Genomic DNA, 70,147 nt, shown 5'->3' with positions numbered 1-70,147 from the left:
GACATGTCTGCTGGAGAGTGTCATGAAGGAAAATCACAGTATGACATGCTGCTGCCAGATGGGGGCAAGGGAAGGTGTTGGGAGGGGTGGAGGTGAAGGAGAAGAAACCAGTGGGGAGAGAGGCTGAAGACGCAGCAGAGGGATGGCCCGCAGTGCTGAAGTGTGAGAAGAGGAGGTGTGCAAACCCGTGGAAGGAAGGAGTGAGGTGAAGTGAGTGGGGGCCTGGATGGACTTGGAGAGCGAGCGGGGGAGGCTGAGAGAGCTCCTGTTTTCATGCTGGTGAAGTCAGTGGACAGAAAGGGTGCTTTGGGGACTGGGGAGGTGTGTGATGTTTTGCACTTGCTTGTGTTTTGTCCCTAGGGCCAACCGGCACAGCTGCAGGCAGCACCAGGCATTCGGTCCCTGCATGGTGGAGCTCTGGACTGGGGGACTGCTTTGCTTGTCTGTGGCAGGGAAATGGACTTTGTGATAGGGTGCTGGCTGAGTGACAGAGTAGGAGGGCAGGTTTGTGCGTGGACAAGAGCCCTGTTTTGGGGATGCTCTGGAGGTCCTGCCTTGCTGCTCTGCTTTTCTCAGTGGCCTTCCTGTCAGGCTGTTGGTGGATGTCTGCATCCTCTACAGCACAAGGTTACAGGTGGGGCTGGGCGACGTCACTCAGGTGCTCATCATGTTCTGGTTGTCATCCTAGAACATCAGAACTAAAAGGGAGCGGAGGGACCAGGTCTGCATCACCGCCCAGCCTGAGAGGCTGTGAGGTTTCGGGAGGGAGGTGGTGGTGGCATTTGAGGGGCACTTCTCACCACTGCAGAAGATGGGGAAGTACGACTCAGAGGGGCTCTGGGCGCTCACACAGAGCCGTGTCTGGGAGGCAGTCACATATTGGGGGCCAGCACCTGGCACAGAGGAGATGCTCCAACAGTTGTGGACATGAAAATGTGAGGACATTAATTACTTACATTTTGATGAGAGAAGGAGCAAAGGTTTTGGACTTAGGGCTTGTGATTTAGTTCAGGTTTTTCTCACTGTGCCCATAGCCTTTTTCCTCCAAATATCATGTTCTTTAATTATTTTGTACCATAAAGAGCTGTGTGTCTTCCTTAGGCTTCTTCTCACAGTTCCCGAATCTTCCCCCAGGCCTGGGGGTCTCAGTACTTGCCGGGCACTTCGAGTGCCCCAAGTACACTCACTCACTCGCCCTATTCGTTGACTCCTTCCTGTCTTCTGTTCACTGTGTGTCACTCACTCACTGTCCATTCAGGTACTTGATAAGTGTCTGTCACAAGTCAGGTGCGGTAGAGGAGAGAGGCTTTCGGTGTCTGGGAACAGCAGCGTGCTGACGGGTGGCAGCGCACCTGGACTTCAGAACTGGCCGCAGACTTGTCCCCTCCTCGGGCTCACATCTTGCACCTAAATTCGACTGCCCCCCGCCCTGCTGGCGTTCTGGCAGGGAACTTGCTTTGGCCGCAGTGAGACAAGCAGAGGCTGCAGAGAGCTGCGCTGTGGGACTGGTCCTCTCTCGATGTTTCCGAAACCCTGGGTCTGCTGCCACGTGAGAAAGCCTGGGCTGCTTCTGGCGACGAGAGACACGTGGCCCAGCCGCCTCCGTCACGCTGGCCAGCAGCCTGCCGACAAGAGAGGCAAGCCGCGCAGCCTGGAGATGTCTGCCTCACTGCAACTGCTCCCCGATGCAACGCTCCTCCTCCTCATCCTCGAAGGGCTGTGATAAGTGACAAACTCATGTCTTTCCGACCCCAAATCGCCCCCTCACCCAAATGTACCATGCTTAAAGCCTAACAACAATTCTGCAAAGGCCAGCTGTGGGTCTCATTTACGAAGCTCACACTTGCTCTCTTGCAGTGTCTGGGCATCAAGTCAGCAATAAACATTTCCTGGACTCCCAGGCACAGAGAAGACAAGATGTAAGGCGTGGGTGGTGGCGCCGGCGCCCAGGCCCGAGGGGAGTGGGTCAGGAGGAGACACCAGAGGCACCCGTATTTGAGGCCAGCACTTATGGAGGCTCCCTCAGGGAGTGCAGGGGAGAGAATATTAGGGCCAGTTCAGGGCTCCCCAGAAGCCCTCAACAAGGAGGGTCGTGTGTCCTTAAAGAGCCGGGGGTGCTCTCCTGCTGCAGCCCGAGGGGCCCCATCTCTGTTCGCCCATTCCAGGCTCTTCGCTGGAGGGTCTCGGCCTCCAGGGGATGGGATTGGCTGAGGAGGCTGTGCTCTGTGCCTCAGTGGGACCTGCAGCAGTGAAGGAGAGAGGGGAGAGGTGTGGGTGATTGAGCTGCTCAGTACTGAGTGCTGCTGCCTGGTTGTTGTCACGTGGCTAAAACGTCACACACGCTCCTGCCATGCTTCACGGTGCTCCTGTTCTGGAGAAGCAGGTGACACAGCCAGAATCGGGTGCCAACAGCTCTGTCAGGGGCAGCAAGGGGCTCACTACGCTTCACAGTGGGGTCTGTGCAGGAAATGCAGAATGCGCCATCGGTGCCCCCTCTCTGGGCTCTCCTGCCACTACGCTTCTTGCTTGCTCCCTGCCACCCTGACAGCACCTTGCAGCCAATGCCCCTCCCTCCCAAATCAAAGTGTACCTGTCCTCAGTCATAATCCTTTTGAGCTGTGTTCTTTACCAACAGACAGGCAAGCCCAGATAAAGGCAGCCCGCTCCTCTGCTCCCTCATGTGTCCTGTCCTGGACCACAGAGCCCATTACCGCGGACACTCTGCAGGGCTTTGGGAGAAGGCCCTTCAGCAGCAGCAGCCCTCGGGCTGGAATTTAGGGTGTGCCTTGGGGGTCGGGGAGGAGCACTGGAACTGATGGGGTCTCATCCCCTCAGAAACTGCCATGAAAGTAGCACTCCAGTTTCCTATGGGAGCAGAAAATCTCATGTTTTGGAACGTACCAGAATGCACCATACTTAAAGCCTAAAAGTAATTCTGGAATCAGATTTGGAATAGTCTGGAATCAATAATTTGGAATCAGATGAAGCTGGATTTGCCTCTTAGCTCAGTGGCTCAATGGTTTTACGTACTGTCTTGGTATTATACCTCAATATTTCTTATCTTCAAAAATAGGAAAATCTTACGTACCTTGCAGGCTCGCTGGGAGTACTAGAAGGACTGTGACCACTGGCCCCGCATGGTGGTGGGGCAGCCGCTCCTCTTGTGGCAGCCTTGGGTGTGGCATGCAGGGGGCCAAGGTGCAGGCGTGCAGGCCTGGGCTCCATGGGCTCAGATGCTGGTTCTCCCCTTATTAAATGGGTGGCCTTGAGAAAGTTACTTTTCTGGGCCCTGGTGTCCTTATCTGTAGGGGACAGTAACAGCATCCCCATCAGAGAGTGGTCAGGAGGATTAAGTGTGCTATTTCAGGCCTATGAAGCAGCTGGCACTGTGCCCAGGGAGAAAGCATGGCCAGAGAGGACAGACACTGGGGCGGGGGAGGGCGGTGTGGCCAACTGCTCTGTGTCCCACCTCTGCAGCCCCCTTGCTGATTAGTGCTGAGCTGCTGCTGTCTGCACAGGTGCCAAAAGAGTGTGCACGTGGGGCCGGAGCTGCTCCATGAGGGCAGGAGCTTGACTGGACATGCTCCATCTCTAGAGGGCAATGCCTGGGGCTGTCTCAGGCTCTGATGATTTTAAATGGCTCATCTTAGGAGCCAGAGCAAGTACCTAAACATGGAGGGCTTCCAAGAGAAGCCTCCGTGAGTGATTGCCATGGACCTGGGGTGGGTGAGAGTGGTTTGGAATGTGGAAGGAAGTGAAAGGAAGTCCTTGTTTGTTTCTCTGCTGCTGTGTTCTGGAGGCCACACTGGACACATCCATGTGCATTACCTCTGTGAATCCTCACAGTGCCCTGATGGGAGTGCATGATTACCAACCCCACTCTGCAGATGAGGAGCCTGAGGGTGAGCTTTCAGTGACCTGCCTTTACCACACAGAGAGGAAGTGATGGCTAAGGGTCTGGACTCCAAAGCTTGTGTGCCATCCAGCAGAAGAAGCAGTGGCCAGTGGGCAGCTTTAGGCACACTACTGTGCATGCGTTCTCCACTTACCAGGGACAGGAATATAAGCAGTGTGAGACTTTGATCACCTGGGATCCTCTAGTGTGGGGTTTTGTGAATCAGGTTGGTTGGTCAGCAAGCACAGGCCACCTCCCACTGTGACACGGGTGCAGGGCAGCCTGGACACAAGAAGTGCTGTTTGGGGCAGGGTCACTTGTGCCACTTCTACTAACATTGTCACCGAAATTCCAGGTGCTAAAATGACCCCCCTTTTTTTCCTGGAACTCTCTTGGCCACATTTCTAACGTCAGTCTGTTCTCTTGGGTCATCTCTCTTTTTCCTTTAGCGAGGGTACTGATATACGAAACAAACAAACCAGCAGACGAAAACCTTGATGAGATGGGCACTGCGCGAGTGGAGCTCTGGTGAGCTGGACCTTTGGCGTTGCGTGCGGCTTCTTGTGGCTTGGTGCTGGCTGAGGCTGGGCTCTTGTGTGTCTGTGCAGCATGTAGGATTTGTCACTGCCAGCTGAGGGGACTGTGCATGTCTCCTGCTGTGTGTGGTCGTGGTTGGGATGAAGGGACCCAGCAGGTTGATCCCCTACTGATTTCTTGTGGGGGTAGTGGCCCTTGAACAATAGGATTTCATGGGGCAGGGCCACCTCTGATCTGCCTTGGTATCTGGTTTGCTCAGTGAGTCCCCATCTGTATGACAAATGCTGCTAAAGGGAGGCCCTGGGCAGCAGAGGGGCAAGAGAAAGCATTTGGAGGTGGTCCTGCCCTTCTGCATGCATCTTCAGTGAGCCAGGCCTCTCTGATCACTAACCAAGAAGCTGGCTGTGTCGCTCTTAATCCTGCCAACTATGCCAATTGTGGCACTACTGCTAATGTCTGGAATCCTGCTCACAGGACCAATTGTTTAGCTACGTGACCACGTTAGTTCTCGGGCTCCTTTACCTGCTGGTAATCCTGCTGACTGGGCCACTTGCTGAGCTAAGAATGGGTCCGGAGCTTCCAGACCCCTCAAGCCCATTGTCCAGACTTGGTCACAGACCCTTCATATGCCAGGCTGGGTCACCAGACCCCTTCACGCAGGTCTATGAGCTAGGTAACTGGCCAAAAGATCCTTGGAAGCCATAGGTTGGAGAGCATGGATGCACCGGGTGGACACCCGAGGCAGACGCCCACCCGCCTGCTTCACTAAAACTCCTCTCTCTCTCTCTCTCTCTCTCTCTCTCTCTCTCTCTCTCTCTCTCTCTCTCAAGGACACAAGAATAGCAACAAAATTAAAAAGATATATTGGCGCACATGCACACTGACTGCACACACACACACACACACACACACACAGTTTGCTTACAATGGATGTGCTAAACCACACCCAACAGGACCCGAGGTGAGGGCCCTGACCAAACTATTCTATTTTCCCAACACTGGCCGGCCCGTGGCCACCAGCCTTTCGTTTATGTGTTCATCACATTCCTTGCTTATTCCTTCATCCCTCCCACCTCCCTCCCTCTATCCCCTCATCCATCCATCCTTCCAACCATCATGTCCTTGTGCAGGAGTCATGGGGGAAATACACAAGGCCAGCTTCTTGCTGCTTAAGAGTTTCCCATCTTGGAAGGGCGATCAGACAAATGCACGCCTAGAACATACGGCAGAGCACGCATCGTGTGCACTCTGGGAAGGGGTCCTGCTGACGTGGGTTGGGAAGAGGGGCCATAGAGTTGAACCTGGAGGGAGCGGGGAGGGGATTTCAGATAACATAGGTGACAGGATTAGCCTGTTGAGAATGAAAAATACAAGAGAAGAGGTTGGAAGGGGGATAACCTTGTTCAGGGGAAGGTGAACTGTGAATTGTGGAGTAGAAGTGAGCAGGAGGTGAAGCTGGGGGGGCCGTTGTGAGCCAAACTGAGGTCAGGATTCAGTGCGGGAGGCAGGCAGGGCCCACCACGGCTCTGGGTTGGCGTGTGGCGTGTCCGGAGCTATGCTTTGGGACACTGTGCTGGCGGAGACGGCCCTTCTCAGACAGCCGTGAGTGTGTCCACAGCTGCCCACTCCAGACTCTGGGAGTCTGGGATCCATGCCAGCCAGGCCGTGTCCCTGTCCCTACTTTTGGCAGTGGCTGCTCGGTACCCCACACATCAAGGTGGGAATTGGGTGATAAAGCAGCACCAGCATGGCCCGAGGATCAAGTCATGGGGAGCCTTTAAGGAAGAGAAACACCAGCCAGAGAACATTGCAAAGCCTCTGGGAGGCAGAGTTTGAGGCAGCTAAATTCTGTCAGTGACAGCGAGGCACCCACCACTCTCGACTGTCCTTTTAATAAAAGGTCAACATACTTTTTATGGTACTTTCATGAGTGTTAAAAGCTGTTTTTTTCTGGTCTGGCCGGTTAGCTCAGTTGGTTGGAGCATGGTGCTGATAACACCAGGGTCCAGTGTTCCATCCCTGTACCGGCCAGCCTCCAAAAAAAAAATTTTTTTTCTTCAATAATTTTCCCCTGCCCTCATGCCTTAAATGGCCACCATTAAACATTCTTTTGGTTTACAGATTACAAGGTCCCCAGAATGCAAATGTATCAGCACTGAGAATTGTGCAGTCCCTAGCACCTCAGGACAAACGAATTCCTTAGGTTTGCAAATCCTGATGCTACCAGCTTCTGAGAGATTTAGCACCTAGAGGTGAAAGGACATGAAGTATTTTTTAAAAAATATAATTAGCAAGCATCCGCCGTGTGCAAAGGTCTAAGTTGGGGACAGGGCTGAGGAATCAAGATGAACACACCTCAATTACCGTGCTGTGGAAACTGAGAGGGGCCTGCAATCCAGCAGAGAATAGCAGAGCCGACAGTGCGCAGATGGAGAGCATCGTCTGTCAAGCACTGTTATGCTTTTAAATGCGTATCGCAGTTAAGTGCATTAATACCCCCTTAGAAATAGTGCTAGCTATTTTAGGATGCAGAAACATGTGTAAGCGGAGCTGAGAGTCAAATGAAGGAAGGTTTAGGGAGCTGGGCAACAGGTGGAAAGGGCCGAGTGCAGATTTATCCGGCTTCCATCTCCCACGGGCGACTATGCGTTTTGAGGTGGAAAGGCTTGTAAGACACTACTGGTGGGAGAAAAGCCACTCAGATCCTGAGGCAGGCCAGGATGGGGTGGCTAGCCATCGGGGACCATGTCTCTTCCAGCCCAGCATGTGCTTGGTGCATGGCAGTCTCCAGGAAATGGTCTCTGAATTCGTTCTTCTTTTCTCCTCAGTAAATTCAGGGACTAGGACCCAAAGCAGCAACTGTGGAGGTCTACTAAATTTGTAGGGTTAAATCCACTGGATTGAGCCCGGATCCCCTTCCAGATGGGATCTGCCAGTTCCCAGATGTGATAGAGGGTCAACTGAATTGCTCCACTTGGGTGTCATGGTCAATTTTGATGCAGCCCTAAAACTGGGTTGAGAATAAAAGGCTCCCCTGGTGGATTCTGGGAGGATGTGTGTGTGTGTGTGTGTGTGTACACATGCTCAGGCTCAACCAAGCTCTCCCACTCCCATGCCAACATGGGCGGCTTTGCCTGAAAGGTCGGTGACAGTCCAGCCTTCCATTCACAGGTTGGAGAAAAGGCATTAATCTTCTTGACGTGGCAGTGGTGGGGAGGGGGATTGGGGGCTGGAATCCCTCCAACTGGGACATCCCTGTGAGCGGAGAGATCCTTGTCTTATTTGGTGGTGTGAATAAGTTTTAGTTTTCAAGCCCAGGGATTAAAAAAGTCAGGTGGGCTTAAAGAAAACCAAGTAGCATTATAAAAAGCATCTTCCTCTTTTTATTTTATTCTCTTTTTGGCAGAGGTGGAGGGGACTCAGTGCCCGTAGAAGAAATTCAAAGCATTTTCTGAGAACAGACACCCATCTTCCTAGCAGGAGGTGGCAGAGTGGGCAGGGAGGGGGCATCTCATGCTGCAGAGAAGGCAGGCCCGGCGAAGTCTAAACTTGTGAGCAGAACATAATTTGTGCAGCCAAAGGCTTTTATGAACTACTGGCAAGCTGGTGAGGCCTCCACTCTCTCTTCTGGAGTCCTCCTTTTTACCTGGTGTTCCTCCCTACGCCGTTCCTCTGTTGACCTGGGCTCTGAGACCACAGGGTGGGGCTAACCCAGAAGAGGCTGGGCAGGCCCACAGGGTCCCTCCGGGAAGTCTTCCCTGACTCCCCCCGCAGCTCCAGACCAGGTCCCATTCATCTGGTGTTAAAATAATCATTTAGAGAGACTCGGGACAAAGAGGCCAGCGGTAGCCACACACCACGCCGGGATCCCTGCTGTCTCGTGAGCAAGCCATACACTTTCTGCCCCTTGCCTGGCTCCAGCCTTTGTCCCACTTGGACACCCAGCAGCTCCAACAAAGTCCAGCCAAGTGTCAGTCCCACGTAAGTTAATGCCCAATCTTCTCAATTGCTCCAGGCATGACACCCTGGCCCTTGAGGGCTGTAGCCCCTTGTTAGGGAGCTGCAACTGTCCTATGCTCTCCATTTAGGTCTCGGGCTAAATATCACTTTTTCAGGGAGGCCTTCCCTGACCTAAGCCCTCGGACACAGTCACTCATCTGATTTGTTCCTATGGTGCATCCTGCTTTCGTGCATCTCCTTATTTATTTACGTGCGTGTCTGTGTTTCCGTCTCACTTCCGTCGAGAGTGAGCCCCGAGGAAGGAGCTACACTCGCCCGCTCGCCCACCACTGCAGCCCCTCACAAACAAGCAACGAGGAACGGAGTACCCTTTTCCCTGCTACAACCAGGGCATGTTTGCCAAGGGGCTGGTGAAACAACTCCCAGGAAAAGCCAAAAGATGGAGCAGAGCAGGGAGGTGCAGTGGGCAGATCCGGGACTAGGAACTGGGCTTCTTGACCCCACCCCCTGGGTGACCTGCGGCAGGTCCACTGGTCTCCCTTGGTGGGATGACACATGTTTGTGGTCACCCACAGCCCTTCCTCCTGGGATTCTAGAGGTCTGGAGGTGAGAATGCCGAGACCCCCCCCAGCGCAGGGTGCAGTGGCTGGGTCAGCGGACCTGCCTGGGCAGCAGTGCCAGGCATGGAGGAGGTGCTCCAGGCAGCCCAAGGGCTACAAGCTGTTTACGGAGCCACCGGAGCAGGCATCATTAGTGAGGAGAGGAAGGGGGAACAGACGGCAGCCTTCCAATTATTAATAAGGCAGCAACCCCATCCATCTTAATGAGACAGGACGGAAACACCAGCAGCCAGGCAGCCAGTACACAATAGGGTGCAATGGAGACCTTGCTTTCTTTTTAAAAAGGAGGAAAGAAAGAGAGACGGACAGAAAGGAAAAGGCCTTGCAGATTGGAAAGCAGCTCCAAAACGTCCACCTCTGTGCCCCTCATATAAAGTCACCCTGCGGCGCAGCCACGGCTGTTTGAAAAATGCACAGCTACCATGTCCTCTGCTGGGGTGGAGGGATGCCCATCCCAGAGAAAGCCTCTGCTCCCGGGCATGGTGTGGCCCCATATGACCACGGAGAACTCTTGCCTGGTGTCACAGGGCCTGATACATCAAACGGGCCCACAAAGATTTGTCAACCTTGGGACCTACCAGCTCCGCTCCTCTACTGCCCACCCCCCCACAGCCACCACATCATGTGGAAGATTGTCTGCCGGGATCTCGGCTCCTCCATGTGCTGGCTGTGGGGCTCTGGACACACTGCTCACTGTCTCACCTCAGTTTCTGCAGAACTCACTTGACTCACAGACTTGCGAAGATTGCAGTGTGCTGTACTCCTGTGTGTGGACGATTATCATGGTGAATCGTAATTGAATTGGAATCTGAATCTCACTCCAGCTCCAGACGCACAAGTGAGGTCCCCTCCAGGAGGCCGGGCTGTCTTCAGAGAGGATGGTCTGTGCTTATTTGATTCCCAGGGCACAGCACATTGTAGCTGAGTGAGTGACTAAAAGGCCGGAACTGTAATAACCTTATCAAGACAAGATGTGGATCAAGTGTCGGCCATGCCCTGGCAGGCAGGGGATTTTCCTTCCTTCTGCAGAATGTCTGCCCAGCGTGGAAGCCCCCGCCCTGGCTTTATCCCCCGCCATGCTATGCTGCTTCTGGGGGATGCGTTACACCCACACAGGCCATGCGGGGGAAGCAGGGGCAAGCTCCCCTGAGGTCTGGGCTCTCCAGTGGGCTGCTCAGAGATTGGGCTGAGCCCAAGGCACACAGGCTGTGAAAAAGGAAAGGCATGGCCTCTTCTGCCAGCTCTGCTTAGGTTGAGGTTTTCTAGGGATTGTGCTGGTGGGGACGTCAAAACTATCTTGTCATGGGGGAAGTGGTGGAAGAGGAGCTGTCGGTGAGGCTAGGGACCTGTTATCATGCATGTGCTGACATCCTGGGGCAGCTGAGGCTGGGGCCCAGGGAGGGCAGGACTCCTGCCAGTGGCTGCTGCACTTCTGCCCTGAGTCTTGTTAGCCTTGCAAGAATTGCTTGTGGGCCTTGCTGGGTCCAAACCCATGTCCAGACATACCCCCAGTGTCTGAACCACCAAGATCTCTGCCTCCCCTCTCTTAGTGGGGACACATGGCTTGTTCCTTAGCACAAACACCTCTAGGCCTCTGCAGGGAACTCAGGTGTTCTCTGCAGCACCCAAGGCAGCCTTTCACCACCCTCCTGTCCTGGGACAGGGTCCAGTCTACACGGGAAAGGCATGTTTTGTGTGGCAAGTTATGACAGGATGAATTCCTGCAGCCCAGAAGAGCGTCTGCCAAGCACTCTCCTGGCATGATGGGCCCAAATCACCCCTCTTGGCATGGCTGCCTTACGGGATGACCTCAGTCAGTACTTGCTCCATGCTGACTGGGGCCAGGAGGTGGTGGGACCTGAGGTGAGCGTGCTGGGGGGACTGTTCAGAGGCCTGGTGGCCACCCACAACTTATGGTCAACTTCTCTGAGCCTGTTCCAACCCTCCTGTGCTTCCCTGCCCAGAGTTAGAGCAGGTGGGAGTGGCTCAGAATCTCTCCGTGAATAGATGCCCGGGACGGGGAGGGCATCTGCCCCAAAAAGCAGATGGGGTGGTGAGAGAGTTATTAGGAGCAGTAAGGGAAGTGTGTGTGTGAGTGGCAGAGTGAGTGAGAGAGAGAACACATATCAGGGACAGAGCCTTGCACATAATAGGAGCTCATTAAACATTTGCTGATTGACTGCTGGCCTGAGACTTCTTGCTTGCCTGCTCACTTCTGTGTGGTCCGAAAGAAGGATGGGGAATATGACTCAGATGCATCAGGGGCCGGACAATGGGCCATTACCCAGAAAATGGGAGCTGGCGTTGCCCCCCTCGCCCTGCGCAATGGAGGCTCATATCAGAGACTCATGTTGCTTTTCTGCCCAAGAGAAGATTGACACTGTTCCACCCATCCATCTTCTTTTCTTCAGAAATAACGCTGACACTTTTACCTTTATTGCAAAGTGATCATTGTAGAAATTTTGAAAAATGAGGAAAAGCAGAAAGAAGACAGAGTAACCTTCCTATGGCCCCAACACTCAGAGATAGTAACACTTCGGTGTCCCTGTCTCCAGGTTTTCTAGCTTTTTTCCTTCTTTCCTTCCCTCCCTCCTTCCCTCTTGTCTTCCCCTCATCCTTCTCTCCTTTTTGCAAAATTGGAATCATGCTATATGAACATTTGTACCTTATATTCTCCATGTGACATTTATTTGCTTCTTCCTTCCTGCCTTCGTTTGGCAAGCCTTGATTTACGGAGTGCTTACCAGGATCCAGGCACTGTTCTGTGGGATACAGTGCTGAACAAAACCATAAAAGCCTCTGTCCTTGGGAAGCCTACATTTTGGTGGTGGTGGTGGTGGGAGACAGACAATAAGCAAAATGAATGAGCAAAATGAACTGCGGTGTGTTGGGAGATCAGAAGTATGCTGGAAAATAAAGCAGGAAAGGGGAAATGGGGGCAGTGCCGAGGGAGTGCGGTGTTGGGCAGGAAAGTCCTGGAGGTGGAGTCTGGGTCTGATCTGCAGGGCAGCGTTCTCCCCTAAGGTGCTCTCTTTTCTATGTCAGATCTTTGGGTGCTTGAAGTGACTTTCCCAGGTGCACAAGAAAATCTAGACAAAGTGTTCGTATCAGGGATGTTGATGATGCAATATCTGAAAAGGAATGTGCAAGGAAAGTGCAAAGCTTTTGACTGAGTCCTGGGCCTCCCAGGTGACTGACGTCGTCCAGGGCAGAAAGAGAGTGTGCTTCAGAGGCTGGCTCTGCTTGGTCGATGTGCGGGCCTCCCCCACGCCGGGCCCAGCCGGTGGTGCTCCTGTCTCCCCACTTGGACGTACGTGTTACAGGAACACAAGAAGTCGTATCAGAGCAGCTCTAGTTTTGGAGCTGGCTTTTTCTGTTTGCACTGATCCTTGCTGGAGCTCGTGATGATCACTAACATTTGCTTTGGCTTCTCAGTTTTTGAAGTTCTGTTTCCAAATTTCCTAATGCCATGCTGAATGGTAAAGGACGCATGGCTGGAGTTTTCTTTTCACATCAGATCTCAGAGTCTGAAGGGGCCTAGAGCCTATCCAGCCCAATTCTCTCCCTTGATAAGGACCCGAGACTCAGAGAGGTGAAGAGGCTGCAGAATGTCATTCAGTCACCTCGGCCTGGGAAACTGGACTCCTCCCGCAGCAGCAGGTGCGTCGCTGGGGCCGATGGTAGTACAACATCATTCCCTCCCAAGATCCAGGTTGGTTTTCCCTGAGTAAAACTCCCAGTAATAAAGACTGTCCCAGAGTCGACCACCAGTACCAGAGCCACCAGGTCTCTCCTATTGAAATCTGTCCTGCCTGTTTTCCTAGTGGCAGCTTCCTCCCTGGCCATGGGTCTGGTGTGGGCTCTGCCTGTGGGGGGCCTGGTGGCTGATGTCAGCCTCATGGCTATTTCCTGGGCACTGGGCTGCTTTGGACCAGGTCCCAGGAAGTAGCCTGGTGCCTCAGTGCCCATGAGCCAGCCCCTGCTGAGGCCCTGACTGTGGACTTTGTCTGGCAGACTCCCCTCTGCTCTGAATGGACCAAATCCAGTCATCTGGCAAAAATCAGCTCAGTTGCCGCCGCTGTTCTCAAAGAGGCAGAGCTGAATGGGCTGCGGGACTAATGTATTCTATTGTGCCCTTGTTGGCCTCTGAGTGTGGGGGAGAGGGTTGCATTCCAGCACTCTGCTCTCCAGCCCTGCACAGGGGGCCCCTGAAAGTCAGCTGTGGGGAAGGCACCTACCCCATCTGGAACCCCTGGGGGTAGAGAAGGTGTTGAATGTAAGGACAGGGCAGTGAGAAAGCCAGGAGTGGAAATGGAGGGTGGAGATGGTGGGGATGGAGAAGAGGTGGCCTTGGATGCCTGGGAAGAGCAGGGGCTTCTTGGTAACCGGTGCACGGCCCCTGCCCACACCCTGGCCTCTTCATGCTCAGCTCTGCAGGGCACAGTCACCAGTAACGCCACATGTGTCTGCAGTGTCGGGAACATTCCCCCTGTAGAGGACACAGGCGTCACGGGCCTTGTTTGAGCAGCCTGCAGAGCTGTCATTCCAGGGCTGTTGATGCCGAAGCAGGAGAAATACAACGTGTGAAAGGTAAGCGGGAGGGGCGTGGCGCGAGAGCACCTGCACAGGCGCCCTTTCGGGCACGAAGGCGGTTCCCGCGAGTGTCTGGTCACTCCCTCTGGGTCCCGTGTTTGGCAAAGCTGGGCCTCCACCAGGGCTTCCCTTCACCAGGGGAGGCAGGAGGGAAGGCAGGGGCGTGGCTGCTGGCTTAGGTGTCTTTCCTGACCAGGCAGAGGTTTGGAAGTGTGACTTCCCTGGCCCCAGTGCTCCCCCACTCTTTTTTGGACCTTAGCTCTGCCTGGGTCTCTTCCACCTCCCACCCCGTATGATCTACGACAAGCTTACTTATTCTCATTGACAACAACTACCCAACCTTTGGGAGAAATATCAGGAGGCTGACAGCCTGCTTGTTTAGGATAGTTTGGGCAGCAGGGGGATGGATGAAATGACAGAGATTGCAGGGAGCAGGGTGGGGGGAGCTGTCGCCCCTTCTGACAGGATCGTCAGACCCGTGGGATATGGGGATCTCTGCACGTCTCATGCCACAGGGGGGTAAAGAGGGGCTCCTGGGGGCTTGCTCTGGGGCCACATCCCTGACATGTCTGTTGCCTTCTCGCCATATGAGCCTGCTGAGATGGAGCTGTCCTGCCTGGCTGTGACATCTCCTCAGCCCAGCTCTTCCCACCCACCTCCCAACCTTCCTCTCCACACGCACCACCTCCCTGCAGCCTTGCCCCCACCTCCATGCTTCTTGGGGTGAGGAAACGCATCTTGGGGTGCCCTCCTCCCCACACGAGGTCCATATGGTGGGTTCATTGGCTCTTGGTGTCAGGAGAATGCAGCTCAGAGAGCCCCAGCCACAGGCCAAGGTTAAGTCAGGAGGAAAGCGAAGACGGAATTAAACTCCCGTCTGAATCCCCATTAATTGTGAGGAGGCAGCATCCTTGGGGTGGGGATGGAAATAAAATTAAAAAGCTGAGAATCTGGATGAGCTGAACTCATGCAGGATGTAGAGCATTTCATCTCCTGTCAAGACGCCAGTGATAATGGCAATAAAAGAACCCTCGAGTGATGTCGGGTAGGACTGCACCGCAACCGAGGAAGCAGCGGGTCCCGTATCTATGGACGAGATGGCTGGAAAACCTTCACACCCGAGGAGCTGATGCAGAACTGGGAAAGTGCTCCAAGGCGGAGTGGTGCTCCTTGGGAAGTTATTTATGGAGCTTCATACTGTGTGTTAAGCAATTCAGTGGTCTAGACTACAGTTAAAAATAAGGAACAAAAGGGTTTGATGGACAAATTATGCTTTTCTGGGTGGGGGAGCCATGCCTTTCTTGTAACATGTAAGTGTTAGAAAGATTTGGTAAACATTTGTATAGTGACAGATATTAAACACAAGAGAGTGTGAAACTGCTGGAAGATTGCAGAAGCCTCCAGATAAGCAGCTGCTGCGTTGCCACGTGGGGAAGGAAGCAAGGTGTGTTGGGCTCCAGGCTGCGGCAGCGTCTCAGATCTGCCTGCCCTCCGGCTCTGTGACACCCCTGCGAGGGCGCCTGCTTTCCTTGATGCCTCAGACCCTGATTTTGTTTGATTGTCTGAAAGCCTTGTGCTTGGGTGGCTGATGAACCTCTCTGTGACTCAGTCTCCTCTTCTGAAAAGTGGGGGTCCATCTGACCCCTCCAGTGGGATGCTAAGTCAAGGTAAACGGTAACGTGGGTGTGTGTGAGTGATAAATGTGGCGACACTTAGAAATAGGGTATTCTGCAGCTACAGGAATCAAGCAGGAGGAAGATTTACAAACTTCCAGACACACAGAAGGGTTTCGCATGAGATGGTGTTTCTCAGTATTAAATATGAGTAAGATCCACCTAGGAATCATGATAAAATGCAAATTCTGAGTGAGTAGGTGAGTAGGTCTGGGGAGAGCAGAAATGCTGCATTTCTAGCAAGTTCCCAGTGGTGCTGAGGTTGCCGCTCTGGAGACTCGTACACTTGGAGTAGCAATGTCCTAGGAAATGAAATAGTAAATAGTAAATAGTGAAATAAATAAATGAATAAATAGTGAATAGTGAAGCGAGAGGCTTCCACCTCTGATGTCCTGCTCACACACAGCACGGCCCAGGTTGTGGGGCACGTGAGCTCAGGTGCAGAGGCACGAGGCAGGGACTGCAGACCCGCCACACACCTCAGTGGGGATGCCCCTGTGCACGGTGATTTTGTGTGCATACACTCCAATTGGTTGGTGCCCATGCCACGCTGGGTCTTAACTAGTTTTAGTATCACTCCTGGAAAGACTTGGGAGCTCTCAAAGTCTCAGTTCCAGAGAGGACACAGGACGCTACTCCGACCTGCTCTTCCTCCAACCTGAGACACCTCACGCCTTTACCCAGACCTTCAGGCCTAAATCTCTACGCTCTCCTCCTTCAAAACCTTCTAGCTTGCCTTCTAGCTGGCCTCTTGGAAGAATCCTGTAAGAACATTCACAGTAAGTTTTACTGATTGCCAAAGGCTCTCCAGGTTTCTCTCCCAGGGGGCTGGCGTTTAACAAAGGCAATTAGGTGTAGTGCAGAGTCACCAGGATTTGGAATCCACAGACCTGTGTTTCTGACCTAAGACTGTCCTGTGCCAGAGTGCTTGCATGACTGGACTGCTGGTGAGAGTCCCACCACTCTCAGCCTCTGCGTCTTCTTCAGTCAAAAGGGAATAGTGAACTCTTCTGCCAGCTCAGCGCCTTTTTGTGAGACTCTCATGCAATAATGCATGCAGAGTAAAAACTGGGAAAGACTGTAGAAGGGCAGCTTACTCCTCTACAGGGCTCTGCCTTAATCCCAGTGAGTAAGGCCCCTTGATGGCAGAGATGGAGGGAAGAGCTCCAGCACGGAGCCATGGAGGTGAGTGCTTGTATAGCCTGGAGAGGCACGGGCCTGGGGTGCAGGAGAGGTGTGGTGCTGGGCACCCCTCCTCTTGCTGGCACCTCATTTATACTGAGTCGAGTCATTCTCCGCTCAAGCCCTTGGGGAAGGTGGTGGACCACCTGTGCACCCGCCGTGCAGGGTAGGTGAATACGCATGGGGCTCCTGGGGGAATGCGTCTCAGCCTGGGCTGCGGCCCTCCCTTGGCGACCAGGCAGATGTATGGGCCTCCCATTGCCAAAGCCAGGACCCGCCACACTGTGGAGCCCCCTTCTATCTTCTTGAACTCTCCACTCCCCACCCCAGGTGCTGTTCGAGGCTTCCCCAGACCCCAGCCTTCTAGGGACCAGCCCCTGTTTTGACCCAGCGTTGCACTGAGGGCTGTGGGAAGAGTTCACGCAGCAGATACAAGTTCTGCTGTTGTCCCAGAACTGGCCACTGCATTCCCCAGCCGCGTGCCCTGAGTAACCCACCAGTGCAGGCCTAGGGAGAGACTGGACCTGGCCTCTGTTACAGGGCCAGCCCTAGGACAGGAAGGGAGCTGGCACAAAAGTTTCACACCCTTTTTACAGTCTTTGTATGACACTGATGATCAATTCCCTTAGGATGTAGATCTAGGAAAGATTTTTCTTTGCTGAAGACAAAGAGAGCTGTGTGAGCTATTCCTGCTTACTTATTGCCTTGGTTCTCAGGAAACTCAGTGCAAAATCAGAGCTCACATGTAGTCCCTATTAGTATGGGTAGCTCCCACATCTGCCTTACTCTACTACACATGTACTCAGTTATTGGGGTGGAGAGCCTCACTGAACACTCAGAATATGCCTGGCACTGTGCTGGATGCTGGGGATGCAGGGGTGGGCGAGACAAGAAGACAAGGGCCTGGCCATCTAAGTGCTCGCAGCCAGGAAGGATGCATCCAGAGGCAAACAGTTACAAAACGTAGACGTGAGTGCAGTAGTGAAGTGGGCACAGGGAGAAGAGAGCGGGCAATCCGACTGAAGAAGGAGGGGATTGATGTGCAGCGAGGTGGCCAGCAGGGCTGCCTGGAGGAGGCAGCACTAGAAGGATGTGTAGGTGTGTGCCAGGTAAAATATAAGACTCTCAGTAAAATATGCATTTCAGATAAGCAATGAATAATTTATACTACAACTAGGTCCCATGCAATATTTGGGACATACTTATCCCCCAAATTATTTTTTGTTTATTTGGAATTCAAATTTTACTGGGCTTCTGCATTTCTACTTGCTAACATAGGGAACCCTATGAGTTGGAGTTTGTGCAAAGGCGATGAAGGGCATTACAGACAGGGAGAAGAAGATGTGCAAACAGTGCTTGCAAAGGATGGGAAGCAGGAATCTGTTGGGTTAGGAGAGTCCAGGTATGTCCCTGAGACTGGTGACTGTATGGTGGGGGTTGGGGGGGCACGGTGAATCTGGGGAGACCATGGCGGGCAGGATCTCGACTTGCTGCTGGGGTCTGGGCTTTCTCCTACGGAAAACCAAAGAGTCTGTGAGGGTTTAAATCAGAGAAATAGCCAATTAGATATTTTTGTTTCTGTTTTTAAGTCATGTCAAAAATATGCCTTTTATTTTTAGTTCTCTCCTTTCTGGAAGGTGGTGTATAAAGCTACAGTTTATATATTTATAAGTAAATAAATATAAGGGAGTCTTTAAAAAGTTCATGGAAAAAGTGCATTATGAAAAAGCTATGCATAGATTAAAAATTTTTTTTGCATCAAAATAAACTCATATTAACTTGTAACATATCTGAACAGGATCTAGTTTGAGGCACTGAGAAGGGTAAGACTCAGTTTGAAAAGAGCTCCTACTAGAGCAACATGAGTTGTGCTAAAATTGAAGCAAGAACAAACATCAAATTGATAGTGAAGCGTGGGTGGAAGAGTGGTGAAATCACTGGTGCTCTACAAAAAGTGTATGAGGACAATGCCCCAAAGAATCAGCAGTTTACAAATGCACAGCTTATTTTAAGAAGGGGCGAGACAATGTTGAAGATGAAGCCTGCAGCAACAGACCGTCCACATCAATTTGTGAGGAAAAAGTTAATCTTGTTTGTGCTCTAACTAAAGACGACCGACGATTAACAGCAGAAGCAAAGCCAATACCACAGACATCTCACTGGTGCAGCTGGCACAATTCTGGCTGAAAAATTACAGTTGAGCAAACTTTCTGCTCTGTGGGTGCCCAAACTGTCACACCCAGGTCAGCTGCAGACAGAGCAGAGGTTTCAATGGAAATTTTGAACAAGTGGCATCGAGATCCTGAAGGCTTTCCTCGGAGAATTTTGACAGGAGATGAAGCCTGGCTTTACCAGTACAATCTTGCAGACAAAGCACAACCAAAGCCACGGCTACCAAGAGGTGGAAGTGGTCCAGCCAAAGCAAAAGCAGCCAGTCAAGAATAAAGGTCAGCAACAGGTTTTGGGGATTCTAAGGCAGATCGCTTGTTGACTTTCCGGAGGGCCAAAGAATAATAACACCTGCTTATGATGAGAGTGTTCTGAGAAAGCTAGCCAAGCTTTAGCACAAAGAAAAGGAAAGAAAAAAGTCCCAAGAAGGCTTCACCAGAGAGCGCTTCTCCACCACGACAATGCTCCTGCTCATTCCTCTCATCAAACAAGGGCAATCTTGTGAGAATTTTGGTGGTAACTCACTAGGCATCCACCTTACTGTCCTGATTTGGCTCCTTCTGACTTCTTTTCGTTTTCCAATCTTAAAAAAATCTTTAAAGGACACACATCTTCCTTCAGTTAATAATGTAAAAAAGACTGCACTGACAAAGTTAATTCCCAGGACCTCAGTTCTTTACAGATGGACTAACGGCTGGTATCACTGCTCACAAAAGTGTCTTGAATTCGATTGAGCTTATGTTGAGAAATAAAGTTTCTATTTTTTGTTTATTTGGAATCCATTTTTTCCATGAACTTTTTGAAGTTCCCTCATATATTCAGAAGTGAATAAAAATTGTCAAGCCAGTTTGACAAAGCCTTGTCTGGAGTGTGGGTAGGTGTGTAATTCTGTGTGGAGCGGCAGGCACTGTGGCCACAGCCTCACTGTTCAGGGCTGTTTTCCTGAGGTCACTACTGGTTGATCAGGGCAGGAATTGATGCTCGGATGGCCTAGTGAGCAGAAATGACAGGGAGCAGAGTTACCCTTCAGGCATGGAAGAACATTCTAGTGGATAGCTTGAACATGCTGCTGTGACCAAAAGAAGTGAGACGGTCCAGCTGTGGCAGCTGGGATGCCCAGCTAGCCCCCATTGAGTGTGGTGTGCAGGGATGCTTACACTGGGAACGGGAGGGGGCTGGAATTTGCCTTCAACTCCAAATTTTTTAAGATACTTCCCAGACATCCCCAAAGCCCAGACAGCAGGCTAGGCCAGTTATTGAAAGAATCGGAGGGGATCGGGGTACACACCCGCAGAGGCAGAATGCAGAAGCAGCTTGCCAGGTAAGAATACGACTGTGAATCACGACGTCTTGCATTGACTCCCACTTTGAACCATTCAGACGACTGAAAGCCTAACTATGTTCCTCACACAGTACTAGGTGTGTAGCATTCATGTCCTGCATCTCATGAGGTCGCAGGACAGGCATTAAAGCTGTGCTTTACGGAGGAGAACGCCAAGGCCAGGGGCAGCGTGTGCTTCCTGCGTGTCACCCGGCCGGTCAGGAGCAGAGCCGAGGCCCTGCCTTGGGCTTCCTGACTCTGGGTGGGAACGCTTTTCTCTGCATGGCTCCTGCCCTGCTGCAGTGCTCCAGGCTGGTGGAGAACGTGCCAAGTGTATCTTTGGAGGCTGTCTTGAAAATCGCTGATGATACAGTGAAACAGAATAGGAACCATGGGCTGGGAAGGCTCCTCCCTGCCCAGTTTTTCTAGGAGGGAGCAGGAAGGAGCTCTGAGTGTGGCAAGAGGCCACAGGTGGGCATACGGGAGGCCCCTTGGTGACCCTGCTTGGTCTGACAGTCAGCTTTGGGCATTGGGGAGACTGAAAAATGCCTCCTCAAGCTGGTGTGGTAAAGCAACATGGAGTGCACTCCCAGTGTTCAGGTATCGGCAGTGTGAAAAAATCAGAACTTTGTTGAAAGGAGAAACATAAGAGTAAAGCTGTATTTTGCCCCTGTTCATTTCAGCCATTCGAGAAGGAGGGGGGATGGGCCTCCTGCCGCACAGTTCTGCTCAGGAACCCTGGTTTCTGGGAACTCTGTCGTGCCAATAGCATGTTTAAAGAGTCTGTGTTCAAGAACTTTCTCCTGTACACACACACACATTCTTGCCATTAGAGGTAAGAGAGACTGGGCTTTAAAGTGCAAAGTTTGACAGTATGAAAAAGGACAAAAATTCTATATGCATCTCTAAAATACAAAGTCTTCAGACTGTTCTGCATGGTGCTGTTCTACAGTATGTGAACTGACCGGCAGCAGTCATTTTCCAAAGTCCCAAGTGTGGACGAAAGTTTCTCAGTGGGACTGAGACCTAGAGTCCTTCCTTTCCAGCTGGGTATTGGGAGGAGCCACAAATGTACTGGATTTAGGATTCTGCTGTCTTATTTATACTGACACTCCCTGTGGCTAATCTCTAAAGCAGCAAGACTATTGGGGATGGGGGGGAGTTGGGGATTGGGGGTGATCAAAGTCACTTTGGATAGACAGACATAGGCTAGGTCCTACCATGAATGGATTTGTGAGATTTACTCCTGACTGAGACTCCCAGAACTGTTGGAGGTGCAGTCACCTGGACTAATTTCAGCAATGGTGGACAGACCCAAATCCTCTGCCATTTGGAAAAACTGTGTAAATATGAGTGAGGGGTCAGCAAAGCCTGGATTCTGAGGTGAGAGGATGTTATCTCCAAATGCCAATCTTTCCAATGAGTGAGTAAACACACACATTTGGCTTGGAAGTGAGGGCCTGGCCTGAGGAGAGAAAAGGACCCCCTACCAAACAGCATTTTTCTCTAAATACCCCTTGAATTGAGACAAAGTTGCCTGGTCTCCTGCAGCCTATTCTGTGTGAAGAATGTCTTCCCCAGCCTCTCAGGCTGAGACTTACCAATTGTTTGGGAATTAACCCTTGGCCATCCAAAGTCTTGCTCTGTCTTCTTTATCTCTTTCCTGCATTCTACCCCTCTGGTTTGGGGGCACCTTTTATGGACCTGGAGGTGACAGAGGAGTTGCCCTGCAGATGCTTCCTGTGTGCACAGTGGGATCACAACCTCCGTATGGGCACGATTGCTTTAAGAAAACAGGCCTGCTTCTTTGCAAACTCTAGTCGTTTTGCTTGGAATCCGGCCATGGAGAAATTAGGTCTGCAGAGTCCAAAGCAAGCTTCCCCAGAGCTTTACAAACACGCTGGCGCGGCAAGGCAGCACCTCCCGTGGTGTCTGCCTTGAGCGCTAAGATCTGTGGCCCATTTGCCACACGGGGTGGCACCACACCGCTCAGATAGGGTTTTTAGCATCCTGGGCCTCACTCCATCTACACTTCAGCACACAGGCACTGGAGACCCGGTGACCTTCGGAACTGCTCGCTGTTTTCTCCCCACTCTGGGATCCAGCTCTCTGGAGCTTGACCCTCCCTCTCAGGGGACTGTTGGAAACATACAGAGTATTCCCAGGAACTCCGAGGTAGGGGGTGGCAGGGTGACTTCTGTTCCTAGGGGCTGGAGAGACAGTTGTAGCTCTGTTTCTGCTGATACCGACCTCTTGGCTTCTGCCTTAATGGGAACCCTCGGTTTTGACGTGAGGTCGCTGCACCGGGTCTGAACGCAGCATGTGTGCCTGAGTGACAGACTTTGTATTTGCACAGGCCACTCTGATAAGTGCACGTGTGTTGATAATGTTTTGCCTTTCGACACCACAAACATGTCAACGTGCATATGCGTGCACGCACAGACAGACGTGCCGTCGGCTGGGCTGGGGTTTGATAGGGGTTTTTATTTTATTAAAAAAAATTTTTTTAAGCTGTCCTACCAAAGGTAACACCTTCGTGAGCAATATTTCCCGCCAGAGCGCGTTCACCTACAGCCGCCTAGGTCGCCCAGGGCCACCCTCCGGGGCCCCACCTGGAAAGGTGCTGCGCTTTGAATACGCAAACCCCCCCTCCGGCTGGCCCTCGCGTTTCTCCAGGGATTACAGAGCAGCACGTCCTGCCTCGGCCTCCCTGCCCTCCGGCCGGCCGGGAAGCGGCCTGTCTTTGTGCTGTCGCTCGGAGAACAGACCCGAGCAGGGTCGCACAGCGCGCGGGGCAGCGGACTTCGGTGTGGCTCGCGCGCGTGTGCGCGTCCCGCTGACGGTCCCCGCTTCTCCTCCCGCCGCGCCCCCGACCCTGCGCGCGCCCCCTCCCGCCTCGCCTCGCCTCGCGCCCCCTCCCGCCTCGCCTCGCGCCCCCTCCCGCCTCGCCTCGCGCCCCCTCCCGCCTCGCCTCGCGTCCCCTCCCGCCTCGCCTCGCGTCCCCTCCCGCCTCGCCTCGCGTCCCCTCCCCTCCCCGCCTCCTGCTTATCCGTCTACTTATTTTTGGTTTTGTCTGCGAAGGCTGTTGACCCGGGCCCGGCTCTGGCACGGCGAGCCCTCCGGCCGGAGCGATTGGCTCGCGGCGCGGTGACTGACGTGGTGCCCGGTGCGGCTCGCGGCCGCGGCGGGCGCTGATTGGCTGCGGCGCGGGGACCCCGCGGGCTCGGCCACCGCGCCCCGCGCACTCGAGCCCGCCGCCTCGCCGGAGCCGCCCCGCGCCGCCCTCCCGCGGCAGGCCAGGGCCGCCACCGCCGGGGACGGCTCAGCGCGCGGCCGCCGAGCCGGGCAGGGCTGGGACGGCGCCTTTTGTCCCGGGCTGCGGGAAGTTCGCGGCGGGACGCGCGCGGAGGCGGCGCAGGCGGCCCCGACGTCGCGGCGGCCGGAGCGCGGGGCGGGCATGGGCGGCGGGCGCGGGGCCCGGGCGGGCGCGCCGCTGGCGCTGCTGGCGCTGCTGGCCGCCGGGCTGCCGGCCGCGGGCTCGGCGGGCGAGTACGACTACGTGAGCTTCCAGTCGGACGTGGGCGCGTACCAGAGCGGCCGCTTCTACGCCAAGCCGCCGCAGTGCGTGGACATCCCGGCCGACCTGCGGCTGTGCCACAACGTGGGCTACCAGCGCATGGTGCTGCCCAACCTGCTGGAGCACGAGAGCATGGCCGAGGTGAAGCAGCAGGCCAGCAGCTGGGTGCCCCTGCTCAACAAGAACTGCCACATGGGCACGCAGGTCTTCCTCTGCTCGCTCTTCGCGCCCGTCTGCCTCGACCGGCCCATCTACCCGTGCCGCTGGCTCTGCGAGGCCGTGCGCGACTCGTGCGAGCCCGTCATGCAGTTCTTCGGCTTCTACTGGCCCGAGATGCTCAGGTGCGACAAGTTCCCCGAGGGGGACGTCTGCATCGCCATGACCCCGCCCAACGCCACCGCAGCCTCCAAGCCCCAAGGTAAGGCCGCCCCCTCCCGCGCCGGCCGAGTCCGGACGCGCTGCCCGCGGTGGCCCGCCAGCCGCGCGACGCTCCCCGCGTGGCCGCCGTGTCGCCCAGCGCTCTCGCGAGCCGGGCGCGCGGCGGAGCCGGTCCGGCGACGGCGGCCCCGGAGACCCGGCGCGGTCCCCCGAGCGGCTCCCCTGGGGAGCCAGGCTCGCCCCTGCCCTGCCTGAAACAAAGCCCCGCGGCTCGAAGGGAAAAGAGCGCTCTTCCCCCCCGGGGAGGGCAGCGGGTCCCCTCCGAGGTCTCTGGCATCCCAGACGGGGACGGGGTGCTCCAGTGGCAAGAACAGCAGGACCCAAAGCGCAGAGAGCGCGGGGAGGGCCGCCGGGACGCCGAGCGCAGCTCCTGTTCACTTTCGTGGGCTCCAGGAGGACTCTCACCCTCTTTCCTCACACTCATGCAGCCAGGTAGCCGCAGGGCTGCTGCCCACGGCCGGGGAGAGACGGCCATGGACGCTGGGCTCTCGGGCTGCAGACTTGCTTCTCCCTCCCCCTTGCCTACCCCGCTGCGTCTCTCATTTGCACAGATCCGCAGGTAATTAGACACATAACAACGTAATTAGCTCGTGTTCATCTCCTCGGTGGCGAGTGGGCCTCTGCAAATTAGAGTCCTTCCCACCAGCCTGGCCAGCAGCCTGGGGTCCCTGTCAGAACCCCTTCCTGCTGAACAGGCAGTTCTTCAGTGGGAAGGAAAAAAATCCCGGGAAGGAGAAAAACGAAAACAAAACCGCTCCAGCCCGGTCGCCTTCGATAGGAGTGAATCCAACCCTGAAGTCTTCGGGAGCAAAGTTTGGGCTCTCAAATACGCGGATAGTGACCAAGCCCCGGGTGTGGGTGCGCTAGCACAGGGTGACTTCCCGAGGGCCTTTTGAGGAGGGGTCGGGCAGGAGGTGGCTGCATACTCAGCTCATCGGAAGTGTGCGGTGTCTTTAACCACTGCTGTGGATGCTGAAAGAGGGGTGTGCAGACGCCCAGCACCCCCAGAGTGAGGACGGGGTGGGGGTGGGAAAGGAACACCCCAAATTTTGAATACTCTTGATTATCTGAGGGAAGGAAGGCAGGCTGCAAAGTGCCCGACGTTGGATGGCCGGGCTGGGCCTGCAGTGGCAGGGCCGGGCGCCTCTGCTCTCGGGGCTAACCTTTGGGCAGGCACCGCAGCGCATGGAGGGGACTGCTGAGCAGGACACAGAGCAGACAAAGCGTTGGGCGTCCTGCTGCTGTGGCGCCGTCCCTGTGGCCCGCAGGACCTCCCTTCTCCCCTTCCTCCTGCCCCAGAGGCTTGGCCAGCTCTGCTTGGCCCGACTGAGCTGGAGTCCATTCCCCGTGGCCACTGCTGTCTCTTTCAGGGACTGTGTGCAGACATGCAGTGGAACTGTTCCTTTTGGGAACAGCTGTGGGGAAAGTGGCTGAAGTCCGAGGGAAGAGGGGACTGTAGGGGTGCCTGCTCAGGACCCCCACAAGGCTGTGGTACGGTGGGGACCCACACTTGCTGTGCCCTGGATGCCTTGCCCCTGGCTGCTGCTGTGCTCGTTTGCACTCTCTCTCTCTCTCCTGCTTTCTGCCCCAGGAGTGCTCAGGTGGCCACCCTCCCAAGACCAGAGACAGAGCTGTGAGAGGGACCCCTCAGGAGTGGGACTCGAGACTGGCTCTCCCCTCAGTGAAGAGAGGCTTGGCCCTGGGAGGAGGCACGTGTTCCCATTCAAGACCGCAGCCCCGGGGTCCTCAGGAGTCCCCGGGCCCCGTGAGGGAGGGGTCCCCGGGTCCCATGAGGGAGGGGGCCTCGCTCTGCTTCCTCCGAGGTTGCCGGGCAGGCCACTGTCAGCTCAGCTAAGCGTGGAGGTGGAGGGTGGCCTGTGCGTGCATGTGTGCATGTGTGCACGTGCATATGTTGATCTTTAAAAATTTACTCAATCCTGGTTCCAGGGTTGGGCTTTCTCTTCTGCCCCCCATAAGCATTAATAAAGCACAAAACCTTTTAGTTTTTTGTTCATTTGCTTTAAACATTATTTTGAATACACCTCAGCACAGTGATTTAGTTCAGTCTCCCAGGTGGCTGACCGCGGGGCTTGTCCTGTCGAGGTGGCCTGCAGGGCCAGGGGTGCCGAGGAGGCACAGATTATATTGCAGTGTGCATTCCTCCTGTTTCTGGCTCACGCTGCTCCAGAGTCAGCTGTGAGGACAGCCAAAGCTGTTTCGAAAACACACAGCGTCCACCCCATCCTGAGAGGCACTGAAGCCCGGGTCCCTGTGGGACTGTGGATGTGCCCTGTGGGGGGCAGAGCCCTGGGCTCCCCACCAGATTAGGGAGCTCTGCGTGTGACAGGAGAGGCAGTGAGTGTGCCAAGGGGACGGGGTCGCACCGTGATATTCTGACCATCCTGGCCTTGCTACTTGTTTGGTCAAAACCCAAAGCCCAGTTCACTGTCCTGGTGTGGGTAACATGGTCTTTCCATATCGCGGGATTGCCTTTCCCTTTTTTTCTCCTCATGGAAGCAAGAACCATACCGCAAAATTCCTGGGAAGTTTTTTTCCTTTGTCAGCAGCACTATCTCCAGAACCCACCCTCAGGTTCTGGATGCAAAGCAAGTTTCCAGCATCTGGGCCAAGGCCAGTCATGCCGTCTTCTGCCTGGAGTGTGCTTCCTGCCGACGGGAGTCTGGGGGTGTCTGGTCCAGGGTACAGAGTACTGGTGGGAGAGGAATCTGTCAGTAAAGACTCAGGGGTGTGGTCTCTGCTGGGGACGCTGCTTGGAAGTGGCGAGGGGTCTGTGGACCCCTGTGTCACCTGGGAGGGCTGTGCAGCTCCCTCTTTCTCCTCCACCTTTGAGATTTTGCCCATTTCACTGTCTGAGCTGCAACGGGGCTCCAGGGGCAGGGAGGTGCTGCCACAGAAGCCGCTCTGGAGAGGGCAAGGAAGGAGGAGACGGAGGAGGAGCACAGGCTGCTCATGCGTCAAACCCCGCCTGGCCTTCCGTCCCCTTGGCTTGAGTCTTGGGTGACTTTCCTGTGCTCTGCAGCTCCAGCCTGGCTGGCCTCCTGGGCTGTGCTGGTGTGGCATGCCCTTAGAGTGTGCTAATGCTTTCCTAGGTCGTCCATACACTCCAAGTTGTTTGATAAGTGTTGGTGACGATGACAAGCCACTTCAGTGTCCGGAGGATTCCACCGTTCCTCCTCCTCACTGCCCTTACCCGGAGGCCCACTGCCTCCTTGAGACCGCTCCTGCTTCAGCAGCTTTTTGGTTCGGAGGAGGCCTCTGGCTTTGCCTCAGAAGTCTCCCTCCCCAGGGGCTTATCCGCCTCCCGGTGGCATGTACGCCTCCCCCTCCCCCAAAGCACTTCACAGTCGCTTGTGAAAGGGCCTCCAAAGGGTGCCGTCCAGCCCCGTTGTCCTCCCATTTGGCGGCTGGCGCTAGTGCCTCCCCCACCCCACCCAGCTATTCTCCTTCCTGCTCTGGCAGGAGCTCTCCTGCCACAGCCCTTTTGGAAGGGGGTGTGCAGGGGTTTGTGAGTCTGACTGCTTCTTTTTCTCTTGGCTTCTGGAGAGCTGTTCAGATTGATCTGCTATCTTGTTGGGAGACTGGAAAGGGGAAAGGGGCAGGCAGGAATCCGAGGGAGGTATCTAAAGGAGAGGGAGACAGGACAGGAAACAAACAACCAGAATAGATCTTTTTTGCTTATAAGCCAGCTTTTTCCAGGGACCTACAACAGCGCACAAGTCATCATTCACGGGACCTGCCCACACCTAGTCCCCGCTAGTGTTGGTTTAAACAGTTGTGTCATATTCAACAGCTGTAGGCCTGTGTATGGCTTTGGATCCTAGGCTCTGGGGCCCTTCTTTTAGATCCTCAGGTCACCCTTCAGAAATTCCAGAAGACTTTAACTCCTTTCATCCTGGTCCCAGGGCTGACCTCTTCCCCAGGAATTGTCTTCCCCCCTAACTTACAGCTTCTGTTTCTGCCCTGTTTCCTTCCTAGGCACAACTGTATGTCCTCCGTGTGACAACGAGTTGAAATCTGAAGCCATCATTGAACATCTCTGTGCCAGTGAGTTTGGTAAGAAAGTGCTCCGGCCACCTTCGGGGGTGGTGGTGGGGGGTTTGGAATCCCCTGTCTTCTCCTAGCCTGTGTCCCCTGGGGACAGAGAACCTGTGGTGGTCTTGACTTTTGTCCTCTCCAGAAGGCTGCTTTTCTCAGGCAGAGAAGAAAGATAGGGTGGGGAACTGGCCTGTTTTTATTAAAGTCAAAAGTGCTTCTGCCTTTCTGCGTGGTGGATCACTGGGCAGAGTTTTGGGGGCCTTCTCTAGGAGCGGAGGGATACACATTTGGGGTCAAGTCAAGAGGAGCTAGGGGCAAACCAGACTCCCTCGGAAGCTCCAGGAGGTGCAGCCCTGTCACCTGCTCCAGTGGGTAGCCTTGGCCAGGATCACTCCAGCCTGGTTCTTTTTATAGCCACCCCTCGATGTCAGCACTACTCCCCCCAGGGTTGAAGTGGTGACCATGGGGTGCCCTCCCACGGAGTGGCAGACTTCATTGCTTACGGGATTCAGAAGAGGGTCCCCAATCAGGTTCTTCCAGGCAAAGGAGGTTGACATTCCCATGGTAGTGTGATTTCTCTCCCTTCCTCCCTAACCACTCTGGGGTTGAAAGAGAATTCTGGATCAGCACTTGCAGCTCCAGGAGAAGGAAGGGTTGGATATGCCCTGGGGAGCAGCAGATCCCAGGGGCCTTTCAGGGTCGGTCCCTCATAGTCTGACCAGTGGAAGACCTGACTTCCAAACACCCTGGAGTCGCTCCTCTGGGAGAAGTATGTGTACACTGCATCCTTCTGAAGGCCACCTCCCTGTCCTCCCTCTCTCATTTCTGTTGTACACGGATGCAGAGAAGTGACTCTGGCCAGGCCCAGGTGGTGGGAGGACAGGTTTGGCCTGATGCTGAACAACGTATTTCTTATAATACCTGCTCTATGTCCCTGAGGTTGGATTTCTTACATAGTTCTTACCAGGAAAAACATAAAGGTAGGTAATGTGAGGCTTTGTGTACATTCAGAGGTACCTCCTCCACGTTTTCATTACATGAGAGGGTCCTATGCTGGTAACGGGCTGAGTCTGCATGAGCTGCACACACATGTGGGAGCACACGTAGGTCGAAGGAAAGTGTCTATTGTGACAAGGATGTTCTTGGGGGTATTTGTAATTGTGGATGAAGATGGAAAGTTGGAAAGTTCAGACCCTTTGCCACTAGAGCTTCTTGAGAATGGATAAGTTTCCTGTGTGTTCTTTCAGTGTTAGGCATCTGGGACCTCTAGGAAAAATTGGGTCTACTGTACATTTAGCTGCTTGTGTTTGAGTCACACCCTTTTTTCTTGCTGCCATTTTAAATTAACTCAAATAAAATTGTAGTACCACCTGCAGCGGCGCAGGCGTGCTCTGGTTGCCCTACCATCCAACAGCCGCAAAGTTTGCTTCCTGATGTTAATACTCTTGCTTCGTCAGGGTTCCAAAAGCTGGGCCGAGCCTGGGGGGGGGGGGTCCTGCTGTGAAGTCTGTGGTACACAGCCCCACACTGCCTCAGCAGCAGGCTTCCTACTCACAAATGGGGATGAGGGCTTAGAGCAAACAAGGACAGATACAGTCTCTCAGAAGTCCTGACGAGAAGCCTTTTGTCGCATGGTGGGGGCAGGAAGACTGCTCAGAGATGGCTCGGACCCCAAGGATTCTCATCAGGGGTAACTAAGGGGCTGCTCTTTTAGATTTCATCGATCCTCTGCAGAAGCTGAAAATCACAACACTCCCTTTTAGAAGTTAGCCCTCTGACATTTAGCAAACCCAGGGAATCATATTAAACTCTGAAAGGTAATGTATTCGCTGATAGTTTATATTCATATGACATCTATCAGGCTCAGCTCCTGAGGGAAGTGCTGGAAAACCTGGAACTGAGTGTGCGGCAGTGACTGGCAGGTGATACCTTTCTATGAGGGAACTCAGAATTCAGCGCATCGGCTCATTTCTTGATTCGTGTGTCCCTTCAGTCAACATTTATTGAGTACAAAATACCGTGCTATACACTGTCATCCAAAAATACCTGCCTAGAATAAATTCAGATTAAATTTCTAAAATTTAAAAATCTGGATCAAACCCTGATCAGAGGCGTCGTGGAGACATCTTGTAACTCCTAGGCTGCAGCGGGGACTGTGGGATCTGAGGCCAAAGTTGATGTTAAGGAGCTGCGAGAGGCAGCTCCCTGTCTTGTGCTCGGGATCTGTGTCTGGAACTCACCTGCCCGAAATCGTCATCGGGTCTCCTCCCCTCTCTCGCGGATGCTCACCAAAATCCTGGTACCCGAGGCTGGTGGCAACCAGTTAAACAGGAGACGTTCCCTAGATGTAGCGTGAAGAGGTAAGCCTTGAAAGAAATTTTAATGTGGCAAGGTTGACTTTACTCAGATAACTTGCCTGGGATGGATGTCCTTTGCCTGCCACAACAGGTAGCCACTCAGTCAGCAAGCCACCAGCTGCTGCCGACGAGGGAGGGGTGCACCTGTGCCAACAACCATTCAGGACCTGGTCAATCTGAGCCATTAGTTTTTGGGGTCATGCTCCCTTAGTTCTGAGGTTATTTTCTTTCTTGGTTCATAGAATTCTTGAGTTCCTCCTTGACCTTGGAGGTCTTCTTGTCGACTCCTCCTATCTGATGAATAAAGAATCTGAGAGTCCCTGCTGGAACGCTTCTCTGCCCATGCTGTTCTCGCTTAAGAGAGCACGCGCAGCCGCTGGGCTTCCCACAGAGGTTCCGATGGACTCAGTGCAAGGGTGGTGCATGCCAGACTTCTTTGATCTGGACTTAGGAGAGACCTTTTGGCGTTTTTTTGTTTGTTATGTCCTTATGGAACAATACACAGGATTTCCCCCCTCTCTCTATCTCTCTGTCTCTCTCCCTCCCTTCCCCCGCCCTGGTGGCTGAGCTCTGCTCTGCCCTTCTTTGTACCCTGGAGAAGCAGCCACACCGAGAAGCTTGTTTCCTGGCTCAGCTCCCTTCGAGTGAGCGAGGCGGTCAGCCCTGCTGATGGGATTCAACTGGAAAACAAAGGCCCTCAGCCACACAAGCTGACACACAGCAGCGAAGAAAAAGAGCATTTGACTCCCTACTCCGGTGATCAAGCTTTGCATCAAGCGGCGTGCCATCCCAGTGGGAAGCACCAGGCTGCTGCGAGGCTCTCCGTGGGCCCAGGAACGGGGCTGCGTTCCTTCCTGTCAGCACGCACGTGCGCCCTCCTGCCGGCGCACCCTTGGGCTCCTGCAGTCTCTGTGGAGCTGGCCGTGCCTGGCCCATTCCCTTTTGCCCAGGCAGTGTGCTTTTAACCCTCTGGCAGGTCTGCTTGGCCATTCTTCTCTCCACCCCTGCACTGTACCCCCTCAGTTCAGAGCACATATTTTTTCCCCAACAGGGAAAAACATCAGCAGAAAAGCCTGTGTGCTGATGCTCAGGAATGCAGCTGGATCAGCCTGGATCAAGCACCAGATGTGGGAGGCCAGAAGTTAGATGGTGCAGCCTGTGTGTGCAGCCTGGCGGCCAGCCTGCCTGCTGTGCTTATGTCAGGCTGCACGCTTTGCTTCTGTGTTCTGCCCGCCTTTCCCATGATAGGACGACTAGCTGCTGCTCCTGCCTCTTAGGCCAGTATAGCATTTGCGAGCTGCTGCACTAATGGTCTTGCTGCTAACAGCTCAGTGCCACTGAGGTTAACTTGAAGGTTCCTTCAGGATAGTTGATCCCAGGGATGTGAGGGTCTGATTTATCTCTGCTATGAGGTTAGCTGCTTCTGCAGTATCTGTAAGCACCCTTAAGCTTTTCTGGCAGAGATTTGCATGGTGAGTTACTTTTGCTTCCTCTTATACTGGCTTCTCCAGTGTTTTGAACTTAAGAGTTCAGGTGGCAATATCTTTAGAAAACGATTTCTTTGCCCCAAGAAAATTTCCTTTCCTTCTGGAAGGATGTTTTTTTTTTCCCTTCCGTTCTCATAAAGACAAAAACTATGCTTTGCAACACTAAGATTAGTCAAATAGAAAAGAAAAGAAAGTCAGTTGTCACAGTTAGCATTTGGGAGTATTTCCTAGAAGTGTTTCCTGAGCCCCAGTGCACTCACTAATCTGTTCTCACTCTGCTTCACACTGCTTTCAAGATATCTTGGCTGTGCCGCTGTTTGGAGACACAGTGCTTTACTATGAAGGGCGCTTTGATCTCTTGCAAAAAGTAGGCTCAGTCTTTCCAAACTAAACCTTGGGTTTCCTCCTGAAGATGAAGAAAACTGGCTGCCAGCACAGTCATTGCAACATCTGTAAGCTGCTTGAGAGCAGGCTTTGTATCCCATACCGTATTTTGCCTGTTAATTGTGAGAGCTTTGCACCACTGACAAAAAAAACATACTTCATGTTAAGAGGTGAAGAGAATCTGTGTCTTAGAATTAACAAAACAAGGCCCGTTTGTACTCTAGTAGTCCCTGGCACAATGTCTTTGTATATGTTAGGCATGAAATAAAAGTTTGTCAGATGAGTGCATGACTGACAGGGATGGCAAGGGTATGGACATGGGACTTCCTTTTCCAAAAAGGAGAAATCTCCTTTCCAAGTGAATATGTGTAACTTGTTTATTGAGTTCAGGGGAAACTACATGCCTTGTTTTGGGTGCCTGAGTGCATATGTGTATACTTAAAAAACCGCCCTAACATCCAGAACTATAGTTCAGTCAAATCAAATACACGAAAGGAGGAACTGTCATTTCCAGGGTGGAGCTGGGGGGAGGAGAACAGCTAGTTTTTATTGTCACTGAAGATCCCTGAAATACATATCCTGCCTACAGATCTGTGAATGCTTGAAATGAGTTGTTAGGTATTTTGCGGGTGGGAAGACGAGGTTGGCCCTCTGTGAAGTGTACAGGAGGTGTAGCTCACAGTTCACAGCCTAGTCCCAATCCAAATAGTCTTCCTGCGCATGGCGTGGGTGGCACGGTGCAGAGACCGTGTCTGGACCAGAAGCCTCAGAAGCCTCTGCCTTAGTGGTTGACACTGCTCACCTCTGGTCTTGGATGGGAGAGTTGGTGAGAGGGCCTCGAGTTTGTGGGCCTGGCCCAAGTAACTGGGCTCCAGGTAGTTTGGGCCAAGGTCACACGTTGTGGAGGAAAAGCTGTGAAAAGAACCAAAGCCCTCTGGGGAGCATGGCACACCATGTCTCCATCACTGCTGCTCTCTTGGCTGTGACTGTGGCGGGACGACACGTCAATAGGGCAAATTGTGACGAGGATCACTTTAGCATTGTGGAGCCAGTGCAAGTGTACTGTGGCCTGAGGAGGGACACAGAAATCCAGGACCTGAGGATGGGCACTGTGTTCTCTGAAACTGAGTTCATCCCCCTCTGCCACTGAGTGTGTGCCCCAAAGGGTTGGGCAGGTCCCTCAACCTCCCCAGGCCTTGGTTTCCCACAGTGAAATGGCAGCTGGTGCCCAGGTACAGGCTTTGGCGAGGTGCAGGTGAGGAAGGCGTGGGCAGGGGAGGCGGTGTGGGTGGGGAGCCTGGCGGCCGGCTCAGCCGGGCTCAGTGCATGTTCATGTGGGCGCCGCTTTCAGGGGTGGGCACTTGAGGCCCTCTCCGTGGCTCTCACGGGGGAGCTCTGTGCTTCACTCTTGGTTTTCTTACTGAAATGTTTCCTGAACCCAGCTTATTTTCAGCCACTCCCCTCCTCACCTCATGTGGCAAGTCACTTAGGTGTGGGTGCGCTGGTGCAGGGTGACTGATGCGTGCCTCCCGCCTCTTCATGGGGAAGCCCAGTTCTGCCAGTTCTTTCTATTCCTTGGGCTGCTCGGCCTTGCCCTCCAGCCTGTGGTTCTGGGACTTTCTGGTTGGCAGTGGCCATGCCCCCTTGTCTAGCCATCCTTTTTGTTTTATTGTGGTAACATATGCATAACATAAAATTTACCATTTTAGCCACTCTTGCGTGTTCTGTGAGTGGCACGAGCTACACGCACACTGCTGTGTGGCTGTCACCGCCATCCGTCTCTGCATTTTCCATCATCCAAACTGAAACCTTGTCCCCCTTAAACGTGAGCTCCCCAGTCCGCCTCCCCAGCCCCAGCAGCCACCACTCTGCTTTGTCTCTGTGAATCTGACCACTCTAGGGACCTCCTAGAAGTGGGGTCATGTGGCATTTTTCCCTTTCCGTCTGGCTTGCTTTACTAAGCATCATGTCCTCATCTCTTGACGTGCGTATAAACCCTTCTGGAGAAGGCGGCAAGAAGAAGCGTTTACCTGCAAGTTCGCCGCTGCCATCTGAAGCGTTTCTGGAGGGCCGGAGAGAGAGGGACGGTCGAGCTGGGACGGGCCGCCCACAGCCCATAGCCGCTCGCTTCTGTGGGCGCGGTGTTGCTCCTCTGCACCATTTTGTCATTGTGAAGAGATGCTGAGTTGAAAGGGACCTGAAAGATTGGCCAGTCCGTGCCACGTCTTACAGACGGAGGAGAATTAGATGCATTGAAGAAAGAAGTTAGTCGTTCAATTGCCCGAGGCCGCTCCCCCTGGATCCCTGACAGCTCTCCTTCCCACGGACACTTCCCCACGTAGCCAGTCCAGATTCCATTGCCTTGCCCCTTCATGTCCTCTCCTGCCAACCACGTTTCCATCCTGCCAGGAGTGGCCGAGGAGCTTCCGGGCAGGGGCATTGGGTCTCCGTCAGGACCAGAGCTTGCGGAGTGAAACACCAAAGGAGCTGAGCAGTCATCGGCTTCCTTCTTGGTGGAGAGGCAGGCAGTGTAGTAGAGTAGAAAGAACACAGGCTTTGGGCCAAGACAGACTTGGATTAAATCCTAACTCTGCAAGCTGAGCAACCATGAGAAAGTCCCTTAACCTCCCTGAGCCTGTCTCTTCGTTTGCAAAATATGGACGGAAATTCCCACGAGAGGTTGCTGTGGGGAGAATTGAACCACTCAGTCGTGCAGCTCCTGGGGTACGGTGACTGTTCAGTCCACAGTAATTCTTATTTCTTCTTATTAGAGAGAGTTGTTTCCGGATGGAAATTGGCCTATGAAGGAAGATTCTAGCACTCAGGAAATCAGCTTTCTTGGCAAAAATATTTATGAAATAGAATGGAATGTCCAGGTTAGTTCTCTGGTTGACAGAGGATTAAACTGAAAAAGTCTTTTAAAAAGCCCATTTGGAAAAACTTTAAAAGCTTTATGCAGCTTCAAGGTGTTGTAGTTAACAAAAACAAAAGCAAACAAAAAACCCACCCAAACCCCCAAACCCTGTACGTACTAGAAGTCAGGAGATCTGGGGTTTAGTTACACGGCGCGCAGGTCCCTGTGAAGCTGGCGGGCGTCAGGCAGTTCTGACTTCAGGGCACACGGAGCCCGCGCTGAGTGTGCGCCAGCTCCAGGGCATGCCACTGGAGTAAGTGTCTTTTGTGTGTTTTTGTGTGATTTTTGGAAATCTTGCACCTACTATTCTACTCATGACCTATTGGGGACTGTTGCAGAGAGATTTTAGAGCCTTTTGTGCTGCACTTTCCTCCGCCCTCCCCTTGCCCCCGCCGGCAGAACCTCCACGGCTGTTTTCCCTTTCTTTCCAGCAGCTGCCTTGTGATATTCACTCCCTTTAACCAAAAATGGGTTATATTCAGAAGCAAATGAGAACTTAAATATTGGTACATTTCATCCAGTTTTGCAGAAATGAGCCAGAAGCTCCGATTTGTATTTTTTTTTTTTCCAAGGGAGAACAAATGGCCAAAGAAATGTCAGGCCTTGCCCTGCCTCAGCCTGCTTTGAGCAGCCAATTCAACGTGCGTTAGCATTGGAAGGCTTCTCAAAGGCCTATAGATTGTGCTTGAAATCTTTGTTTAGTCTTTCAGGAACACTGTCACATGGATGATTTATCCAAGAAAGTTGTTTATCTGGCAGTAAAATAAACTTTGGGCCTGTTCAGACTAAGATTTCTCGTGACTTTCTACCAAGGTAAACAGTGGTAACTGGCAGGTTGCAAGCTCCGCGTGGAAGCCAGACACATGCAATACATATTTGAGCTCCAGTGTTGCTGTGTAAGAGGCCCGGCTTGTCACGGGTGCTGCCGTGCCTACTGTACCTGGGAGGACCTGGTGCTGCAGCCTGGCACCGTCTTTGTCTGCAGAAGCCCCCCCCTGCTGCGTGGCCTCCCTGGTCTGAGTGCCACTTAGTGTTGGCACCCGGGACTTCCTGGTTCAGAGGGGGCAAGCCTCAGGAGGGCCTCCCTCCCATCACACCAACAGCCTGTGATGAGTTACAGGGAAGTGAACCAGAAGCAGCCAGTTTAGGTTTCTTTGAAAACAGACATTCATTGAACCAAATTGGCAGGGGGCCCGGGCATGGTGGTAGGGGGTGAAATCACCTTCTCATTTCTCCTGAGTCTCACTTAGAGTGGCACCAAACGCTGCAGATGCTTCCCCAGGGTCTCCAGCTTCGCTAAACAGTGGTGGTTGTGAGTGATCCTTTTGGGAATGAAGAGGGCAGACGGCTCTGTGCATGCCGCAGGAGGACGTGCCCGATCCCTGCCCACGTGAGAGAGAAGGAACGCGTGGATGTTGGCGATGGGAAAGAGATGAAACAAAGCCTTCTGGGTCTTTCAGAGGAAGAGAGTGTGGCGATTGCTTATGGTGGTTTTGCAGGGAGGGGCCGCTGAGTCGTGAAGTGCTTGTTCTCAGACAGTTCCAGACGCCAGAGATTTCAGGAGCTTGCTGGCCTTGGGGTCCTCACTGCAGGACGGGCTTCAGCGTGGCGGAGCGTACCTCCCCTTACTTAGGCCCCACCCAGGTCCTTCTTATTCTGAGCCCCTCGGTGGGGCAAGGAGGAGGAACAAGAACCCTGGGGAAGAGGTGACGTCCGTGTGTGCGGGTGCTCTTGGGGCTGGTCTGGCTCCCGTGCAGAGCCTTGCTACTCGTGTCTGAGTCCTGAGAGCAGATGCTGTTGGTCTTTTAGGGTCAGGGGGCTGCGGCGTGGGGGCAAGGCTGTTCGACAGCTCCAGGGCTTGAGGTACAGGTGATGCTTACCGGCTTGCAAGTATTTGGGGGAATAAAGGAGTATATTCTTTAGGGCAGGAATGAAGGGAAATTTACAGTTCTGAGAGGAGGTCTGTGAGTTGTAATGAGATGCCGAAACAAAACGGCCGTTCGGCAGTGGGGAGAATGAGGAACTGGCTTCCGTAAGAGAGAACATTCGTTCTCATTTAGGAAGGATTCTAAGGGGATTTTTCTCTCTTGTTTTCTCTAGCCTTTCCGTCAGCTTTCAGGGTATTTCCTTTTGGGACTACCTGATGTCTTCTCTTCCCTCTGTGAGCTTTTTGAAAACTAGTTTGCACTGGTGTCGTCCACAACAGGTCTGTTCAGCTTTTGGAAATAGCTTCTGGCTGAAGGAAGTCCCTAATGCTGTGACTATAGCCCTGGAGCTAGAAATGGGCCTGGGTAACCACTTAAGCCCTCCGAAACCGTCAGTGCCCGAAGCGCAGCTTCTCCTGCAGCAGAGCCCTCCTGCATGTGTCGGGGACTTAGGAAGGCCTCTGTGCCTCCCACGTGCCCTTTGGCCTCAGCTCCATTCCGAGGGCTCAGTACTGTCCTTAACACATGAGAACCTGGTGGGAGAGCCAGGTCTTGACTGTGCTTGTTTGTCTGTTTTCTCCGGTAACTTCAGATGTTTAGTGCATCCCACTCTGGGGCTTGAAGGAGGGAGGGGTCTTCCTCCAGCAGGGGCTGGAGGAAATTCTGGGAAATTTCCTTGAGTCGTGGATGTGGAACTGCCAGGCTTGGATGAATGGAGAAAGTGAAGAGGGGCCTTCCTGCTGTCAGGAGACGGGGCAGGGACAAGGAGCCACGACTTGAACCTAAGCCAGGTAAATAAATACAGGGGAAGAATGTCAGGTTTTCATCTGCCAGTCCTAACAACTAACTCAGCATTCTGAGTTAGGGCCAGCCTTGGCCCAAAGCATGGGACTTGAAGGCTAGAGTGAGAGGGAATCAGAAGGAATTGGTCCTTCTGACCTGCCGCTGTCTGGTGCCCAGCTTGAAGGGTGACAGGTCCCAGCAATGCCATGCCTGCTCCTGTAGAGTGACAGAGCGAATGACCAGGTGTGCTACAGGGGCAGCCATGGGCCTGAGCCAGAGATGCTGTGGAGGCGGGCAGGGCTGCAGGAGGGAAGGGGGCCAGTCACGTGGGCGAGGTCCTGGGAAGCAGCAGGCAAGGCCCAGCCGCGGAGGGCAGCCTCTCACCTGCACCCGGAGGGAGCACAGCTGGCCAGGGAGAGTCCCGGCCGGTGTTCTAAGATGCGGAGGGCAGACGTCTGCAAGGTGCGCAGCTGGCCAGCACCCAGGCTCTTGGTTACAGACCCTGTACTCTTAACATGTATTCATTTAAAAACGTGTGTGTGTTTCTTTTCTTTTGAAAATCTAACCATCCACAGGAGGTACCCACTCTTGCACAGAGTTAATTCAACAGACAATTGCTGGGCTTCTGTGAGCACAGAGTCCTGGTTGGTCCTTATACTGCATGTACTGACTTTGGAATCATCATCCGGAGAGATTTCAGTTGTGCAGGCAGAAGTGTTTGTGTCATTTCCTCCCAGGGCCTGGGAAGAGGGGACCAGGAAGGGCAGCCATGAGTCCTGCTCTCCCTCAGGAGCCTGCTGCCTCCTCCTGCTCAGGAGTCAAGTCAGTCCCCTGGTGCGGAAGGCAAAGCCTTTCCTGGCCAGAAGGCAACTTTTCACTGTGCACATAAGCACAGGAGAGGAGATTGTTCGTAGGCATGACTCTGTCTGGTTGCGTGTAATAAGCGAGAAGCCTCAGAGAGCCACCTTGATGAGGGGGAGCACCCCGTTTTTTCATGCCTTGGGCTGACCACATAGGAGCAGGGGAGCTTCTGAGGTGAGGGTGGGGTGCACCTGTGGTTGAGTTCCTGGGGGGGCCAGGACAACTTCTGGGGCCAACTTCAAGTGTGTCACGGGCTTCCCAACGGTGCGGCGCGGGCCCGGCACGTTGTGCCATTTCCCGCAGTATTTCCTGCCTTTGGGAGGAAGTTTCCTTGATTCCCTTTAGCACACATTTGTGTTGGGGACTTAATGAATGCTGGCTGAACTGAGGGTGTATCAGCAGCACACGAGATGATTGCACAGTGTGACTGGGCTGTGATTCCTGCCCTGCAAGGCCTTACCATCTAGAGGGGATTAGAGGAAAAGTAGGTCACCTCATGGCCAAGCGCTGACAGTCCTGTAATAGATGAGCACTGAGCACGGGACGGGACGTGGAGGAGGGAGCTGTTCTTCCTAGGAAGGGGCCATGGGAAGCTGTGGGGGAGCGAGAACTTGTGCTGTCTTCTGAGGAGTCAGTGGGAACTTGTCAGGTAGAAAAAAAAGCACGGAAGACACTCCATGCAGGGCCTGTTGGAGGCTGAGGCCTGGAGGCTTAGAGTGCGTGATGGGTGTGGGAGGTGAGGCCCTGAGCGCTGGGCTGCTGCTGGCCATGCAGAGACACTGGGAGCCTATTTTAAAACATTCCTGCTGTCACTCAGGTCTTAAAAGAAGACCTCAGAAAAAATAAAAGTGGAAGAGGAAGCCAAGAAGAAGACCTCTAAAGAGACATGAAAATCAACCACATCATATATTGATAAATTAAAAAAAAAAAAGAAGACCTCAAAGAGAAGAAGGGAAGTACTGATGGCAGGACGCAGGCACCAGCGGGAGCGATGTCCTGGGCAGGAGAGCCTGCGCTCGAGGCTGAGGGTGGAGCCGGGCCCTCGAGTTACGTCCCGGATGAGCGGTGTGGCACAGCTCTGGCCGGGTCAGGACCAGCTCAGGGCTGCCCACTGGACAGAGCCCCTGAGAGGCAGTCTGGGGAGGGCGGTGCGGCTGCACCATCTGCTGCGGGTGGTGCTCTGGAGGCATTTGTTCTAGGCGTGTGGAGCAGGAGCCAGAGCCTGTAATCAGCTCATACTTGGGTCACCGCAGAGCGGTCATTACCCAGGGCAGCCGTCATTAGGAGCTGCCATAAACTGCCCTGACGTCCCTCTCCAGACCTTGTTAGTGGCCCCAGCAGGCAGCAAACACAGGGCTTCTGGAGCCAGCCCCCAAATCATTGGCTCGGTAGTGACATCAGTCAGGCTGAGGGGCTGGGCCAGCTCAGGTGTCTGGGGCTTCTCTGAAGGAGAAAGGCCAGGAAGGCTTCAGCTACAATAAGGGACAAGGGGAGAGGCAGGTGGGTGGGGTGCACATGTGGTTTGTGCATGTCTTTATGTCTCCATGTGTGTGGGTGTAGGTGCGTGTGCATAGTTGGGTGACAGAACAGGCCACATGCATATGCACATACATGTGTTTGTGTTGTATTTGTGTGTGTACGGGGAGGGCTGGGAGGGGTGGTGTAGACAGATGAGCATGGTCTGGGGTGTGACGGGCCGAGTGTGCATGCCCTGAGTGTGCTGGTCCACGTGGACACCTCTGCCCGGTGAGCATCGCCAGCCCAGCACTGCGTAGCTGAGGGGTCCTGCCTCGTACGCTGGCCTGGCCTGCCCAGGTGCTCAGTCTCCATGGGCACGTTAGAGAGAGGCCTCCGAGAGCTTGGTGTTCCTGTCGCTCCCCAGGGAGGCTGGCGAGAAGACCATAGGTATTTCTCAGCAATGATGCTGTTAAGCAGACCAAGGGCCATCTTTGTTAGTTTGGGGAAAACTCCTACAAGACTTGGTGTTTTGTTTATTACTTTGAATGCCAAATAGACCTGTTTTGTTTAGTTTTAGTGTTTGTAGCAAGTCCGTTTGGAACTCTGGTTCTCCAGGCAGGAGTCACTCCTTAGAAGATTCCATTGGTGAGGAGAGATTGTCATAAGTGGCCTGGTGTGTCATAAGTGGCCCAGGATTTAAAAAGCATGCTGGAAAGAACACATGTGGCCTCAGGAGTCATGCGGGCCTGTGTTCAGTGCCTGGTTCCACCGTCTCCTGTGTCAGCTCAGGCAAGTTACTGAAGCTCTCCATGGCTCAGTTTACCCACCTGTTAAAAAACAAAAGTAAAAGCATCTGTGTCAGGAGATAAAATATGGTGTGACAAAAAATAACACAAATTCTGGAGTCCTGGTATCTGATTCCAGCCCTGCTATCGAACAGCTCAACTGTGGAAGCCTCTGAGCCTGTTTCCTTCAGCAAGTTGAAGTGTCACTGGGGGGGATCTCTGAGGCTCCTTCCAGCTCTGAAATCATATGGCTTTGTTCTGGAAAACTCTGTGACTTGGCTTCTTGATAGAATACCATTGTTAGCACCTCCCTGCTCTCCAGGCATGTCCACTGGGGGCACTGGACCTCCGTCCTGGTCACATGTGGAAGAGAAGCCTGCACCAGAGAGGGAGGATGCACTCACGGAAGAGCTGAGTTGGGGGCTTTGGGGCCCCACCAGGGCAGTGTGTTGCATTCGTGGTAGGTCAGCACATTCTGGCCAGGGTGGGGGCTGCCGGACTTCCTGAGCTCAGCCTCCTTTCCTTGGGCTGGCTCCATTTGGGGTCTGTCTCCTGAATGTGCTCCTGAGTTCTTGTTTCTTCCTTGTTGCAGTGGGTCAGATGTGTCCCCCAAAAGTTCATGTATTGGAAGCTTGATCCCCATTGCAGTGGTGGGAAATCCAATTATGGTGTTTGAAAGGTGGGACCTTTGAGAGGTGATTAGATTGTGAGGACTGTGCTTTCATGAGTGGATTGATCCATTCGTGGAGTGATGGGCGTGGTTCTGATCTCTTTATAAGGAGAGCAGGTGATCAGGTTAGCTCTCTCTTGCTCAGTCCATTCTCGCCACGTGAGACCCTGGTCACCACAGGACTCTGTGGAGAGTTCCCACGAAGAACAAGGCCATCATCAGATGCGCCTCTTGCACTGTGGACTTCCCAGCCTCTGAACTGAAAGACATAAATTTTGTTTTCTTATAAATTACCCAGTTTCAGATATTCTGTTATAAGCAACAGAAAGGGACTAGTACACCTTTGCTTATTCAGGAACCCAGAGACAGAGAACCTCTTCACCTGCATGGGGTAGATCGAGCCTGTAGGGAAGCAGTTTGGAGACATGGAACAAGTACTTTCAAAGCAATTGCTTTCTGAAGCTCAGAATTGAGTTTAAATCCTGCTCCACAATCTACCAGCCATGGGACTTTGGCCAAAATGCACGTCTCAGAGCCACAGTTTTCCCGCCTGCTGAATAAGGACAGTCACACCTGCTTCACAGAGCTGGTATGTAGACCCCATGAAATTGTTTTGGAGTGTCCTGGAAACTACAAAGTGCATTTCATCTGTAACATGACTTACCCTGTGGCAGCTGGTCACAAGTGCCATCTGTCAGCTGTGCTTGGCATCCTCAGGAAGGGCTTCTGTTCAAGTAAGGGCTGTCAGCATGCCCCTAAAGCACCTACAGCTTAAGCCACACTTTCCTTACAAAATAGAAAATAAAGGGCAGATGTGTTTTACAGATATACCAAATCTGAATCAGGATAGTAATGGTAATGTTTTTCTTAGAGGAGCTTAAAAAATTTTTAGAGGCTATTAAAATACAAGCTGATTTAACCCCTGAACATCTCTGTGGGCTCACGAGGGGAATGAATATTGACTCAAGACTCTGAGCTCTAAAGTGTTGGGTAGGACAGGACACTTGGAAAATCTGGGCTTCATACTTTGTGCCAGCCTTGCCCCCAAAGAAGAGATGGTGCCTGCAGCAGGCCCCGGTGCAGAGGTGACACATCTGGGGCCAACAGTCTCCAGTGGTGAGTGTCCGGTGCTTTCATGGATGCCCTGTGAACTGTCCTCTGAGTGTCCAGTGGGTGGTTGCTGGCAGATTTTTCTGGGTAGGCAGGAACTGGGAGGTAGGAGGGAGGGGTGCCGTGCCACTGTGCCTGGACATGCAGCATTGGCTGAGACCCCCCCCCCCCACCTCCCAAGGGGCCCGGCAGTCCTCTTCCTATGTCCTCGCTCCAAAGAGACAAGCCTGTGTGTTTCAGGGTGTCTGCCTCCCAGGATCACAAGTGTCGGGAGCAAAATAGTTAAGAGAGCTGAGAGTGCCCAGTCCAGCAAACACTTGTCTGCGGAGCTCTGGTAGAACTTGGATTGTTAAGGAAACAAAACCTTGTTGGACAAAGGGATGGGCTGTCTTGTCAGGTAGTGGGTGCCCACAGGAAGGCTGGGTGGCCGCTTGTCTGCGACACCTGGGAGGCATGCATGTGGCAGGGAGCCAGAGCCAGCCCTTCAGATTCCATGAGGCAGTGTTTCTGGGAGGACCTGCTGTCTGTCTGCTGGCTGGTGGCTTCTGCTCAGGAGGGGCTGTGTTGGTGGTGAGCCTGCCTTCTCGTGGGGACGTAAGATAATTCTCCTGAGGAAGGTGGAGGGGTACACTAGTGTCCCCACCCCCTGTCCTTAGATCACTGCAGTGTGCGAATCCCACCCTTGGAATGTGTTCCTATTCAGTGTCTGACCTCGTGTGTAGACCCTCTGTCCAGCGAGGAGAGGGTGTGCAGAAACACAATCTCCAAGTCATCCCGAGTGCATGTCCTGGAGATGAAGACCAGATGGCTTGGAGCTTTCTGGTGGTCATGGCTCTTGCGGATTGGCCTCTGGTTGCCAGTGAGTAGGCCCAGCAGACGTGAAATGAAGTCCAGGCGGGGGCTGGGCCTTGTCTTCCTGCCCGCCCTGCTCCGCCCTTTATATATGCAGGAGCCTGTCCCAGCCCCATGCCCTGGGCCCCCCTTGGTATCAGTTTTCCTGGGGATTTTGAAAAAATCATTTTCTGCCTTCACAGTTGTGTAGCTGTGCTTGTGGTGGGGGAGGTGATGAGAGGCTGAGTGTGGAGCTGCCCCTTCCCTGGGCAGGAGCAGAATCAGAGTATTGTGTGGGTTTTTCTCTGTGACTGACAGGTCTTTGCCCAGAGCCTTCTTCTCTTACAGACTTAATGTATCTTCTGGCAGATCTCCTTGATTTGAGTGCTTACTCCCAGTCGAGAACAGGCAAGCCAGGGAGGGAGAGCAGCTTTCCCTTTCTGTGGCTGTCACTCTGGGCCTGACCCCATTCCTGGTGCTCTTTGGGAGCAGGAGGGTGCTTGCTGAGAACTCTTGGTGCTCCTGCCTAGAGGGTGCTGTAGCCTCCTAGAATGAGTTGAAAAGCTGCCTATTCCTCCGATGGAGGCTGTGGTCTGGAAGTTCTTGGGGGACCCATACCCCAAAATACTCCAGCAGAGACACCAACAGAGGGCTACTTCTGGTGCGGCCTGCAGGGACTGCTGGCGTCCCTTGGGTCTGATCGTCTGGTGGCGTGATGTGTGCAGGGCTGCCGTCTAGCCTGTGTGGCAAGCATGCGCGTCCCATCTCTCCTGGGTCCCTGCCTCGCCCCAGATGCTCCTCAGAGGACGGCAGGTCAGGGACGCACCCAAGCAAGCCCCCAGGAGCCCAGCACAAGGGTCCTGAACCAGAAGGGATGCAGTGTTGGGCTGATGGCATCCTGGGCTGATGAGTGGGGCTGGGTAGCTCTTCTCAGGTCCTAGCTGCGGGGGGCTGGGAGGCCGGCAGAGGGGCCTCTGGGCCTGGCTGCCCTCCTTTGCTGCAGCCACATTTCTTTCAGGAAACGACTTATCTGATAGTGAGCTGGGGCTGTACTTCCTCAGACTGGAGTGGGGCTTAGTTTTCTGGATTTTGGCATTTTGTTCTGGCATTGAAACAGGGAGAGGATTGCTTGCATTTGGAGAGGGGGGGGCTGTTTGGTCCATGTGGCTGGAGTCTGAGGGGCTGGGGAGCCCCCTTCTGAGGCAGTGAAGGACAGATGTGAGAGGAAAACGTGCCTGGGGAATGAGGGGGGAGGGAGCAGCGGTGGCCACGGGGGGCTGGGGCCCTGGTCTGCTGCCTCATTAGCTGCTGGCAGCCGAGTGGGTGGTCTTCTTCTGCTCTCTGGGTCTCAGTTTTCTGATCTGTAAAGTGAGACTTTGGTTAGCTGGCCTCTTAAATCCCATTCTGCTCTAAGAATCTGCTTTTGTGTCCTAAGTTAGTGAAACGCACTCCTGTGCCACGAAGCAGAATCCTACCCTCAACTCCACTCTGGAGAACCAGCTGGCATGGCTGCTGGGCTGGAAGGGGCCATGGCCGACTTGTCTGGCCCCTGCTTACTCCTGGGGCATTTCTGGGGGGCAGGTGGATGGGAGGGTCTGAGCACAGGCAAGAGGACAGGATTCCTCCTGGACTTGAAAATTGGGCCTTTACTGGATGTCCTCTGGCCCGGCAGCCTGTGGTACAGATGGCAACGTTCCTGTCCACGCCATGTTAGCCTGCTGGCTGAAGGCTTGGTGCAGCTTGGGAGGGCAGACTGCACTGCTTGTGCCGCCCTCCCCAGGCTCAGTTAGGTGAGCGGTGCTGCAGTCCCTGCGGGCTGGGCCTCCTTACTCACGCCGCCCCAGGCTTCTGTCCCGGCTGCAGCCGAGCTGGAGGTGCCCCCGCCTCTGCAACTGAGCTTCTGCCTGGACACAGCTCCACTGCTGGCGGAAGGTCCCTGCCGATGATGCTCCCAGCTGTCACAGAGCCACAGAGGACTGTGCCTAGAGCCTGAGCTGGGTTCTCTGCAGCAGGGCCCTATAGCAGTGTTGCAGCCTCCAGCGAAACAGCTCTCATACGAATGTCCCCCGCACTTTCTCCCACCGAACAGCCACTTGCCATGCCTGGAGCTGCAGCTCTGTCCTCCTCTGGGGCCCTGCTTCTAAGTCTGGGCTGAGGAACCATCTCTCTTATTCATTTTGGGTTTCTTCAGCAGCTGCCCATCCTCATTCACTGATGTGGCTCCTGTCACTTCCTCTGGAAGTGCTTGTGGACCCTTGGATCCTACTTGCTGACATCTTAGGGTCTCAATTTCTCCAGAAGTTTCTTCAGCACTCATGTGACTGGTCAGTTGCAAACAGATTGATGGTGGGACTGGGGTGGGAGGCGACCCAGTCTCTTATTCAGCTGTGCTCTGGCCTAGCTGGACACCCCGTGTGCACAGTAGTTTGGACGGAGCAGTAAGACTGAGGAAAGGAGCAAGCTCTAATCAACTCTGCACATTAGTTGAACTAATCAATCTATACAAGAAAATTGGAGGAATTATTATTATTATTATTATTATTATTATTTTACTTCTACAAAAAATAATGTCAATCTGAGGGGTTTTTACAAGCTCAGTTGCTGATTTTGGTCTGAACTTCTGATCGGTCCATTGGATTGTCTTTCAGGAAGTGATGGGAATGGCTGAAAAAGCCATCTTGTGCCCACATGCTGTCTTTCCCAAGAAAGACACTGTCTCACTGGGCTTCCTATCTAGCCACCAGGTCTGTCTGAGGTGCAAGACATGACATGCTCCAGGAACAGGCCACAGAGTTTGAAGGGGACCCGGAGCAGGAGGAGGAGGTGTATGAGCGTGTGCGTCTGCCCGGCAGTGCCTCTGATTCCGGCACTTGTCAGGGAAAAGGACTTTTTGTTGTGGCAGAGGGAACAAGCAGCAAAGACATGGCTGTGTCCTGCAGCTCAGTTCAGAAAGACACTGGGATCTGCACACCCAAAGAGGGGGAGAAACGGGCTATGTGTTGTCAAAGTCACGTAATAAGAAGGAAGCATCGAAATTCGGCAGCACTCTTCTCTGTAAAATAGTCTGGAAACATCATTCTTTTGGGAGTGGATTGAAGAAGAATGAGGTCATGCATAGTCACAAAGAGCTTCTTGAAAGACCATAGGGAAATGAGTCAAAGTTTTGGAAGATGGAGTTATTTTGGCCTAGTCAGAGTGAAAAAACTTTATTTGTGCTTCTCTGCTTCTCCTGAAGGCAGAACTGTATTTTAATCAGGGAAATTAAATGAATAAATGAATGAATGAATGAAGTATAGATAAAAACATAAATCTATGCATTTATTTGTATATATAATTTGTTTTTGAACATGTAATTTAGTTTTGAAAAGGCAGCATATTCGCATTATATAAAATAAAAAATATTCAAGTACAGTTAAAAGTAAGAGGCGCAGGTGGCCATTCTCAAACTGCTTTTCCATACATGCGCTTATTTTTATACTGAGCTTATGAATGACCCTGTGAGGTAAGGAAAGTGTTATTACATCTCCCTTTTTCAGTCAAGGGAAATGGAGCTTGGGGAGATTAAGTGACTTGCCCGGAGTCACACAGCAGAGCTGGGCAGTGTCAGGGCTCAGGATCTGTGTTCCTCGTGGCTGCCATCTGCATCTGTTGGGAGGCGATAATGTAGCAGGCTGGGGCTTGGTTCTGTATTCATTTCCTAGGGCTGCCACAACAAATGACCGCAAACTTGGTGGCTTAAACAACAGAGATTTGTTCTCTCACAGTTCAAGAGGCTGGAAGTTCAAAATCAAAGTGTCAGTAGGACTGGTCCCTTTCAGGGGCTCTGAGAGAGAGAGAGCCCATTCCAGCCTCTCTCCTAGCTCCTGGGGGCTCCCGGCAGTCTTGGGCATTCGCTGCTTGCAGCCACAATCTCTATTTCCATCTTCAGATGACGATCCTCCTGTGTGGCTGTGTCCATCTGTGTCTCCTCTTCTTACAGGACACCCATCATTGGATTTAGGGTCCACCAAATTAGTGTGACCTCATCTAAATTTAACTAATTACATCTGCAGACTCTATTTCCAAATAAGGTCGCATTCTGAGGTTCTGGGTTTTTAGGAGCACTGTTCATTACATGATTTTTTAGGAACACTGTTCACAACCTACAGTAGGGTTCTAGAACCAAATTACCTTACATTGAATCCCGGCTCTATCACTTACTAGCTGGTGTCTTTTGGAAAATTATATGCTGAAATCTGCTTGTCTTAAAAGGTAGATGGTAGTAGTACCTACTTAACTCGGTTGTTTTGAAGATTAAACAGAACAGTGCCCGGCACTTGACAATCAACACCATGGGTTCCAAAGGCTGATTTGGTGGGTGACGTTAGAGGCGGGTGGTCACTAGAGGGGTGGTGAACTCGCTACTACCCACACGCAAAGCCAGCTTGATGCAGTGGATTCTGATGTGTGAGGCATTGGTCTGGACTGCCTCTCTCAGGAAATTGTGCACGTGGATGGCAACCCAAGGGACGCTGTGTTACAACACGGCAGGACCTGGCTTCTGGAAGCTACTGGGAGGCAGGGAGCAGCTCAAAATATAGCCAGGAGCTGCGCTGTGTGCTTGTGGGGACAGTGGGGTGTTACAAGACCTAATTTGCAACACTGCAGTCATGCTTTGTAAACAGAGCCAAAAAGTTCAGGGCTAAGAGGGCCGTATGTGCATCTGAACACCTGAGCTGAGAGGATAGACACTCTGCAGCCAGGCCAGGTGCAGACAGAGAGGGCGACCAACCAGCACCCTGCAGTCCCTTAGGAACTGGTCTTTGCAGGGCAGCAAGAGGGCAGAGGGCCACCCCATGCACTGAGTGCTCTGGAGGTTTTTGCACTCTGACAAATTGCCCCAACAGCCCATTTTAAGCTCTTCAGACAAATAAGGACTCTTTAGAAATGTTTTTCTGTTGTTGTTGCTGACTATTAAGCATTGTATTTGCATCCACCAGAGTAACTCTGTGGGAAATGCAACCAGAAGCAGCCAGCAAGGTTGCAAAGGGGTCCTAGATCTCCAGGCTGGGTCTCTCCCAGCTGATCATGTACATGAAGCTCCTGGCATTGCAGGTGTGATGGTTTCCTCTGCACACTGCACATGGCCCCTCAGGCCACTGGTCACGGTGAGCCGAGTGTGTAAGCCAAGGGGGGTGGTTGCACAGCACACCCTCAGTTTATGGCACATTGGCATGATGGCTGCTATTTATTGTAGTGTCTCTATGTACATATCTGTCCACAAAAGATGCAAGCTGGTACTAATGTTTGTGTAGCACCTGACAGTTGACACAATGCCTTCCTGCTCACGAGCTTATCTGAGATCTGTGGATGGTAGCCATGAGCGTGCACATTCTGTGCTCTGCTGTGACTTTGCTGGTGCTCCAGTTATGCCCGTGTGTGAGGTGACATTCATCTGGTGTCTTCCCTGTCTGGCTGTAACAGCAGTGTGGGAGCATCTCCCATGGGGCGGGTGTGCTGAGTGCCCTCTGGTGCAGTCGCAGGGGCCCTGGAGGGCAGCTGCAGGAGGAAGGACTCTCCCTTGCTCTCGGCGTGGTGCAGAAGCCCCTGAACAAGATGTAGGAGCATGTGGCAGGTGGCATAAGAACAGGGGACAGAGAAGGTGAGTTGGTGAGCTTGAGGCCGGCTCTGTAAATGTGCTGTGGGCACACCTGCTGCAGGAGTGGGCACTCACAGGACTGTCCCGTGGGACTGTGAGTTCCTAACCCTGGGACTCGGACTGTCATCAGTAGGAAAAGAAACATTATACTGTGGTGCATTAGAAGAAAATCCATCAGTTCTGGGGTGAGGAACTCGGTAAACACACCCAGCGTGCATTTGCCTTGTGAATGTAGGCGTGCATTTGGGAGTGGGGCGCCCCAGAGTGCCAGTTGAATACCTGTCCCTGCTAAGCTGTCTCTGTCATACCCTGAGTCTTTGCCCATCCCCCAGACATCACATGGGTCTCCTCTAGGGCTGGGCTGTTTGTCCCTTTGCTGGTCAGCCCCATAGATCTGCAGCCCCCACAGCCATGTGGAGCTTTTGGTTTGTTTCTTTCAATACATGGCTTTCCTGAGGAAGCAGGCAGGGGTGCAGCGTTGGGGGCACATGGGCTTTCGTTGCCTTTCTTTTTATAGCCCTTTAGCTTGTGAGTGCGGCTCAGGTGGCTTGAGGGAGGCAAGAGACTCAGTGGAGTCAGAGGACACGGGAGCAGCAGTCAGGACAGCCAGCCAGGGTGCCGCCAGTGGAGCTTGGCAGAGAGTGGGACCCCTAGAAAACAGAGAGTAGGGCCAGCTTCGAGAGAGCACGGGGTGCCGACACCTATATCATTTCAGATTCTTGGCTTCAACCAAACCCATCTCAGACCAAGGCAAATTTCCCGTCTGAGAGACCGGCACCCCCTCCATCCTGTTTGGTGTACGTTGTAATCCAACTGGATATGCATGTTCCCGGTGGGGCTCTGCTGGCTGGTGATAGGAGAACCATGTGTGCTCTGTCACCCCTCCTGCCGGCCCCCTGGCTCCCCGGGTTTGGTTGTGAAGCCAGGTGCTGCCATCTGATGGAAGGGAAAGGCGTGCGTCATGGGCCAGGCTCAGGCTGGACCTCATGCCCGCCGAGGGCCAGAGTCGGGCAGGCTGCCAGGGCGGCTGTGTCTTCTGAGCCTCCCTGCTGTGGACACAAAGCCTGAAAAGGCTGAGAGAGAGAAAGGAAATTCAAGTGTAGGAGGTTGGGTAGACATGGGAATGAACAAGAAGCAGCTTAATCTGTGACTGGGGCTCTACTGGCGGTGCGGTGGGCTTGGATCTAGAGAGATGGGGCTCCTGTTTCTGCTGCAGAAAGCATGGTTAGAACAGAGGATTTGGGACACAGGCTTCTTTTCTGAGCTTTCTTAGCTTCACCCTTGGGAGAGGTCTGTGATGAATGCGAGGGGTGCTTCCCTCTCTGAATCCTTCTACGCCTCAAATGCCTGAGGGAGGGAGAAATCCGGGGAGACCTGAGCGAGAACATCCCCTGACCCCGGGCTTAGGGAGCAGCTCGCCACGGTGGAAGAAAGACACCTCAGGACACGGGCCTCTTGCTGCGCGTAGGCAGTAAACTTTACCTCTGATATTATTTGTATTTTGTGAGCTTGACTTCCTGGGGTCCAACTCCAGCTCCGTTATTGACTAGTGGAAGATTCAGTAAATTACTTGAACCTTTCTGCCTCAGTTTCCTCATCTAGAAACTGGTTATAACTAGAGTGTCTACATCTCAGGGTTGTTAGAGGATTCAGTGAGATAATATATATAAACGTGGCCCCGCTAGTGCTCAGTAACTGTTAGCCAATGTTCCTTTGTTAGTGCTAAAGCAGACGTTTGTGCAAAGAATTCCAGTATCACTAGTGCAGCTGTGAACTTCAGGGCAGTGACTGTGCTGTTTGCATCTTTCTATTCATTTGTGTGTCCAACAGGTGCTGGGGAGGGCTCGCGGCTTCTCGATTCATTGGTTTTGAAGCCCACTCCCCCCACTCCCCATCTTTTTCCTCCCAAGAGACCATTCCACACTCCAGCTTGCCATTTGGGTGAACGCTGGGGGTGGAAGGGAGAGGGATGGAAAACCAGTGCCCTCTTGGTAGGAAAAGCTGCTTGTCCTGGCAGCTTCGCCTGGACTTGGGGCCAAGATTCAGTCAATCCTGATGACTGACGTTATTAAGTGCTTCTCTGGTTCTCCTCTGCCTCCTGCTTTGGGGCGGGGGCTGGCAGGTGGAGTGGCTATGGTGGCACTGAGAAGGGGACAAGCAGGCTCTTCTTTGTCCCATTCTGAGGCCCAAGCCCTTGCCATCAGAGCCGCCAACACATATGCCTCCTCAATAAAATCACCCCTGGCAGCACTTCGCACTCAAAGTGGGGCTTTGGTTTTGCACCATTAGTTAAGTTAGGGGCTAACACAGTCCACTGAATAGCAGCCGGGTGGCAGGATTCCAGATCCTGGCATTGGTGCTGCTGGTGAGTACCCACGTGTGTATGTGTGTCACTGTGCATGTGTGCCCACATGTGTACGTGTGTGTGCCCGTGTGTGTGTCTGTGTGCGTGTACATGTGTGCCTGTGTGCGTGTGTGTGTGACAGAGAAGGAGACGGGAGAGGCCCGTGAAGTTGCAAACTCTACTCTCCTTCCTCACCACCTTCCCTAGGTGTCTGGGATCCAGAAAACAGGACAACTTCAATTAAATAATTTGCCCCAAATGAGTCACTCAGGAGCATTTTCTACAGCAGTTGGTTTTTTTTTTGTAGATGAGAGAAAAGTAAAGCTGCTTTCAATCCTTTTTCTTTTTTTTGGTTTACTTTTTGCTGTTTGTAATGTACGTCCTACAGTCAGTAAATGCATGTAAATACGCGGCGTGTGGCTTGTGGTCGGGGGAGAGAGTCTGAGTCTTTGTGACAAAGTGCAAGCTCCTTTCTTTGCTAAACGAATTAATGATGCCCAACACCAGCTCCTGCTGGGAACAGAGAGGTCTGTCAAGCTGCCTTTGCAAGGCCTTTGTCGGTAGGATTCATTTGGGCCCTGATGCCTCAAAGCCAGCTCGCCGCGGTGCCCAGACCCCTGCAGAGCGCTGGAAGGAGGCCGTAGTTTCTCACAGCCAGGGCCTTGCCCAGCACGCACTGGTGCAGTTGGATTTGGGATGGTGTGCTCTGCCTGTCGCCCACCCAAGAGACTTGTGAAGTGGACCGGGAAGTGGAAAATCAGGTCTTCTGTCCTCGTGGCTTAGTGGGGCTTTGTTATTTGGACAGATGTTTTCACCTGGAGGCTCCATGTGGTAGGAGAGCTGTAGGCCGACCCACAGGCCATCTGTGGGCCCCTCCTGAGCACAGGGGCTGGTCAAAGGCAGCTGGTAACAGGCCACTTTGTAAGGAGTGTGCCGGTCTCTCTGACTAGCCCTCTCTGGAAGAGAAAGTAATTTCAGAAAAAAGTAAGCCTTTTAGGAATCAGGGTGTGAGGTCTGGTATCTGCCCCTGGATGATTTTTTTATTAGCACCTATTGGAAAAAGTGTATCCAAGTGCTTGTCCAGTCGTCCCCAGAATCTGCCAGCACCCCATCGGTCCCCTCTTGTTCTCCTACTGGAGGATCGATGCGATGAAGCAGGAAGCTCTGGGCAGAGACGGACGTCCCACGAGCATCAGTTGGGTAGATTTAATGTCTCTTCCACTTAAAGGAAATAATCCACATTCTAACCTAATTGATTTTTTATCAAAAAAATGATGGTGATTGACCAGATCTGTAGGCTGTTTCCCCTTCCCCTTCAGAAAACACGGGTTGGAAAAGCAGAATTCGTATTCCAACAAAACCCTCAAGAAGCCCCAACCGGAGCCAAGTTGCTCTGGTTGAATGGACAGTGGAGGACCTGGAAATGTTTTCCCTGTTTCCTTTATGATCGCTCATTGTGTGACCCATTTGAATTTTACATGTACTTAAGTTCTTTATTAGAGTATAGGGTTTTTTAAAATTTAATTTTTTTGCTTCAAAATAAATATAGTTTAAAAAGTTAAATAGGAATAAAAGCCTTTTAACAAAAAATTCCCACAACCCAGAGGTAGTAATTTCCAACTCCTTTATCTCTTTCTTGTGATACAGCAAACTGGAGCAAATAAATAACATGCTTTCTATGTTATTTCTTAATTTTAATGTTTCGACATTATTTATTGATTTTCTGATATTGAAGTTAAAGGTTTCTCTCTCTTACGCTGTCTTTCCAGTACACTTATGTCACACTTTTAGTTACTATTCAATGTGTAATGTGTTAGAATTGCATAGAAATTATTTACAGCTGAGCCATGTAGAGCGCTGCATTTTTATTTATTTTCTCTGACACCTTTTTGTTTTTCCTGGAGATAGTCTTGTCTTGGTTTATTTGCCCAGTTACTGATGTTCATGCTGTGAATTCAGCCCCAACTTTTGGCAGATACACGTCAGGTGATCTGCCTGAGCCCCCTCTCTCCTGCTCAGACCGGACCGACTGAGCTTTACGCGAGCTCTACAGTGGTTCTGGGAGAAGCCAGTCTGAGCCTTCCTTGCCTTTCTTATGTTAGATCGTTGGTTTCCTGAATCCTGTGTTGTCTTCTTGTTTACCTTTGCATTTTTTGTGGAGGAAATCATTGAGTTGTTTTCTAAGACAAGGTACGTGGGGGATAATTTTTTAAAACCTTTTAATGCCCAGAGATGCCTTTATTCTCTTCTCACGTGCTGACTGATGGTTTAGCTCAGTATCAAATTTCTGGGAATTTTGATTCATTACCTTCCAGCTTCTAATGCTGCTGTTGATAAATCCAGTGCCACTCTGATGCCTGATGCTTTATTTTAGATTCATACTCTATTTTTCCCTGGAAGATAATAGAAGTTTATTTTATTTTATTTTATTCCTGGTGTTTCTAAATGCCATGATCATTGAGCTGGATGTTGTTTAACCTGTGAAGTCATGTTCTTCATTTCTGGAAAATTTCCTTCTGCTAGTTCCTTGGTATTTTCTCACATGTGCTTTCTCGGTTCTCTCTTTCTATAATGCCTTTTATCCAGATGTTGAAACTCTTGGAGTGACACTCTCTCTTATCTTATCTTCCTTTCTGCTATTTCCTGTCTCTTTGTCATTTTGTTCAGCTTTTCAGGAAATTTCTTCAACCTTAGCTTAAAGCATCTGTGTTGCATTTTTATTTCTTGTCTTATATTTTAAACTTCCAAATACTCTTTCCTGTTCTCTGGACATTCCTTTTAATAGCTTTCTGTTCTTGTTTTGTGGATACGGTACCTTATCTAATACTATCATCATTTAAAAAAGTTTTCTTATGCTCCTTGCATTCTCTGTTGTCTCTGAATTCTCTTTTTCTGTTTGTTTTGTATGTTTTGGTCTCGTCATTCACATGAGAGGCTTTCCTTTAATGCCTGCCAGTCCTTGACTGTCCATTTGAATGTAGGAGTGGGACATGATGTTGGAACCTCTTCGCATACGTGCAGGACCTGTGATTTGTTGCACCTCATCTTAGAGTTTTGCTTGGGGCGGGCATAGGTCTTTTCTTTTGAGCTACTAGTTCTTTAAGAGAGAAAGCATTCATTCCTCCAGCTGGGGGCTATCCGTGTAGAGTTCTAAGACCTGAGGGTCTCCCCTTTACTATGCAGACCTTCCCTTAACCCTTCAGTGTCCACGGGGCCCCTCACCACTCTGTCCTCCTTTGTATCTGTCTGCTTCAGACCTTCCATATAGAATAAGTCCGTTGGCTGCTGCTGGAATTGGAGAGGGGCAGTCACCTGGATTCACGGTTCAGGGGAGTGGATTTGAGTGTCCCCCTGCAGACTTCATACCAATCCCTACCCTTAATACGCTCTCCGTACTGGAGCTCAGGAGCACCAGGGCCCCGCTGGTGACTTCCGTGGGTCCTGCAGTGGGGGCCAGCTTGTTCCTGGCATGCCTGTCTGTAAGCAGCTAGGTTTCTGCTCTTCCTCTCCCTTTCAGCCAGGTTCCCCCACCCATTTGCTTTCTATTATACAAAACGTTGTTGATATGTTCTTGTTCCTTTACCATTTTCTTGCGTGTGTTTATAATTTTTGTTAAACTGTAATTTTAAATCGACTTTGGGAAGGAGTAGAGATGATGGTGTTTGCTCAAGCTGATGTGTTTGGCTGCAAGTGGCTGGCAGGGACTCTTCACGAGCATTCTAGGAACGTGGTGGTGGTCGCATGGCGTTTTGCCTTCCGCCGCCCAGGCGTCTCTAGCTGTCAGGAATTCACCCTCGCCCCTCGCATCCTGGCCTCACAGGCCATCCTGACCCCCGAATCACCACGTCCAGTGATCTGGTTTCAGACTCACTCTTAAACTCTCCAGCATTTGGGGTTGAGGGACTTTTCCTTTATTTGAAACACCTTCCTGCTGTGGTTTTCATGACACCAGCCTGTGCCTGGTTTCTGTCTGTGCCTTTGCTGACTTTTATAATAACTCTTCTTCTTTGTCTCCCTCAGCAAAGGTGTTCTCTTGGTCCCTTTTTCTCTCCTTTTTTCTATGCCTTACCTTCTGTTGTAACTATTATCTGTAATCAAATGAGTTACAGGTCTGATTCCTAACTCAGTCCCACGCCCACCTTTCCCATCAGCTCTGTCTTGGATTCCTCCAGCAATTCCACATTACTGATTATGTGATTGATTGGCCCTTGGCCATTGGTTGCCTTGCATTCAAGTGCCGCGTCTGGGTAATCGGAGGAACGTTGGCCACATTAGTGGATGCAGGGAAGTCAGGAGGAAGAGGTGGATCTGAAGAAAGTGTGGATTTGGGATAGGTGATGACTTCTGAGTCTCATTTCAGCCTCAGAAATATGGCCACACATTGTGGGGAGGCTACCAAGGAAGTTTAATTTGTGAGCAAAAAATACAGCTTGGGTGATTGCAAGTCAAATGAAACTTAAAGGCTCTACTTGGATGTAAGGAATTATTTATTTTAAAGTTGCTGAGAAAGACCCGGACAGCCACTAACTGGAGCATCTAATTTTGGGTTTTTAGTTTCTGGGTCTCTGAATTCTTGCTGCCAGTAACTCATAGGTGAGAGTAATATCTTACCCTTGGAGGATGTTGAATTGTTGCTAAAAAAAGAAAAAAAAATTGGTTTTTGCTTTTTGTTTTAGTTCAGGGTCCAGCTGTTACGGTGGCTGACATCGAGGGCCCGAGATGGGGGTTTAGTGTGGCTTTGTCCTCCAGGGTGAGAGAGGAGGCAGCATGAGGTGGGCGGTTGTGCTGGGGACTTTGCTGGCACCCAGTGCTGCCAGTGCAGGCCCTCCGGATGGTGATTCTGCCAGGCTGGCAGGTAGCAGGCAGCAGGCAGCGCTTCGTACCTTGCAGATAGAAGACTGAGACTCAGGCTGGAAACCAGGCCCCAGCCTCTGTCCAGTGTTCTCTTCCCTGCCCACCACCACCATTTTCATTGCAAACTCAGCCAGGGGCACAAATCCTGGGTCCAGGCACTGTCAGCATGGTGCGGGTCGGGGGAGGAAGTGGTGACCAGTCCCACCCCTGCCCCAGTAGCCCCTGGATGTGGCCTGGTGGTGGGCTGCACACCCACCCACAAGGCACTGGGAAATCAGCCTTGGAGAGCTGATTGCCTATCCAAACATTGTTGGTAATCTGTATCCCTAAAATAAACCCTTGAAAGATGGAAAGATGTTAGCAATTTCTGGCCATATGTGGCTTCTTCCCTACTCTCCCACCTCAAAAAGGAAAGGGAGCCAAATGGCAAGAAATAGAGTCTAATGCGTACCACATTTCCATCACTTGACCTTCCCCTCCCCTCTCTGTCCCCACCTGTGTAAACTGAATTCCTTTACACGGTCATGGCAAAGGAACATTAATTTTTGATTTGAGTTGTGATTAGAAGCACCACAATCAAAAGAATGAAATAGTTTCCACTCAAGCAATATCATTTTAAACCGAGTCATGGTACGGTAGGTCTCTGGGGTTAGGTGTGGGCCCTAATCCCAATGCTGTTGCTTACAAATGGTGGCCTCGTGCTGTTGTTACTTAACCCGAGCCCTTCTCCTTGGTTGTAATGAAATAATGATGATACCTTCTTAACATGGTTGCTGAGTTTTACGCAAAGAGTCACAGATAGCACCTGTCCCCTGCTCACCTGCAGAGCCCAGCATGTGGTGGGAACTCAGTGCAGAAAAGACGGTGTCCACATTGTCAGCTGGTGCACGCGTTGGTGTCTCCTGCTGCTGTTCTGCTCGCTCCTTTAGCAATGCTGGGTTCTGAGCTCTAGACTTTAGGAGGCAGCTTGGGATTTACCTAGCAACCTGGGGCCATGTCTTGGAGGGTCTCGTGGAAGGAGATTTTTCTCCCTCTCTTGCTGCCGCCCAGGACTCTGCAGCCTTTCTTTGGTAAGCAGTTTCTCCCACTCCCACTTGCTCTGTTTACAGAGGGGAGGCAGAGGCCTGGCCTGGGCGGGGGGCCTCCTGCTGCTGGTGCTCACTCAACCCCAGCTGTGGGCGTCTCTCGTTCAGCGAGCCACAGACGAGAACAGGCAAAGTCTTTTCTCGAGTGAGCTGCCAGGTGCAGGGTTTGGGAATCAGCCATGGAAGCTGAGCCAGCATGGGCCTGTTTGGGTACATCTTGGGGGAGGCCTTGGAATGGGCGGGTCTCTGCTGCTTCCTCTTCACTGCAGTCCCACGGGCTGGTGCCCACTGTGGGCGGGAGTCAAGCATAGTCGCACTGGGCAATGGCTGGCTCAGGGTGCGAAGAGTTTGAAGGAAGTGGCTTATTGGGAAGCTGTTCTTAACTCACTCCCATGTGCACTGGGAAGCCGTGGACGGCCTGAGAGGTCACTGACAGTCCTCACCAGGAACGTCGTGCTCATTAGTGCCCAGCTCCTACCCCTTCCGCCTCCCTTGGGGGGAGGCAGTTCTCAGGCCTAGAGTATTCCACCAGGTTTGAGTTAAGTAGGCTTCAGGATCTGGAACTCTTGGTGTAAGGGAAAGAAAGCAGTGGGTGAGGGTTTAATTTACTGACTTTGACACACTCCTTAAAGGTTTGTTCCTAGGATTTCCCGCTGCCCCTTCTTATTCTTGGGTTAGCCAAGGTTGTGCTTTTGTAATCAACTAAATATTAAATAACAAAGCCTTCACAAATGCAGCTTTTCCTCTGCCAGAGTTGGCTCTTTCAACCAAGAACTCTTTTACCGTTTCATAAGTAAAGTCATTTTGAAATGCGGGTGTACCTGGGAAGAAGGTCTGAGCTTCTCCCCCTTATTATCTTGGTCCATTTAATCAGTACTCCAAGTTTTGGGGGCATTATAAGGAATTTTGGAACCATAGAGTCGGCATGGACAACATGGTGATTTAAAGTGCATAGTCATAGATGGGTTAGTGAGTTTGGGCAAGTCGGCTTAACTCCTTAAGCCTCAGGTTTCTTGTCTGTCAGATGGGCAAGTAATTGTGTCCTTCTTGTGGAGTTAGGATTAACTAGGGACATGCACGTAAAATACTTAGCACGTGTCCTGGCATGCCAGACACTTCCAGAATTGTTAGTGATTGGTATTTAGTTCAGGGTCAAGACTTTCTTCATGGAAAGTGGAAGCCTTGAGTTATTAAAAAGAGGGGGCTTGATAATTTTGAATTCAAAAGAATTCAGAGGATGTACAGATTAGCTGACAGCTAGCATCTAGAAAATGATTTCCAACTCCTTTGGAAATATGTGGGGCTGGTCCGTCTTAGAGGGGAATTGACTAACAGCAGCACCACGTGTTTAGCGTGTTTATGGTATGTAGCGTGCCTTCACACTAAAGCATCATCACCAGTTGACTCTGTGTAGCTGTCACTAAAGGATCTGGTCCACAGGTTAAAACTAATGTTGATCCAGGGTCTGCAGAGACAAAAGAGAAGGCAGACTTGGTGGTTGGGCTGGTTTTCCTTTCTGCCGGGGTTCTTGCTGAGAGCAAAAGCGTCCTGTGTGCCACATTAGATTTGAGGAGACATCACCACTTGGACTTGTCTGTTGGGACTTCACCAGGACCTGCTCTGGTCTGTCAGGGAGTCAATGTGTGCGTCTCCTCTGCTGAAAGAACGTCAGTGGTGGTCAGTGGAGACAGTGCCCACTGTGTGGCCTTTGTAGAGACACAGTCACAGGGACTCTGATTTCTCCCATGCTGAAGTGGGACATTGATGCTTCACACAACCAAGCATGACAATTCGAAGTATCCTCTAACTTTCCCCTGCTGAATGTGCACACATATTCTGTCTGACTTGTTTTCAGGACCCAACTTTCAAGGAATTTTAGGTTCTTTGAATGTTAAATAACTAAACCAGTAACTTTCCCTTTAAAAAAAAACACAAAAAACTCAGGGTAGGTTCTTTCTTTGAATGCTGAGATCTATAGCATTGGATTATGTACATTAAATTGGATTATATGATCCCCTTCTTCTCTTAAAGCGTCGTACGATATTCTTAAGAATCTCACGGTGCCTGTGTCAATTACTGAGGTCACCACAAAACTAGGGGGCGAGTCAGTGTTGACGGGTTACTGAGACCTTGGTTTTTATTCCTAAAGTCCCTCCTTCTTGCGGTTTCCGTTCACTTTACCTCCACTTGTGCTGTAGGTTTGGGTGATTGCTGTAGATGGAAAGCTGTGCTCTAAAACGCCTTCTCTTCCCTTCTCTCCTCTGCCCCGCCCCACACCGTCTCTAGCACTGAGGATGAAAATAAAAGAAGTGAAAAAAGAAAATGGTGACAAAAAGATCGTCCCCAAGAAGAAGAAGGCCCTGAAGCTGGGGCCCATTAAGAAGAAGGAGTTGAAGACGCTGGTCCTGTTCCTGAAGAACGGAGCTGACTGCCCCTGCCACCAGCTGGACAACCTCGGCCACCAGTTCCTCATCATGGGCCGGAAGGTGAGGAGCCAGTACCTGCTGACGGCCATCCACAAGTGGGACAAGAGAAACAAGGAGTTCAGAAGCTTCATGAGGAAGATGAAGAGCCACGAGTGCCCCACTTTTCAGTCGGTCTTTAAGTGACTCTCCCGGGGTGGGCTGGGGTGGGGCGACGGCGGCCCTGGCACCTGGTGGCCCATGCCTACTCCGGCTGGTGGTGGACACTAGCTCAGCCGGCTTTGTTCCTGCACGTCCCCCTCTCTCCCCTCCTCGCCATGCCCCAGACCCCAGCATAGCCACATCCAGGTAAGGAAAGGGCCATTTAGATGAGGGAGGCTTTTATGACGTACCGTGCGGACAGCAGGTGGAGAGCCATTCAACCAGGGACATAATCACTGAGAAAGAGAACCCTTGCCAGTTAAAGAAAGGGGATCGGGCAAAAAGTGAGGGATGGCAGCAAAAATGAGGTTCCACTTTCTTGGCGTTGTGACAAATGGCTTGTGGAACTATTGGCCAATCTCCGCCTTTGGAACTAGAAAGTTCTAACTGTTGGTCAGTCACACAGCTGTCAGCTCCAGAGTAATCTCTCCTTCTGTCTGCTTTAGACAGAAACAGGCACATTCCACCACGGGTTTAAGAAAGGTTCACAAGGTCGCAGGTGCAGGGAAGGGGGGCATGAGCACGTCACACGCGCGTGAGGACAGAGGGGTGAGAAGGGAGGTGGCTGCACGTGATCGTCCTCGGACACGAGCCTGCCAGTCTCAGGTGCCACACAGGTGCTGCTTCCCACAGTCGGGCGTGATCTTGCCCCAGGCACGTGGAGGGTGGCCCGTGCCTGCCCCCGTGCATGGAGAGGGCGGCCACAGTGAGCACGAGACAGACGACGATTTTCAGACTGAGGAGGCAATAGTTAGGGGTTTTCAGAAAACGTAGTTAAAGAAGAAAAAAAAAATTAGAGCAGTACAGCCAATTGCTAGTCGGTGTGGTTTGTGACGTTGAATGAGGAGCTTCGTATTCTAATTTTATCTGTTTGTTTCGCATTTTTTAAAGAACACGTGTGGCTGCGGGTCCACCTGGTAGGTAGCGCCGCTGTGCCGCCCTCCTTCCTGCAGAGCTCTGGGCGGTCCTGCGCCCACACAGCCACCAGCACTCACGGTCTGCCCGTTCTTCTCTTTCCTGGGAAGCGGATTCCTCTAAACTCGATTGCCTGTAGATCAAAGAAATTCAGAACAGTCCACCTGCCCGTTCCCTGTACTTTTTACATTTTTTTTTTTTTTATCTCTGCAGAGGGAAAGTTGAGACAAGTGTCCCCGTCCAAGGAGAGCGTTTCAAAAGCAAAACATCCCTGCAGGTTTTCCCGAGTGCCCTGAGATACTTCTTAGAGCTGTTAATAAGTGGTGTACACGAGGCAGCGCCCGGAGATAACTCCTTTTGTCCAGTGTAGAGGAAGTAGTTCTAAACAGTTAACGTTCATTTCTTCCCATTTCTCAGTTTTGGGTGACACCTTGACGACCTTAGTGATTGTTGCTCTGGGTAATGTTTATACCCCATCCAGATGCTGCAGTGAGGTTGGACAGTGTCACCCCAATGGCCCTGGACTGACACAGAAGCAGTGGAACATTCTGTCAGCTTCTGAAGGCTCTAATCAGAAACCAGCATGCCAACTGCGTTACCCACCTGAGAGTGATCCTGATATACTTAGCCTCTCACCATCAGTGATCTCACCGTTTTAACACTTTTTTTTTTTTTTTTGGTTCTCTCTGACATTTAATCATAAAGTGTTGGGGACCTTAAGTGATTTATCTGTAATTTCCGTTGATTAAAAAATGTATATATATTAGTTAATTAGAAACATTCTCTTTTCCTGTTGTCCAAGTGAACTTCAGAGCATTTTCAAGAGTACGTGGATCTGGGTCTTGGTTCTGGTTCCCTCGGTTTCAGTGCTCATTTTGACAAAGCACAGCGTGCAGCAGGCCCTCGCTCCACGCAGGGGACTTAGTGGAGGGCTCATCGGGGATGTAAGCCGTTAAGGAAGACTAGGTTGCCGTGCTGTGTGACTCTCTAAATGGGAATTCTTGGGTAGGACATGACATTTTCAGAAACAGCTCACAATGGATTGGAAACGTGAATTGCAGCTGCAGGTTGCACCACAGCCTCAGATCAGAGTCCCTGGACTTTGGGTTTCACTGTGTACTCTAATGAAGACTAGACGCACACCAGCTTTGTCTATGTCACATCAGCAATTTCAGGATGAAACGGGAGGCTATCTGTGGGCCCAGAGCAGCATGATCACAAACCTTTGTTTTTCTCAGCAGAGAATACAACAAACCAGTGTGCAGACTCATTGGTCTGGGCATTGGTTTCCAAAAGAGTAGGTCTGTGTGGGATTTGGTAGTCATTGATACTGCAAAGGTTGCATTTGTAAAGCTTTAAAATAATTCTGGTTAGAGTCCTGTGAGGCCATTGGCAGAGCTCGGCTAAATCTTTGAAGAATATTTAGTAGTTTTCTTAGAAGATAGAATGAGAGGTGAGAATTCCAAGAACATTTTATTTTTTAAATATCCTACGTAACACTTGGCTCTCGGTGCCTGTGGATTAGCACCAAGTTCTCCCCAAGGCACAATCCAGCCAGAGATCCAGTTTTCATTTGGATCTGTAAATGACAGAAATCCCGTTCCCAAACCTCGAATCTGTTTCTCTCATCAGACTCCTAGCAACTAGATGCTCTGTTGTAGCTTTACAGACGTGGGGGGCTCAGACGATCTGCTTTAGGAGAGCTCCTAAGGCAACTTGCACGGAGTAATGTGCTGGCCGCTCTGACCGGACACCAGCAGACACACAGCGCACAGCGAATCCCCGTTTCCTCCAGCACCTGCCTGTAGTGCTCCTCTTTTAGAGTCTAAATCGTCTACAAAAGCTTTGAATACTGTGAAAATGTTTTACATTCCATTTCATTTGTGTTGTTTTTTTTAATCGCATTTTACCAGATGTTTTGATGTTATCACTTGTGTTAATAGTAATCCCTGTACGTGTCCATTTTATTTTCATGCTTTTTCTACCATGTATCAATATTCACTTGACTAAAATCACTCAATTAATCAAAGAGAATGTGAGTTGTGACTTTTTCCCCACCATGCAGCACTCACCTGCTTCTACTGTGCACAAGCCCCTCTGTCCCAGTTCGACAGTTTTCAAATGGCAGCTGGGTGTGGGGGGCTGGAGGAGGCTTGGGAGACGCCACAGACTCCCCCCCCCATTTACCATCTGCTCCTGTGAATAACTTCCAGAACGGCTTCTTCTGGCTATGTGTGTTTCAGATCGGAGTGAAGGTTAAATACTTGCTCTACAAGAATGTAGTTTTAAGCCTTGCTTGCATATCTTTTCCATGTCTCTCTTTTCAAATGCTCTTCTCCCTCTTGCCCAACTCAATGTTAAAATTACCAGCTAGAATTTGAAAACTTGTTGGTACCTGGACCCACACAAGACGTTAGAGAAGACCATGTCCACCCCTTTAATTTACAGATGAAGAATCTAAGGTGTGATATGGCCAGGATTTCCCAACTAGTATGGGAGTCCCAGGTCGCTACCATTGCTGGAGTTAGAACCCAGGGTTCCTGACCCCAGATGTATGGGCACAAGTGTCTGAACCACCTGCCAAACTTCCCTGTGGACCTGGAGTGTTGTGCTCTGCTCAGCCCGAGCCGTCTCCTATTAGGTTATATGCTTCTTGCCTCAGGAACTTTCCTGTGTGACTTTTAATTCTGTAAGCAATCACAGCGATAACTTCAGTGGAGGTGGTTCTCTGATTAATTTGGCACCTCCAAAAGTGAGACAGCTGGCAGTTTTACCCACAAGTGAGCAAATGTTTCCAAGTCCCCCCAAAACACGCCCCAGTTCAGAGGCACCATTTTTTTAAGGCATGGTATGAGGACTTGTAAAACTGCTGTGGAAGTCATGCTGTGACATAGAAAGATTTTCACATACGAATGTACCCAACTGGTGACATGCTAGCCCAGCCAAGGACAATATTAGCATCTCCTTTTAGTTCCCCTGTGGTTAATAAGAAAGCAAGTTTCTTTTCGGCAGGGTGAAGATGCCGTTGTCACCCCCACTGAAGCCCCACCACCATGACCCGTAATTTCTCATTGCTGTTTTGAATTTTTTTTTAACAAATCGGCAAGAGGATGATGAAGAGTGTGTGCAGGTGGCTCAGCGGCAGCTGCTGGAGTGGCCCTGGGGCTTGGGGTCCCCGAGGGTCAGGACTGCTTGAGTCTTGTGCCTCAGCCGTGTGAGCGCCTCTCCTCTGCAGTGACTACCCAGGGGCAACAGGAGAGAAAGGGTCACAAGGTTTGGTTGGTCTTGCTTCTAAGGCCATTTCCCCACCTCAGGTCCAGAAGTGCCAGCAACTCACTTTTGCTCCTGAGGAAGAGAAATCTGTGCCAATCATCCAGCAGCAATCAAAGGAAAGCAAGGGAATCATTTTCAAATTTTAGCGTGTGGAAGTGTCCCCAAGGGGAGCTTGCTAACATGCAGCTCCTGGCCCCCACACCCAGAAATTCTGGTTAGGAACGTTGGTAGTGGGGCCCTAGAATCTGAACTGTAAACTAACACACTAGGTTTCTTAGATGCCAGCAGTCCTCTGGATCTTTGCAAAACATCCTAACAGGATGTGTGTGGAATGGGGATGAGAAGCAGAAAACTTGGGGTGTCTTCCTCCCCCCCCAACACTTTACATTGCTGCAGCCTTGTCTGAAGTCGTATGTGTTGTTCGTTTTTGGGTGTTGGTCCATAGAGGTCACGTACGTGCGGGAGGGAACGAGCCCTCACTCTCCCCTTCGTAGCTGGGTACATCCAGCTCTCCAGAGTGCTTCTCAGACTTTAACATGCCTGGGACCAGGCTTAAGGTGCAGATCCTGCTTCGTAGGTCTGAGGTGGGGCTGAGGGACAGCTGCTGGCCCCAGAGCACACTGCGTGTAGGGAAGCTGTAATGGGCAAGGGAGGGGCTGCCAGGGCTCGGTTGCGTCCTCGCGCCCTGCTGGAATATCGCCATCTCCTAAGGACTCAAAATATTCTCCATGCTTTGGGTCGGTAAGAAAAATCAAACCAAGAGTTGCGGTTATAAACCCAAAGCTGGGAGCTAATCTCACCCCACTCATTATATTTCATTCTTGTCCCAGGCCGTAAGGGTTGATTCTTTTCTCCCAGACTATTTATTCTGGAAGCTCACAGACCCCTTTCTTTCTCTCCCCTTCAGCAACCTATTTGTCCAGGCAGTGCCCTTTGCCAAACTTCCCAGCCCCCAGCCCCCATTCCCGGACCCATCAGGGGTTGCCGAGTTAACCAACTGGTGGCGTTCACCTGAACAGCTGCAGCGATGCAGGCATCTGATAACAGAATTGGGACTTTTCTTGTTCTACTCGTTCACATCTGGGCAGTTTCAAACTCAGGTTATGGGAAGAGCTACGAAAGGGGGTGGGGGGACTGAAGCATTTGGAGGGGAAATCTCACCTCTTTGATAAATTAAGGACAGCCTGCCGAGCAGGGCTGATTTACTGGGGGTGCAGGCGTGAGGAATTTCTGTCAGCAAAGGCCAAGGAAGGCTGCTTTTTGTAGGGTGGAGAAGATGGGTCCCAGAACAAGCTCCAAATAGGAGCAGAGAGCTCCTGTGTCTTTATACATCTGTGGACTATTTAGATAAGAAGGGCTGCACTTAATCATGGAGAGAGTTGTTTGCTTAAATAATGGGAGGGAAAGTTGCGGGTGTGTGTTTAAGGAGAAAAGAGGAGGGGGGAGGAAGGAGAAGGGATCCAGCGGTTTCCACAGCTGAAACCCCACCACGTGGCTTTAATTAGGATGACCTTTCCATCACCTGAGCGCCAGGCCTGGTAGCTGGGGTGGCAGTGAAGGATTTGGAATTCTCGTGGCCTTGTCCCTGGGATTTCAGCTGTGCTCTGCTGTGGGCAGCTATGAGTTCCAAGGGAAAGTCCTTTTTCCCCCTTCTCTGCAGTGCTTGAGTCCAGGCCCTAGGACTGGGTACCCTCAGGAAGCCCGTCCATGGGCTGGCCAGGTGGGATCCAGAGCCAGAGCTTTTCTGAGACCCCCTGGGTGTCAGGACTTACAGATAAACCAAGCAATCAAACCCCAGAATTTCCTTCCAAGAAAGAGAACTAGAAGGGAAACGGGGTGCCCCTGCAGTCCCTTGCACACAACCCCCACGTTTAATGGTTGACAGTAGCATCCACTGTCACTATCTGTACCTGGGAGTGGATGGGGGTCGGGGGTGGCTTAAGGACCTCTGTTTCTGGTTTTGCTTCCTAGTTCTCCGGAGAGTTTACGCAGATCTGGATAATTCTGCCTTTTTACCTAGATGATTTAGCCCCATCACTGAAGGAATAAATGGATCACATGCCAAAACCCAAGTGCTTAGTTCACAATGTGGCCCAGGGACAACCAGAGTGGATTAACTGGATTCCTCCGGGGTCGGCACTCCCTCCCAAGGCTGGCAGCTGAGGCCACTTGGAATCCAAATTTGGCTGCTAGTCTTGGCAGGTAACTCAATGACTTCTGTCAGCAGTACCTCCTTCCAGCATGGCAATTCAGGCCCTGACCTGGGCCAGGCCTGGGGGAGGCCCCAAGGCCCAAGCAGAGGAGAAGGAGGAGGAGGAAGAGGCGGAGGAGCAGCCAGTAACCGGCTAGTGACAGGACAAGCACTGGCCCGTGAACTGCCATTCATGTCAGCATGAAGCCTTCCTTACTCTGCTCCCCAGGTGCCAGCCACTGTCACCTGCCAACTCCCTGTGCCCTCTCCTTCTCTCAGGCCTCCTCCTTATTTTTGAGTGCCTCTTCCCTGCAGTGCAGAAGTGACAGCCATCAACGACAGAGACAGGCTGGAGATGGGGACGAAGGCACCCCATGGTGGAGACCAAGTAGGGGCAGGTGGGGTGTGCAGCAGGATTGGAGATTTGCGTTCATTTCCACTCAACTGGCTGGAAGGAAAGAACTCACCAGCTCACCTTTCCAACCCTAGGGACTAGCTAGACTGTACCTTGGGTCCTGATGACATAAAGGGACAGCTGGTGTATCTGCACCAGTTTGTCTCCTGCCAAATTACTTCTGTCCTGGACCCCCTGCTTTGTGACCGTCCTTCTGCCCTGAGCTGGAGAACAGAGCTCCATGCTGGGGGACTGGTCTTCTCTCCTGGTCTGCACATTTTCCAGCAATCCTAAGACTGAACCTACAGCAGGTCCAGAGCAAACCCTTTCCCTTTTTTGACTCACCGTTCCCCCGCCCCCGCCCTCATGGACGGAAACATGTTTGTTCAGAAGCGGTTTTAATTGCAGGGGAAAGACATCCAGCTTCTGAATCAAGTTAAATAGAACTCGTGTTTTAGAAGACACATGTGCGCACACACAGTTGCACATGTGCCCAGGGAGAGGGGCCCAGCTCTGACCCAGAGGGACTATGTTTTCCAGGCTCTGGCTGCTGGCTCTTAGCGTGTTCGTGTTGTTTTTGTAACCACGTTGTGTGTCCAGATGACTGCAAGAGGCGTTCGGAATGTCTGCTCTCATGTAGCTGCTTGTTTCCTACTGAAATCACCATGTCAGGCCCTGTCATTGATCTCATTTCCGTTCCTGGCTCCTGGTGTCGTCAGTATTGATTGCCGGCGCCTGCACCCCCACGGGAATCCTGGCCGTGAGTGCTGGCATGGTCCTGACCCCTCTAGGCCAAGCATCAGGGCAGGGGAGACTTGACAAGGGCTGGCCTACCTCCTGATTTTGGATTAGGCCAAATGTGGAGTGCATTTTGCACCCCACCCCCAAGTATTTCAGAGGAAACGTGACCCTGGTGTTTCTGATTTATGTGCACTTAACTCATTAAAACGTTGGTTTGCAAAGGGGGGCGGTGGTGTCCAAACAAACCTCAGGGCCTCTATCCCAAGCCAGCCTCTTTTTCTTGGTGACTTTTTGTGGAGAGGGTAGGTGGGGAGAAGGAACGGAGGATTTTGTCTTTGAGCGGGAGGTTACATTCTGTCAAGGGTGAAACTAGGACGTAGCAGGCAGGAGCAGGAATGCAGACCTTCAGAGCTGATCGGGTTCTCTAGCGGACAAGCCCCGCACGTCCAGCCTACTCAGAAACACTTGGACTTCTTCACGATGCAGTCCCTGTCCAGGCCGCATAGAGCATTTGAACTTGAACTGTGCTGACAGTGAGCCAGGGTACATAAAAAGAGAGATCCTGTTCGTCTGCAGGAATAATCCTGTGATAACCCTCCAGGCCTGGCTCCTCTCTCCACCACCTGCAATTCCAGCAGCTTCCTCTCACCAACACTAACCTACTCCATTAAAAACCAACCCCCTGCAGGAACTCAGGGTGTATTTTCTTACAGGGTGCACATGAAAACTGTTTGGAGTGAAGCAAATGGATGATGACACGTGAATTCAGCCGTGGAGGTCTCCTTGGGCCACCACACTTCTCTAGGAAGCTCTGAGCTTTTGTCCATTTCTCATTTCTTTTAGAAGAGGAGTGTTAGTAAAATTTCACCTGGTGCGGGAAGAGCACATCTCTCTTTATGGTGTGTGTGTAGGGATGGGTGTCTGTGTGAGTGTGGATGTTGGTATTGGGTGTGTGTGCTTGTGTTGGTGTTGGTGTCTTTGTGGAATGTGGCTGCAATACAAGGCCACTGGGATCCTCGCTCACAGGCCCCTGTCCTGCATGCAACTACTGCACTGGGTACACAAGGAATGCTAGACTGTGTGGTGCCAAGTCTGTGTTGTACTGACTGCCTTGTTTCTTGAATGTCTGTTACTCACTTTGCCCGTTTGTGGGCGCTGTGAGGACAGTAACCGTGCAGCACTAGCTCCATGTCACCCTTGTCCGCAGCCATTGCCGTCAGTGTGGAGCCTTGAGAGGGGCTTGCACTGGGTAGTTAAGAAGAGGAACGGAGGAAACAGCTGATCCCAGAGTGCCCACGCGGCATGGGGGAGGGAACGCTGCTCAAAGGGTGAAGAGCTTGGCAGAATGCCAGCAGCTCTGCTTTCCCTGCCCAGGGGCCCCTGCCTACCTCCTAGAGGCACTGTTGGGTTGAAGTGTCTTCCATTAAACTAGATTTGCTTTCTCATTATGAAAGGATAATGGTGAATTTACTTCTGTAGATATACATGTTTTAAAGGTTGGTCTGGCTTCACAGACGATGTCCATCAGCAGCTGACATACCAGTGAAACGAGGGAAAGGTTGGTTTTCCAGTGTTTCTTTGGCGGAGGACCCAGTGGCTGACACTGGCTCAGAATTAAGGCTCATAAAGCACAGACAGGCACCTGGACGCTGAGTGCTGTCTCGTGGGCTGCTTCCAGCTCTTTATCTGAGGGACAGTCAATGCCGGCATTTGGCTCACTCCCCTTGGGACCATTTATGGACTTTTTAGGATGACCCCTTCTGGCACAAGGAGTCAAGATCTGAGCTGGCCAGCAAACTGGGTATGTTTTCTTCCAAATAAGTAGTTCATTTTGGATCTTTGATGTGAAGTCAGTTCAAGATTTCTTGGTGTAGGACTTGAACGACCATACTCAGAAGATAGGGGGGTAAAAAAACCCCACTAGCATCAAAACAAAATCTGACCAGACAACAACAAAACAAAAAAAGCCAAAATACAAAGCCCTTTATTTAGCACAGGTCTGCAAATAGAGAATTTCTGAAAACCCAATGGTCACAGGGAAGGTGACCAAATGGTGTGTTGAGCTCCTAACCTGGCCAATGCCTGCTCCCCCGGGGCTGATCTGCGGTGCCGGGGCCACTGCTGTCATCAGCACAGGCTTTTATCTTGTTCTTTGTCTCACTTAAGGGCATCTTGAGAAGAGCCATAGTATTGGAGCTGGCTTAAAATAGAGTTCCTTACCGGCAACAACAACAAAAATAGAAAAATTAGATTACATCGACATCTGTGCATCAAAGCACACAATCAACAGAGTGAAAAGGCAATCCACGAGAAGGCAGAAAATATTCTCAAATCATGTATCTGATAAGGGGTTAATATCCGGAATATATAAAGAACTCCTACAACTCAACAACAAAAACCTAAATAACCTAATTAAAAAATAGGTGGAGGACTTAGGCAGACATATTCCCAAAGAAGATACACAAATGTCTAATAAGCACAAGAAAGGATGCCCAACATCAG

At 51.9% G+C, this 70,147-nt stretch overlaps 1 protein-coding gene across 1 annotated transcript; it reads left to right on the top strand.

Annotated features, from left to right (window-relative positions):
• Positions 1-23,407: 23,407 nt before the first annotated feature.
• Positions 23,408-61,692, top strand: SFRP1 (secreted frizzled related protein 1). Its single transcript, XM_063079926.1, has 3 exons — positions 23,408-23,945; positions 27,962-28,039; positions 59,794-61,692. Exons 1-3 carry the CDS (start codon positions 23,408-23,410, stop codon positions 60,114-60,116), a joined length of 939 nt encoding a protein of 312 aa, XP_062935996.1. The 3' UTR covers positions 60,117-61,692.
• The last annotated feature ends 8,455 nt before the right edge of the window (positions 61,693-70,147 follow it).

Source organism: Cynocephalus volans, chromosome 15 (assembly GCF_027409185.1).
Source record: "Cynocephalus volans isolate mCynVol1 chromosome 15, mCynVol1.pri, whole genome shotgun sequence".
Lineage (NCBI taxonomy): Eukaryota > Metazoa > Chordata > Mammalia > Dermoptera > Cynocephalidae > Cynocephalus > Cynocephalus volans.
This window is presented reverse-complemented; position numbering and strand designations above follow the sequence as displayed.

Coding starts and splice junctions, on each gene's coding strand:
- SFRP1 (XM_063079926.1), top strand. CDS start 23,408: ATGGGCGGCGGGCGCGGGGCCCGGGCGGGCGCGCCGCTGGCGCTGCTG. Junction 23,946..27,961: donor CGCAGCCTCCAAGCCCCAAG/GTAAGGCCGCCC, acceptor TTTCCTTCCTAG/GCACAACTGTATGTCCTCCG. Junction 28,040..59,793: donor TCTCTGTGCCAGTGAGTTTG/GTAAGAAAGTGC, acceptor CACCGTCTCTAG/CACTGAGGATGAAAATAAAA.